Source organism: Doryrhamphus excisus, linkage group LG8 (genome assembly GCF_037039965.1).
Source record: "Doryrhamphus excisus strain RoL-2023G ecotype Guam linkage group LG8, RoL_Dexc_Guam_v1.1, whole genome shotgun sequence".
Classification (NCBI taxonomy): Eukaryota; Metazoa; Chordata; class Actinopteri; order Syngnathiformes; family Syngnathidae; genus Doryrhamphus; species Doryrhamphus excisus.
Window position 1 is genome coordinate 23,636,472 of NC_136364.1, and position 61,029 is coordinate 23,697,500.

General features: G+C 43.5%; 8 protein-coding genes and 1 long non-coding RNA gene across 13 annotated transcripts; 5 read left to right on the forward strand and 4 right to left on the reverse strand.

Annotated features, from left to right (window-relative positions):
* The first annotated feature begins 1,592 nt into the window (after positions 1-1,592).
* Positions 1,593-2,817, forward strand: LOC131134996 (claudin-9). The gene has a single exon (XM_058080772.2). The coding sequence runs from the start codon at positions 2,011-2,013 to the stop codon at positions 2,665-2,667; it is 657 nt and encodes a 218-aa protein (XP_057936755.2). The 5' UTR covers positions 1,593-2,010; the 3' UTR covers positions 2,668-2,817.
* Positions 2,818-5,249: 2,432 nt separating this feature from the next.
* LOC144899692 (claudin-4-like) lies at positions 5,250-6,702 on the forward strand. The gene is made up of 2 exons (XM_078793076.1): positions 5,250-6,189; positions 6,376-6,702. The coding sequence occupies exon 1, from the start codon at positions 5,483-5,485 to the stop codon at positions 6,137-6,139; it is 657 nt and encodes a 218-aa protein (XP_078649202.1). The 5' UTR covers positions 5,250-5,482; the 3' UTR covers positions 6,140-6,189; positions 6,376-6,702.
* Positions 6,703-7,024: 322 nt separating this feature from the next.
* LOC131134497 (claudin-3-like) lies at positions 7,025-8,684 on the forward strand. Its single transcript, XM_058079863.2, has one exon. The coding sequence runs from the start codon at positions 7,638-7,640 to the stop codon at positions 8,283-8,285; it is 648 nt and encodes a 215-aa protein (XP_057935846.2). The 5' UTR covers positions 7,025-7,637; the 3' UTR covers positions 8,286-8,684.
* A 4,812-nt stretch (positions 8,685-13,496) lies between these two features.
* On the reverse strand, positions 13,497-16,988 carry LOC131134661 (THAP domain-containing protein 5-like). 3 transcript variants are annotated; one of them, XM_058080164.2, is made up of 5 exons: positions 16,868-16,988; positions 15,621-15,804; positions 14,857-15,503; positions 14,212-14,398; positions 13,497-14,133 (listed from the first exon to the last, which is right to left on the reverse strand). In XM_058080164.2, the coding sequence occupies exons 1-5, from the start codon at positions 16,939-16,941 to the stop codon at positions 14,044-14,046; spliced, it is 1,182 nt and encodes a 393-aa protein (XP_057936147.2). In that variant the 5' UTR covers positions 16,942-16,988; the 3' UTR covers positions 13,497-14,043. The 3 variants fall into 3 exon arrangements, with proteins under 3 accessions (XP_057936147.2, XP_078648713.1, XP_078648714.1); XM_078792587.1 differs by lacking the exon at positions 16,868-16,988 and adding an exon at positions 16,597-16,632 and having other exon boundaries at positions 13,498-14,133; positions 15,621-15,791; XM_078792588.1 differs by having other exon boundaries at positions 13,499-14,133; positions 15,621-15,791; positions 16,868-16,926.
* A 903-nt stretch (positions 16,989-17,891) lies between these two features.
* On the reverse strand, positions 17,892-22,144 carry ppp5c (protein phosphatase 5, catalytic subunit). The gene is made up of 13 exons (XM_078793077.1): positions 22,014-22,144; positions 21,169-21,410; positions 20,725-20,872; positions 20,523-20,644; positions 20,372-20,437; positions 20,120-20,218; positions 19,931-20,036; positions 19,713-19,855; positions 19,501-19,588; positions 19,381-19,421; positions 19,115-19,293; positions 18,955-19,036; positions 17,892-18,883 (listed from the first exon to the last, which is right to left on the reverse strand). Exons 1-13 carry the CDS (start codon positions 22,072-22,074, stop codon positions 18,821-18,823), a joined length of 1,440 nt encoding a protein of 479 aa, XP_078649203.1. The 5' UTR covers positions 22,075-22,144; the 3' UTR covers positions 17,892-18,820.
* On the forward strand, positions 21,949-23,201 carry LOC144899693 (uncharacterized). 2 transcript variants are annotated; one of them, XR_013628032.1, is made up of 3 exons: positions 21,949-22,137; positions 22,755-22,862; positions 23,011-23,201. It is a non-coding gene; the product is annotated as an uncharacterized LOC144899693 (long non-coding RNA). The 2 variants fall into 2 exon arrangements; XR_013628033.1 differs by lacking the exon at positions 21,949-22,137 and adding an exon at positions 22,500-22,600.
* A 14,598-nt stretch (positions 23,202-37,799) lies between these two features.
* On the reverse strand, positions 37,800-45,493 carry tgfb1a (transforming growth factor, beta 1a). Its single transcript, XM_058080631.2, has 6 exons — positions 44,211-45,493; positions 39,520-39,804; positions 39,208-39,442; positions 38,912-39,062; positions 38,677-38,787; positions 37,800-38,604 (listed from the first exon to the last, which is right to left on the reverse strand). Exons 1-6 carry the CDS (start codon positions 44,539-44,541, stop codon positions 38,557-38,559), a joined length of 1,161 nt encoding a protein of 386 aa, XP_057936614.2. The 5' UTR covers positions 44,542-45,493; the 3' UTR covers positions 37,800-38,556.
* Positions 45,494-47,733: 2,240 nt separating this feature from the next.
* LOC131134926 (cyclin-dependent kinase-like 1) lies at positions 47,734-53,963 on the forward strand. Its single transcript, XM_058080632.2, has 10 exons — positions 47,734-47,961; positions 49,331-49,519; positions 49,763-49,884; positions 50,795-50,867; positions 52,079-52,169; positions 52,427-52,627; positions 52,698-52,780; positions 52,863-52,919; positions 53,166-53,318; positions 53,441-53,963. The coding sequence occupies exons 2-10, from the start codon at positions 49,352-49,354 to the stop codon at positions 53,534-53,536; spliced, it is 1,044 nt and encodes a 347-aa protein (XP_057936615.1). The 5' UTR covers positions 47,734-47,961; positions 49,331-49,351; the 3' UTR covers positions 53,537-53,963.
* A 424-nt stretch (positions 53,964-54,387) lies between these two features.
* On the reverse strand, positions 54,388-58,837 carry cyp2y3 (cytochrome P450, family 2, subfamily Y, polypeptide 3). Of its 2 annotated transcripts, XM_058080628.2 has the most exons (9): positions 58,644-58,837; positions 58,409-58,571; positions 58,201-58,344; positions 57,315-57,475; positions 56,139-56,315; positions 55,874-56,015; positions 55,617-55,804; positions 55,056-55,197; positions 54,388-54,835 (listed from the first exon to the last, which is right to left on the reverse strand). In XM_058080628.2, the coding sequence occupies exons 1-9, from the start codon at positions 58,818-58,820 to the stop codon at positions 54,654-54,656; spliced, it is 1,476 nt and encodes a 491-aa protein (XP_057936611.2). In that variant the 5' UTR covers positions 58,821-58,837; the 3' UTR covers positions 54,388-54,653. The 2 variants fall into 2 exon arrangements, with proteins under 2 accessions (XP_057936611.2, XP_057936612.2); XM_058080629.2 differs by lacking the exon at positions 58,201-58,344.
* Between the last annotated feature and the right edge of the window lie 2,192 nt (positions 58,838-61,029).

The window sequence follows — 61,029 nt, forward strand, 5'->3', positions numbered from 1 at the left end:
TGCAGTTGTTATTGCGAACGGAGATGAATATTTTATTATTAAGGCGACGCTGAGGATGTTAAATCACTTTTTACTTTTTGCATCTCAGGTCAGAGATGGCGGTGCTGGGTCTGTTCAGCATCCCTTCCTGACATTTTGATGGTGAAAAGACGTAATATGTTCAATCCTAAGTGAAGATCCCGAGTGGCCCCCTGCGCTGCCCCCACCCAACATAAAACATATTGCGTGCCGTGAGGCGGGAGGAGAAGAGCAGGGAATACATTGGTGATTTGCAGAAAAAGTGAGAATAACAAACACGCGGAAACGTCCAAATGCTGCAAACACAGAAATGATCCAAAACCATAAGACGCATACTATAAGTTCGAACAAAGAACAAACGAAAGAAAATGCCGCGAATGCCAGAAACACACGAATGAGAGAAATGCTACAAACTTTTTTTTTTTTTTTTACCAGTGGCAATACTTTTCCTTTGCATTTCCATGCAGTGTTTATTTTATTGATTTCTAAGTAATTGGTGTATTTATTCTGCGGCATTTTCCTGTTGAATTTGTTTTATGGTTTGGGATCATTTCTGCATGTCTGTGTTTGGCCACCATAGGAGAGGCAGAGAGGGCGCCATTGTGTAGAAAAGTGTCGCCAGAGAGAGGACTCTACTGTACAACCTTATTTTCCAAAATCACGTCTTTCATTTATTGAATACAATACATACTGAACAAATATTTAGTAGTTACATACATGTATTTTTCAATAGTCAAATGACTACTGAGTACTCATAAAGAGTTATTTGCTTTGTTGCGCAAATTACATTCAAAAAACATTACACTCAATTTAACATGTCTGGAAAAGAGTAGGCAGAAGCAGAGCTTATTTAATTCTGGCCCCTTCTCCATGTCTATTATTATTTTCTTGTTGCTCCCTTTTCCCTGACGTTATTCTCCATTGGCTCTACGTTTTAATATGGAAAAACAGGAAGTGAACAATCAGTAATTGCAGATAAAGGGAAAAGCGGTAGCATTCAATAACCTCTGCTTCTTCCGACTCCTTTTCAGACATGTTGAAGTGAATGTAATTAATTGAACCACTCTGGAAGCCAATTGGGATCTAAAGAGGATTTTGAAATACTGCAGGACAAAAAGACGCCAATGATGAAGAATCATGAGGCAGTAGTTGAAAGCTCAGTAAGAAGATGCGCATTCACTATTCTTTTCATGTGAATCCGCTGAAGTGTGACGTGGGGGGGGCCTGGGGGGGTGATCATGGTGACCAGTGACCCCAGGTGACCTTTGTAAATGAGAGGAAAGCTCATAATGAAGCAGAGCTCACATGGCCTTGAACAAAGAAGGCATTTACTCCCTCAAAGAATCTCAGCAAGTATTTCGGACCTGAGTATTAAATGCAACAAATCAAATCATATCTGCTACTTCCTTTGACTAGATTGTAATATTCCAGCATTGGAGGACGTCTGCACGGAAGGGGACTCATGCATGGAAGGTCATTGTTGCTTTTTGCCACGCACACAGATGTCATTCCAAGGGTGATTGGGCATATTTCTTCTTTGGAATTGCCCTTTATGTGGCAATTCAAAGGTGCTTCTGACTCTTCATTAGGTGCGTTCTGCCTGTATAAAAATGATTCTAAATGAATTGTGTTTTTTGCAAATGTTCTGTTTTGGATCTCTTAAGATTGTGCAGGCGCACCTATATGACGAATGGGAAGAAAGTATATGAGTTTTAAATGTGAGCAACTTTTCGATGCCTTTCGGGCTGCTTATATGGGCCATGTTATGGTTGAGATGAAATGACAATAATATTTGATGCATCCTTCAAAGGCAAGCATGTTGAGGCCACGGTGCGCTGACTCCACCTTCAAGCCGTATAAAGAAGGTAGAATTAGTTTCTCCCTCAAGTTGGACTCAGGACTTTGAGCCAAGGAGATCCGATATCACCTTCTTCTGGGGAAGGCGGTGCACACAGAAGGCCTTCTGTCCCACGCCCGTCCTCCGCTCTCACTATGGCATCGTCCGGCTTGGAGATCCTGGGAATGACGCTGGCTGTGGCGGGCTCGCTGGGGGTGATGGTGGCGTGCGGCCTGCCCATGTGGCGTGTGGCCGCGTACGTGGGTCAGAACATCGTGGTCTCGCAGGTGATCTGGGAGGGCTTGTGGATGAACTGCTCGGTGCAGAGCACGGGGCAAATGCATTGCAAGGTGCACGACTCCATGCTGGGGCTTCCTGTGGACCTGCAGGCGGCACGCGCTCTCGTGGTGGTCTCCATGGTGCTGTGCGTCATGGGTATCGGATTGTCTGTGGCGGGGGCGCAGTGCACCGACTGCAGCCGGGACGTGAGCACTAAATGGCGTTTCATGGTGGCTGGCGGTCTTGTCTTGACGGTGGCAGGACTGCTGCTGCTGCTGGCGGTGTCCTGGACGGCCCACGCCATTGTGATGGGCTTCTACGACCCGCTGCTGGAAGAGACGGGCAAACGGGACTTTGGCAACGCGCTCTACTTCGGCTGGGCCGCCTCCTGCCTGCTCACCCTGGGGGGGGCCTTGCTGTGTTGCTCCTGCCAACCCAGGAAGTCCACGGTGCGCAGGGTGCCCGCCCAGGTGGGCTACACGGCTGTTAAGAGCTTATCAACACGTGGCTATGACCGACGAGACTACGTGTGAACATGTGACCAGCAGGGGAGACAATTAAACATGTCGGACATGTTTTCATATGTATGGCATGCTTCTGTGGCGCTGGGGGTCTTTTTTCCTCATTAGTGTTAGTCATGCATACGTGTTTGACTACAGATGATCGAGTCATGTAACTAATCTTGTAATAAAGGTGTCCATTCAGTGATCAATCATTCATGTGCATTATTTTAGATTAAAGTCAGCTCCACCTGATAACCATCAGTGGCTGTCACTTGTTGTGCACATACCAGCTGCACCCCCGAAATGAGATACTGAGTTTCTGGGCAAATTTAGGTAGGACACAATGGGGCGCTTGTTGCCTCTTCCTCTTTCTTTGTAACCTGTCCTGCATTTGGGAGAGTGAAACCCAGTCTGGTATAATCACCCAAATGTGCAGGAGAATGCCCAGCAGAGACCCTCAGAACCACAAAGACTTCATTGATCACCTGATGCACCGCCCCTCACAGAACTGAGTGAAGTAAAAGTAAACGTAAACATTATTTAGTCTGAATGTACTATTGATCGGCCTACTTATTGTACCCTAAATACACAAAACAAACTACAGTGACCTACTTGCTTGTTTTTGAGCTGCAAAGCGCAAAGTCGTGGTGATGAAAACCTTGTTTTGCATTTTAAACATGTTTTAGCTTCAGTGCGAGGTTAAGTATTTGTAAGATTTGCTTCTATATGTGGGATACATCCCTTGACCACACAATTTGTATGCTGAGGCCTTTGTGCATCAAACACACAACCTGCCTACTTCTGCCTGTGTTTGTTACTTTATATCAATCCCTCCTACAGTTTGGAGTGGATTTTTTGTGAATATATATTTGCTATGAAGGTGTAAAGCAGTAGAAGTATTAAAATCAGTAACCGGGTTTGTATACAAGGTGCATACATTAACCTGAGGTCAAATGAACCATTTAAAACACAATGACCTTCAAAGTAAGGACACAGATAAGACCCCCGCCCCCGTCTCCTCCACCACCTGGCACCATTATGCACACAGATACTTTCGGCTTTTTCGGCCTGGAATATTAAATCCCCTCTTTAGCTACATGTGAAGGTCACATTATTAGAAATACCTCTGAGTTTGATACAATAAAAAACATATTGTTACATGACTATCTCAAAACTTGAACACCTCAAAACTGTAGTTTTTTAATCTTCATTTTTTGGATCTAATGTTGTCTGTTGATGTTATCAGTGACACATCATCAGTACAAAGCCCCCCTTCATAAAATTGATGATTTTCTGTTCTGGTCGAACAGAGCTCCTGAACATTTCATTCATCATGAAGAATGCATGCTGTCTTAATCTTGGTAAGAGCGTGCAAGTGTGTGTGTGTGTGTGTGTGTGTCCGTCTTGGTTGTGTTTGAGTTGCAGGCTAAGTGTGCCAGTGAGATGTTTCACTTTTGAGCAGGAGTGGAGGTCTCACACCAGGGGTGTCCAAGGCGTCACCTCGGGGCCATTTGTTGGCCCATGGCATATCTATAAAAATACAATTTAAAACAACAACAGCAATATAAGAAAGGCAGTACAAGAACACAAGAAAATTGAGACAATACAATTTTTTTTAATGTAATCTCAGTTTTCAAAAGGTCAAACAAAAACCAAAACATCCAAAAACGATAAGCTCGCTATCAAAAAGAAGCATATCGTTCATATCAATATAGACTACATTTGATTCAAAGGTCTCGTATTTAAAGATGGCGCCGCCCAAGTGCAAGCTAGTTCCGGCAGGTCTGTATCTTCTGCTGCATTTTTAGTGATGGCAGTTATTAGTGCTTATTTATTACTTTATTATTGTTTTTGGTGCCATAGCAACCCCTTTAGCAAGTGTGTGGCTATGGATGCTCCATTGTTTACACTGGGGAGCAACCCCTTCGCTACGTAGAGCAATCGAAGATCCCAGCAGTGATATGGAGGAGGAGAGGGTGCATAGCGGGAGTCAACAGCAAAAAAGACGATATAAAGGTTGCTGTATAAAGACGGTATCAACCATCTGTCGTCATGGGGAACGTGAGATGGAATCATGGCTACCGTGAGGGCATTATATTGAACATTTTCTATACTTTCTGTATGTACAGATAATATATTATTTGATTTCAGCGGCCATTGTTTTTTAAGATAGTATATATTTGAGTGAAACTTTGCATGCATATTTGGCTTTGACTTTTCTCTTAACTCTCTCTGTGGAAAAAATATTGGTATATACAGTATATCGTATATAAATATGTATATCAGGATGGCTGATCACCCTGACCTTGTCCTGTTTTGTATAATTCCACGGAATCAATCGCCCCCCATATGATCATATTTTGGGAAGGAGGAACAGTTTTATTGGATTTATTATTTGCTAAACTAATTAATAACAAAAACCAAGGTACTACTGTAATTGTTTCAAAATCCAAACACATCGAAGGTTGGCCAGCGTTCAAAATTGTTGAGGTTCCAATGTTGTCTGTGGCCAGACCCAGACACCGTGGATGCTGATATTCGCTATCTGTCATTCGCTGGCTGCTTCTTGACCACCTCTGTTACACTTTAACCAACGCAGACCAGCGATAGCAGCTTGTGTGTACTCTCCCCTCACCCAAACCAGTGGGAACGCTACTGAGGAGTTGAATGATTAAGCTGAGGTCGTTTGCTGTGCCAAGGCTGCATTTTTGGACGCTCTGCCACGGAGGGACAGTTTGAATTTTTCCCTGGCCAATAATCAGCAGACCCCACCTTCCACTGAGCTTCCACCTATATGAGCGAGTGGCACGCTGACAACACGGACAGAAGCCCTCAGCACTGAGACATGCCTTCAGTGGGACTGGAAATACTTGGAGTGACGCTGGCCGTCCTGGGATGGTTTCTGGCCATGGCATCCTGCGCTCTGCCCTTGTGGAGAGTGTCCGCCTTCATCGGGGTCAACATCGTGACGGCCCAGACCACCTGGGAGGGCATCTGGATGAACTGTGTGGTCCAGAGCACAGGTCAGATGCAGTGTAAAATCCATGACTCCATGTTGGCCCTCAGCGGTGACCTCCAGGCCGCCCGCGCTCTCACCGTCATTTCCATTGTGGTGGGCCTGATGGGTATCCTGGTAGCCATGATGGGGGCCAAGTGCACCAACTGCGTCGAGGAAGAGCGTGCAAAAGCTCGGGTGATGATCGTGGCCGGGGCGGCGTTCCTCTTGGCGTCTCTGACACAGCTCATCCCGGTGTCGTGGTCGGCACACACCATCATCATGGAGTTCTACAATCCGGTCATCCCTGAAGCTCAGAAGAGGGAGATTGGAGCGGCTCTGTACTTGGGGTGGGCTGCGGCCGCCTTTCTGCTCATCGGCGGGGCCATCCTGTGCTCCAGCTGCCCCCCTCAGCCCGAGAAAAGGTACAGACCTCCGTCAAAGATCATGTACCCGCTAACCAGATCCATGGCCCCCAGCGGCTACGAGCAGAAAAACTACGTCTGAAGTGGCGCCCCCGGAATGTACTAGTGATGGACAAATTGTTTTCAACTTTGGTGTGTAAACTTTGTTTTCTTTATTTGACACTGTTTCCCAAATTTAGCCGAATCCCTGTTTTTAATTAATTAATTTTAATTAATAATATAAACTCACTGTTTTGATAAAAAAAAAACAAAACACTTGAATCAGTTCAGTATCAGATCAAATTATTTTCATTCATTTTTTGTACCGCTTATCCTCAGGAGGGAGCCTGTCCCAGCTGTCTTTGGGCGAGAGGCGGGGTCCACCCTGGACTGGTGGCCAGCCAATCCCAGGGCACATATAAACAAACAACCATTCACACTCACATTCATACCTATGGACAATTTGGAGTGGCCAATTAACCTAGCATGTTTTTGGAATGTGGGAGGAAACCGGAGTAATCAAATGATATTTTTCTTCTTTATTAAACATTTTTGGGGGTCTTTTGGATGCGTGAATCTTAATTCTTCCTTTTGTCAATACATTTTGGACAGTCTTTGTGTCGCCAGTGCACTGGGGTCCATAAAGGCAAACTTGGATGGGTTTGGTGTGGAAGAACCTGACATCAGCCCTTCTTGATTGAAATTTGGTCCTTTAACTTCACGTGACTAGGGCCCAAGTGGGACCTTCAGGTGCATGTTAAGTGCAAAAAGAATGGAGGCTTCTCTACATGTGCATGAACCGCCGTCAGCATCACAGCAGCCGTCTAGCTGACTGTTTGCTCCAAGATAACAAGAACGGCTGTCGGCTTTGTCAGCTTTGTCAGCTTTGTCAGCTTTGTCAGCTTTCTAACAAAGGACCTGTTTCATGGTTGAGGGCATGGAGGAGGGGCACCAAAGGAACCAAACCACAGTACTTAGATACTGGTGAAGGGAGGGAATGCGGGACGGGGGGTATATCTGGGGAGATGGTCATTCCTCCAAAGAATTCCAAGGATATCCCGCAGACAGAAAGTGATTAAAGGCCATCAAACAATGATGGCAGGTGAAAGCTCCAAAGTTCTCCTGTAAAGCTCAAGGAAGCATTCAACCTTCATGTGTGACTTGATAATAAACAACAGTTTTTAACCCCAGACTGCAAGACGTCAATTGTTGCATAAATCCATACAGAGTACAGATAACGGGATGAAAATTGGGATTTACAGCTCACAAACTGTCCGATATGTTGACCTTAAATGGCTCTTCCTCGCTTGCCTTTCCCATCCCTAATAAAAGGCCTCATTGTGGCCAGTCAGGCCCGCTGTGAAGCTGGCCATGAAAGCTGAGAGTCTCTCCACGTCCTTCCCCCCCCTTTTTTGGTGATGTCAGCTCCTTCAAGGACTCCTCCCATCCACCTGATCCTGCTTTATAAAGCATAGTGCTCACGTCCAGGGTACACACGGCACCGTCACACATGCACAGGCTGAAAACTTCCATAGTGCCCATCTTGTCTGAGCCGTGACACTCGTGGAATATCGGCAAAAGGAGAAAGAAGATCCTGCAGGATGTCTGCCGGCCTGGAGTTGATTGGTATCTCCCTGTGCATCTTGGGATGGATTATTGCCATCGTGGCGTGTGCCCTCCCCATGTGGAGGGTGACGGCCTTCATCGGCAGCAACATCGTGACGGCGCAGATCATCTGGGAGGGCCTGTGGATGACCTGCGTTGTCCAGAGCACTGGCCAGATGCAGTGCAAGGTGTACGACTCCATGCTGGCCCTCTCCCACGACCTGCAAGCGGCCCGAGCCCTCACCGTCATCTCCATTCTTTTGGCCATCCTGGCAGTGCTCGTCGCCATCACCGGCGCCAAGTGCACCAACTGCATCGAAGATGAGGCCTCCAAGGCTAAAGTCATGATCATCTCCGGCATCTTCTTCATCGTGTCGGGGTTCATGCAGCTCATTCCCGTGTCCTGGTCGGCCAACACCATCATCAGGGAATTCTACAACCCCTTAATGACGGACGCCCAGAAGCGGGAACTTGGTGCTGCGCTCTATATCGGCTGGGCTGCTGCCGCCCTTCTGATCCTCGGCGGCGGACTCCTCTGCTGCTCCTGTCCGCCCCGTGAGGCCAGGTACAGCAATTCCAGAATGGCGTATTCTGCCTCACGATCCGCCGGCGGACCAGGGATGGAGAGGAAAGACTATGTGTGAATGTGAACAAGAAAAAAGACTGACAGTTTCTCTCCATGAAGAGACAAACACCAGACTCCACCATGAAGGATGCGTTTAATTTTGTCTTTCACGAAAGGAAATAGAATGTGGACATTTCCTTTAATCACTTCTAGAAACAACAGCGAGGAGTAAATATTGTCATTGTGCTCCCACCCCCAAAACATCTTCATGTTGTCCAGTTTTGATACAAACAGCATAACGCCATCTCAAGATAAGGTGCAAAAAAATCCAAGCTAATCCAGTTTTAATAATATAAATAAATGAAACACTAATAATAACACTGCATGGTACATGGATATCAGTGCACAGTCTCATCCACATTTTGTATCCTATACAACTTGCCTGTATCTTTTTCAATAAATATCATCTGTTAAGATCGTATCTCATCTTGTTTTGTTTAAACTTTGCAAAGACAGTGGCTTTTATGGTTTATAACCACATTTGAGAGTCAATACTGACCATGACCGGTGACAACATGGCTTATTGTGAAAAAGTTACTCATTCCTTATGAAAGAGATATATTATTTGCAATGACAAATATTTGCTTTGTCACTAATAACACAAAAGCTAAGATGTCAACATTATCTTAACAAGTATTGACCTACACTGAATTGCTTTAGCATCTTTAATGTGTGCAAAGGCCCCCTTTTTTTCCTTGTTGGAAAGAGTGTGGCCTCCCTGACCCAACTAGTGACCCCGTACTTGTTTGATGTAGTTAAATCATTACATTATCTTTGTCTCAGACACCTACTGTGTTCAAACTCATTTAAACTGTACTTAACTTCATCATAAAAAACCTCATTTGATGGCTCCGGTATAACTAATGAAGCGACCGGTGAGTTTATGTATACCAGCATCTTCAGCCAGAGTGTCACACCCAGCAGTTGGGAAGCTAAAATATTGATGGACGTCTGATATAGTCACCACGGTGTTGTATCGCCTTACTTTAGTGTATCGATGTCGCCCCTAACAAAGACACAGTTTGACACACACACTATGACAGTCATAGTAATTAAAGCTGACAAAAGACACCTCCCCCAAGCTATGTAAATAATAATAGCAATTCAAACAACCTAAACTGAGCTCTGATCTCTCCCACAACTGTCTGTTGACACTTGACTGACAAACTAAGAATATCCAATAAAACTTAAATTAATATTTTTATATATTACACCAATATTTTGCATGTTAATATTAGTTACACATAAAAAGATGAGTTTTTTTTTTTAAAAACAAGCCTTTACAAAGATAATAATTCTGTTTTTGTTTACACTGTTAGCGGTATGCATTTAATGCTAGATCTCTTAGTAAAACCACAATAGTATAGATATTCATGTAATATATGAATATAATTTTAATATATTTCTTTAGCCAAAAATCAGTCCTAAAGAGAAAAAAATACTATTACTACTACTACAAACCCCCGTAAGTCATTTCTAACAACATGACATAATAAATTAAATTCTCCTGTATAAGCGTCAACAATGCTAACATGCGTGATTGGATTGTTTTTCACATCAAATGCATTAAATTAACATATGATCACCATGACGACCTGTGACAGCAATGACACAGCTTGAGACGTGCACGTGACCCTAATGTTTTGACAGAAAGGGAATCTTCTGTTTTAGGGATTCACGATATGCAGAGTCAAATATTTCAGAAATATATTTCTTCATCATTTGGAGGATTTCTCTCAATTGAACGTATTTGTTTCATTCCCAACATTCTTTGTGTGTTTCATGAATCAACATGTGGTCTTCTACGGTGGCACATACCGACAGAGCAGACCGAAGTCAAACAACAAACACGACATCCCCTCATTTGCCTTGTATATGTGTGTTACTGTGTGTGTGTGTGTGCGCTCCATTGACTTGTGTCAGGCCTCCTGGCATGTTTGACCAACGTTAAGCTAATTATTGACTCTCACGGCACCCGTCCAAAAACACATCACTTTCAAAAGCTTTAGCGCTCTTATCATCTTAAAACACAAGCAATATATTTTATATATTATATATTATATGTAGATTTATATGTGCGCAACACCACAAAGCTAAAAATTCTGAGTGAGGGCGAGCCCCTGAATGGAAAAAAGGGGGGAGGGGCATGGAGGTCAATTTTGTGTCTCTGGTCACGTTTGGATAGCTATGGCCAAGTCCGGCAGGTCACATGACCGAAACCGGGGAATGTGAAGGGCCGAGACGTTGCCTGGCACCTGAAGCTGGAATGAAAAAGAAGCCCCCACCCATCCAGGGAAAACACACAAGCTCACTGAGTCTTCTCATGAAACACAATCACACAATGTTATCACCTGCAGAAGCAAGACCAAAGTAAAGGAAAGCTATTAAGATATAGGTGGAACCATGCATGCATGATGCCATGCAGCATGGCTGATTAATGTTGATATTGGCAAAACTGAAACGGAAATTGCACATTTACTTGTGACCTGGGCCAGACACATAAAAAAAAGGCAATAATAAGTGCTTTTTTAACCATTTGTGCCTATTTTTATTTTCTGTTTTCCTGTTGTGACGGAGCTGTTATCCTCGGGTTGGGTTATAGGAGTCAGTGATGTTTGCTACTAGATAGAGCCAACCCAAGAGAAGAGAGAGCTGGCCGCATTCAAGTGTGGAGTGTGTCTTGCTGTAAGGTATACACAACAGTGAAAGGCTGATTTGTGCCGACATTTTAATATTTCATATGCTCATCTTAAAGAGCTGCTGTAAATTCCAGGTTAATACTGTCATACTGTTGTTTTGAAACTTATTTTACATTGAACAGGAATTCACAAAGTGTATGTATTAATGCTGTGAGTAGTCATCTTGTCAATAACAAGGAAGTTCACAATGCTACAACACATGTCGACGTAAACTGAACATAAAATAACAGAATTCATAAAATGGCCCCCTCAGATTTCATCTCAAGAAATGTGGGCGACCATGCACAGCTTGGGATGGTACACCAACTGTCATGGAGGCACGTGAATAAATATGAAAAATAACGCCTAAATATCACAATTACGAGTGCACCCGAACGCCACACAGCGCGAAGACAGAGCGTCGAGTTCTTCATTGCTCTGTGTGCATCCTATCAACTAATAAGTAAGTCTGAATAATTATTTTGTGCTTTAAGAGATTGAAGATTTATTTTATACTGGTGTTCCAGTTGACCCCCGCATAGAGCAGTGGTGAAAACCTTGCACTGTGAATGGAGATTCACCCGAAAACAGCCTTTATTGTTAGTTGGTTGTAATTTTGTATATTTGGGATACGATTACGAAGAGGCTAGTGGTTCTGTTAGAGCTGGGATACAATGGAAAGATTTCGGTCAGATAATGGACATTTGACATTCAACAAGCAGGATCAAAACTAGCAAACTGCGATCGGAAAATCCCAGGAAACAGTCAAACAGTCAAACATTCCCATGCACGTGATAAGGAGTCGTTCCGCTGCAATGGCGGTAAAGCCTTTACACAGCCTGCTGAATGTCAACTACTTCACCATTGCAAGAGAATTCAAGGCACGCATAGCATCGTCAACATGATGACACCACTATCTGCGAGTACATTATCAGCATTGATTAGCTGTTTGCTACATTTTCACTGGCGACTGTAATGTGCTAAGATGAGCACCGTTTGAAATAGCGGCTAATCTCAGATAAAGTTCCTGACATCGGCGGTGACCAGGATTTCCTGGAGCATCGATCGGTGAATGAATGCACTTAACGATGATATGGTATGAAACACAGTGTGTTGGTCTGTGAACTGTCTTGGGTCAGACTGGGTGTGTTCTGGAGGAACCTTCAGCCCATTAGCTCACTGCTGAGGCAGATGTGAGTTAATGCCTGCTGATAAACACTTTGAGTCAGATGAAAAGACCTTAAAAAATACCCTCCCTTAAATTCCAGCAGTGTGAGAGACTGAATGCAGATAGCAGCCCTGTGTTACACAGGTCAGGACGGAAGCTGGACAGCCAGGAGACAAGGTTCTTCATACAAGGGCATGGCTTAAAAAACAACCGATTGCTCGTTACAAAGTCATCATTTGACAACAAAGCTTTTTCAGTGAGTGACATGGTCAAAACGCTCTATAAAATATAACTTTTTGTTCAAATGTTGTATAAAAATTGATCATATTTGTACTAGTTTAAAAAAAGTGGGGCTGCACGGCATACGAGTGGTTAGCACGCAGGCCTTACAACTCAGAGACCCGAATTCAATTCGGCCATCAGATCAGACCTTCCAGGCCTTCAGATCGGCCATCTCTGTATGGAGTGTGCATGATCTCCCCATACATGCGTGGGTTTTTCTCCGGGTACTCCGGTTTCCTCCCCCATTCCAAAAACATGCTAGGTTAATTGGCCACTCCAAATTGTCCATATATGCACATACCTATAGGTATGAATGTGAGTGTGAATGGTTGTTTGCCTATATGTGCCCTGTGATTGGCTGGCGACCAGTCCAGGGTGTACCCTGTCCCGCCCGAAGTCAGCTGGGATAGGCTCCAACACCCCCGCCACCCTGGTGAGGATAAGCGGTAGAAAATGAATGAATGAAAGTTAAAAAATTGCTCCAAATGCTGACGCCCTCTACAGCTTTGAAGTCATACACAACGCATAGTAAAGAACTCTATTGCCCCCTAGTGGTCGTACACATATTGGCAGTTAAGTGGAAGTGTCATTTACATTGAATTTGTTAAAAAGGATAAAACCATTCCAGTCTGCTAAGAAGTTACGTATATGTAAAAAAGATTTTTTTACATTACACCTTTTTTGGCTTTTGTTTTTTTTTAATAATTGTATTTTTAGAACATAGCTTGAGGCCAGACTGGACACCAGTGATTTAAGTAGACAAGAACAGAATATGCATTAATTCTACTGCTTTTCCTCATGAGGATCGCGGGCGTGCTGGAGCCTATCCCGGCTGACTTAGGGCGAGAGGCGGGGTATACCCTGGACTGGTCGCCAGCCAATCACAGGGCACATATAGACAAACAACCATTCACACTCACATTCATAATTAATAATTCACAATTTGGAGTGGCCAATTAACCTAGCATGTTTTTGGAATGGGGGGAGGAAAGCGGAGTCCCGGAGAAAACCCACGCATGCACGGGGAGAACATGCAAACTCCACACAGAGATGGCAGAGGGTGGGAATTGAACCCTGGTCTCCTAGCTGTGAGGTCTGCGCGCTAACCACTAGACCGCCGTGCCGCCCCGCAGCCAGAGCAGAATATAAATATTACAGAATACAAAATGTATTTAAACTGTTGGCTGCAGTGTGTTAGAAATGTATTAAGCTTTGTGTGATGATTGCCTTTTTCTGTCATCTACTGAATTAGTTGGAAATGATTAAAATCAAAGTGTTGAAGTATTTACCCTGCACTCTGAGTTGCCTGCTTGTACTATTCACAGTTTGATGAAATCAATCTCTGATCTTTAGATTCTTAACAGCCTAGGAAGAACAACGCAAGGCGCTGAATGAGTTGTTTTTAATTAAGAGTTTAAACAAAAAGTTATTGCAATGAAAGGGAAGCGAAAACCTTAAAAAAACATTTGACATTGTCCCCAGTTATTATACACAATTGTGCAAATCTCACAGCTTTAACCGATACCCACGTTTCAATCAATTATCAAAAAAAACAACCTCCCAGTAGTGTGCATGTTCTTTCTTTGGCCATCTCATTAAAATGTTATCTAGGTGTGCAGACATGTGACCTTCACGGCTTCTCCTCACTATCAATCAGACGAGTGTAAAAAGTAGGCAGCGTCGTCTTCCTCGTAAATGATGGCCACGGTCTCGCCAGTGTCGCACATGGCGGCACTCGTCTGGAAGCGCCACACATAGCATCAGTTTATATAGCACATTTCTAGAAGTTGCATGGATAGTGAAACGAATGTGCTCACCCTCTCCAGAAGCTGCAGTCGCTCCTCAGTCAGGAGGTTGCTTTGCCTCAGGTGGCTCACTGTCCTCTCCAGGCCTAGTAGTTTCTCCAGGTGGCACCGGTGCCGCTGCTGCAGAACTTTCACCTTCTTCTGCAGCTCGGCCACAATAGCCTCCAGTTGCTCCTTGCTCAGACGGTGCTTGTGGTAACTGGGGAAGGCGGGGAAAACAAGGTTAGACGGGCTATTTAACAAAAGTTGTAACACATGTGCATCTACTTACTGCTATGAAATAGTTCTGAATTAATTCAAATATATATGGCTATTTGAGTCTCATCAGCATGTTGCTAGCATCGGTTCTATCACATATGTTATTAGCACGAAGACTGACATTAAACATGGCAGTGTTTCTCATCTATTTATTTCTTTATTATTTCTGGGGGCCCACCAAAAATACATTTGCCACTCTCATTCCAAAACACATACTGTCTGTGTAGCATGTTGTTACCACTTGCTCCAATGGATGGCATGTTAACTGCTTCTTAACACATCTCATACACACATACCGCAACTGACTTTGGCTGCAAATTATATTGCATCATTAATATAGTGAGATATTAGGTGATTTGGTCCCCATAAAAATATTGGACCCACACAAAGACATCTCACCAGTGCTCCTCCAACTGGTGGTCTTGTCTACCCACGGCGGCATCCTCCTGCTGGTTACCCCCGTCTGCCTCCAAGTTGATGGAAAGCGGCGGCGGTGGAGCGTGTTTGGACACGATAGGAAGAGTAGACGCGATGGGCTCTGCACTCAGCGCGGAAGACAGCACCATGTCCGAGGAGATGAGCGGGTGGGTGCACACGTCGCTGGGGAGGACGTTTGGTATGGTCTCAAAGTAAGCGATGACTTGTGTTTCGTGGCCTTGTTGGACATCGCATGATTCTGCTGTGGGAATTTCTTCAGGTGGCGGGTCTTTGAAAACAAATCTATAGGCTGGGTTGGGAATAGCTGCGGTGATATCGCCCACCAGATCCTCTTGGCCGTCACCAGACAGCAGCACCACCTCGCTGTTATTGTGATCATCGACTGGCTGCATTAGGGTCAACGGGAGGTTTGCAGCTGCATTTGAATCCCCCACCACATCCAATGTGTTTGGCTCTGCACCTTCGCCAGACTCCCCCAAACTGGCCTCTTGCTGCTTTGACAAATCAACCTGCGCTACTGCCCTGTCATCTAACAGCGCAAGGCTTTGATTAGCGTTAGCGCAAAGCACCTTGACTTTCTTCTCACTTCCATCCATCGCTTTGCGTTTCTACAAAGATAGAAAAACAAATGTTTTTGCAGAGGTTTTATATACAATACTAGATTTTTCATATAAGTGGAAGCCGTAGATTAGAAATGTGACTGGACAATTTTTGTTTTGTTTCACCTCGGCCTTTTGGAAGATGGTGGGCACGGCGTCACTCTCGAGGTAACGAATCCCCCAGCGCACTTTAAAGCACGATGGCGCAAAGTGCTCGTGGCAGATGTACTGGTGTCGCGAGGGAGTCCAATTCTCCCGTTCCATGTTGCTCAGCCACAGCTGCAGCCGCTCCGGGTCCTGCAGAGGGAACCTGGGATGAAGTAAACAAACATGGGGGGTCTCCATCAAGTAATGCTGTGGAGTAATGAATCACATCTTGGCTTGTTTCAGAAAAAATGTTCAAATTAATGTCATCCTACAATTGTAATATACTGTATACTACTCACTTCATTAAGAATACCTCTCTTAATGTCAATCAAGACATACAGTGCCTGGCTTGCATTGATGACTTGTATTGATTGGACTACTGCACAAAACCTTCTTCAGCACATGCCAATCCATGAAAATCTTAGCTCATGCTCGCTGAACCACTCTTTCGCAATTTGAGCCCAATGAATCCTGACATTGTCAACTTGGCATATATCTGTGCCACCAGTAAAAAAAAAAAATCAAATTCATGGAATAAGCCGGTCATTCTGTATTTTCAGGTAGTCAGCTGACTGTATTCTTTGGAGACACAACTTTGCTACTGCCGTGACAATCAACAATAGTTAAATGTAAAATGTTTATGGAATTAATGCACTTGCTGCATTTCTCGGACCTTGGCTTGCCTGTTGACAATCAGGGAATAAAAGAGCAGAGTTCCTTATTTCTTCTCTTCACCCCCACTAAGCAAAATGATCATGTATTGTATTGTCCTAGTAACAGAAAAACATGATTTCACAACCTGCCCGTATCTTGTAGCATTACCATGTCGGTAAAATGTTCATAGACAAAATAAATTATAAATATTTTTAATATACCCATATATAAGATTCATGTAGATAAATTATTTAGTCACGCAGTATATGGCTAAAATAGTTAGCTGCCTGTAATTATATACCTGGCCAGTAGGTGGTTTCATGTGCACGTGAAGCTTCGAGAAATCAACCCTTCCCCGAACCGATGGGCTCAAGTCGTACGATACATCACGAGGCTTCATCTCACAAACTCCTCCAGAAATTGAATAAATAATAACTTCCATGTTTTGATTTCGATAATAAATGGGGAAAAAAAACATTTTAACAGGCATGCTGATAGTAGTTTGGAGAATACAAACACCACCACGACGACCTGCGCCTTCGCACGTCAAAGCAAGCTATTTGTTAACTTACTTGTAGAAGCTTTTCCGGTCACTGTTGCTCGCTGAGTCATTTTTACAGTTGGTTACCGAGCAATACTTCGGCATGACGTCCTTAACGTAGTTGTTGCGTTTATTAATCCGATCGTCCAGGCGGGTTCACAACAAGGTGAAATTCGTACTGTATTGACAAGCACGGCGCATGGTTGACGCAACTAGATCAGCTGCTCAATGACAGGTGACGTCACATAAAGGCGACCGTCTCCGGACAACTTGTTGGCGCCAAAGTCACTTCAGGAGAACAGAAAGCGCACTTCCCCCGGAGCGATATTGGTTAGACGTTAGTTTGGCTGTATGTGCAAAACGCGTTAATTGGAGCAACATTCACAGCAGTTTCGTGTCTGACTGCATTTTAAATGTGACCCGCTTGAAAGGAGACCCATGCTGAGTGACATTTAAAAGCCAGGAGGCACGTCACGATGAATCTATGAAGTTTGTTAAAGTTGTTGCAGTGTTCAATCTTGTTGACGAGAAAAAACTATTGCAAAATGTATTATATGTATGTTCTTTTTCTAAGGTCAAATGCGATTTAAATAATTTATTTGGGCTGGCAATATAGAGTTTGTCGTAGTATTGAGTGCATCTATTATTAGCTTGCTATTATTAGTTGGCTCACTGTTTACAATGAGCCAGTAAGCATCTGTGATGTTGGGGGTACGAGGGTCATGACCGCCGCAAAAATCAGATCAAGGCAATGTAAACCCCCCAAACATGAATTATTTAAATGTAAATGATTTGATGAATAAACTGGCAGGGACCACCCCTTGCATAAACTGCATCCTTATTGAAAGACAGACTGGAGGGCGTAGTAGTTCATCCTTTACACAGTAACCTATATTGGAGAGACATGTTTGTTGTAATCACACAAAGTAGACAAATTTTTGAACGCTTCAATATTTATAATAATTTCTCAAAGTGCCTCATACGGGACAGTCCATACTAGAAATGCTTGTATTGACTATAAAATGTCACTATCCCCACAAATAAGGATGCACACATTTCTAAAATAACTGGATTGATTTTTTTTATTATTCCTTTTTTTCCCAAACATTACATGGAATCTCAAATGATACAGTATATACATACACATCAGTGTATTTCTTTACCTAAAAAGTGGAGGGGTATTAGACAATGCAGCTGTGCGTTTCAACAATGACAGAATTTACATTTGGACGTTTTGTGTATTGGAGGACTCCACAAGTCAGTGTGACACGTCACAGGTCATCAAACACGTTTCGGAGACTTGAGCGGTGTCTGTTGGGCCAGCACCAGAACTGGTTGGGACAGTGAAGAGTGTGTGAGCTGCCGGGGTGGAAAGACGGGGAGCAGCAGTATCATCCTCAGTGGGAAACAGTGCAAATTAAGCGTCTACCACGTCTGTTCTAGCTAATACGTCACAAATGGCAAACAGCACCTCGGTGTGAACCCAGAGTCAGTCTCTCTTTGTGAGCTGGGATCATGTGTGTATTTAGTTTTCATATCCCTGTAAAGTAATACAACATTAAGAAAAATGCCATACTGTTGATGTAGCCACTGATGCACATGCCGCTCTTTCACTGTTTGAGATGTGCGCACACAGTAACAGTATGACACTCGGAGTAACTCTTTGTGAAAACATGTCATTTGACTACAGATCTTTGGTACGGACCAGATATTTGATTTTGATAACCAAGCAGCTCCAGGGAGACACGTCAGGGATACTGGATTTGTGTATGAGGTGAGCAGAATGTGGAAAAGGGGATTTTCCAGTTTGATCTGATAACCTTCTGGACTGGGCAGGTCTAAGCGATCTCGTCCCTTCTGAACTACGCCACGCTAAAGAGGGAGCGGGATCCCTTAGGCCAAAAATGGAATCAAGGGCACTGAGGGATTGAAGTGAGATGCGCCAGGCCTGACAGGAGGTCATCTTGACAGACCGCTGCTGCATTTACATCATCCCCAACTGCATCAGCGTGTTGGCATACGCCATGGGTTTGACATTCGGATGAGGCTGGAAAGCAGAGTGATGATTTTAGTTTCAGGTTAAAGGCTTACCTAATGTGAAACCAAAAAAAAACTGACCACAGCAGTGAATTGGTGGAACTCTGGCTTGAGATCAGATCCCCTGAGGTGGATAAAAGCTCCTTTGTTTCCCATCTGGTCACTGGGGAAAGCAGAAGACGACACATGTTACAAGCCGCTGAGTCTCATGCCTTAAAAAAAGCAGCAAATGGGTACACACCAGTAGTTGGGTGCTGAGAAGACGGTAATGCACTTCCCTGAGTGAGTGACCTCGTAACCCTCAGCCTTGACCTCGTGACTTCGGATGATGTAGTCCAGCTTGTTCTGATCCAGGAAGCGCTCTGTCACGTCTGGCCCAAACTGGCAGCTCACCCCTCGCTTGCTGATCGATCGTCCGTTCTACATTAAGCACACGTTCGTCAATTAATTACTTCTGAATTAAATGAAACACAAAAGGAGGCAGATGAGGTATAGGCCAACACAGACCTGAGGCTGGGGGTCCGACCAGAGAAGGTCACACATGGGACCTGTGTGGGAGACACGAGGAAGATGCTGAGATGTTCATTATCATCATCATCATCATAACCCACTGCTGTGGGATCATACCCGAGTCTGGTGGTTGTCTGTTCCTGTCAATCTTCCGAAGGTCTTCCAACGTGACACCATCTTCACTGAACAATCCCCCGTGCATCACCTGAGGCAAAACAAACCCATCAAACACGAAAAGCTCTGACTTATGATTACGTCCGGGCGTATCTTAGTTTTCACAGTATATTGATGTTAAAGCATATTAAATGTCACGTTCCACACATGCCTACCAGTATTTTGTTGTTGATGCACTGCGCGAGCGGCAGCCACTGGAAGACCTCACTGAACAGTTGGAACATCTGGGCGGTGTATTTGGCCTTGACCTCGCCCTCAAAGCCATACATTTGGTTCATGTTGTCTGTCTCGTGGTTACCTGCAAGCCAGCCACATTCGCTAACAACTCCAATCGAAATGGACCAAAGAAATAAGCAAACATGTGACTCCTCACCTCGAAGCAGGTGGAAGTTGTCGGGGAAGAGCAGCTTGAAGCCAAAGAGGGTGAGGATGACCTCCACAGAGAAAGAGCCGCGATCCACAAAGTCACCGTTGAACAACTGAGTTCACTTGAGTTAAGACCTTCAGTCGGAAGCCCAAACTGGATGAGCAGCAGGAGAGATGTTCTGACACAAAAGGATACATAGGGATTGCTCTCTGTCGGGAGACCGTTCAACTCGAAGATGTTGAGGAGATCGTAGTATTGTCCGTGTGTGTCGCCACAAATGGTTATTTTTTCTGCCTGTTGGATCAAGACAAAAGACATTGAACGATTTTATGAAGAAATAAAGAACAAATAGAACATGTGTTAGCTCCTCTGTGATGCCAACATGCCAGCATGCATAAACTCACCGCCATTAGGTATATCTGTGGAAGTTTAAAAAGATGTTCTCACCTCTTTTAGTGTAACTTCAACAAGACTTGGTAGTTTGGATAAAACATCTTTGACTTGCACCAAAATCTGTAAAATTGAACAGAGATCTTATTGCACATCCAAATGTAACCTCCATCAATTTATGAAATGCAATTTATGTAAGCGACTTTACCTGATATGCACATTTTCTGTGCAGTTTCTTCTGCTCTTTGAACCACTCCATCATTTCTTTCATGAACTTAATTGTGACCTTTCCATCTTCCAGTTTGGGGCCTGTGTAGTCATCCTCGATCGCTGCCAGAAGACAGCATTGTCATTTCAAGGCAAAGACATGTAGAGATGCCTTTTTTTGTATTTTTTAATTAAACACTTACTCATGCTTTCAATGTCCAGAGAGTCAACAACTGACTTTTTGATCTCATCACTCGCAATGGCTCTCTCAAAGGCCTTCTGTTTGACAATCTTGTTACATTCCTGATACTTCATTCTTGCGTCTTTGTCATTCGGTCGAACCCGCACTACCTGTCATTACATCACACATTTAAAAGTGGTTTCTTTATTACATTGCAATTGCTTTATTTTAGTGCTATCATCAAGTCCTCAAATTAGTATACAATATTCCAATCGAATAAACAACACCAGATAGGGAGTGGTGCTGGTTCCAACATTTGCATGCTCGACCACTTTGGCATCATGACTGGATTAAGGGCTAATCCCTGTTTCAAACTGTGGAGATTAACATCCACACACATGGTTAACCTGGAGAGGCCAGTACGGTTCTTCCTCCTCCAGTTCAGGCTTTGCAGTCATAAACTTACCGTCTCATAGTCCTTTAATGCAGCTTTGAACTTCCCCAGTGCCATGTTAGAGGTGGCTCGGCGGTAATACCCCTTGATGTAACTTTTGTCGATATCCAGGGCCTTGGTTGCATCCGCCAAGGCATAGCCGTAGCACTCGGTGCGCAGGTATGCCAGACTGCGATTGCTGTAGTAGATGGCGTTGGATGGATTGAGCTCCAAGGCCTCTGTGTAGTACTTGATTGCATTTTCATAATCTTTATCTGGAACACACAAGATAGTACACTTTCACTGGACACAATACTATTACACTACACTTGAGACAGCCTGCAATCAGGATGATGAAGGCAAAATGTTAAATTGTTAGTGTAAGATTCCCACTCGGAAACACTGTAAACAATATAAGTGTGGCCACCTGGATATAGCTGAACATCCCTATGTCGGGATGCCGTTGAATGCGGCTGCTGCTCACATGCTTTGGTTGACCAGTAGAAAATTCTAGCAACTGCTTCGACCGACGTTTTTGATACATTTATATTACTATTGTGTTCCAAATCACAACAAGCTGACCGAAGTACCAATATATGGCAAAGTGACTCTTAACTAAAATTGCGTGGAACAATGTTCACGCTGTGGATCTCATAGCTGGAGCTAGCCGACCCGGCTAACCGGTCTCAGTAGCCCAATGAATGGGTTTCACGCTTTAGCATGCTCTCTGCGCACAGTTAGCCTAGCTTCACATTGACGTGTGGCTGACTGTAGCGTTTACACACAATAGTTCACTCCCGATTGCGAATACCGGCTATGCCTTCGTTTGCTTTTAATCACCGACTAAAGCCACCGACTTGACAATGCTGCCATCTTACCTTTAAAGTATTTATTGGCCTTCTCCTTGAGTCGCTCAGCATCGTTTACTCCCTCCGCCATCTTCTTTCCTACTGCCGTATTCCGATTCGTGCGCCATTGACGGATTGTCGCAAATGACGCAAAGTGATGTTTTTCTTGTGAATATTTTGCGCACGTTTTGTTTAAAGAAATCGTTTGAGCGTTTATGAAATGCGTTAAGACAAAATGCAGCACATTATCATTACTCTGCCAATATTATTGATTAAGTAGATTGTTTGTATGTGACGCGTGGTACTTGAATTCTATCTACAGCACTAAAATGATGACATTGGTGAAATTTTGGTGAAAATTATGAAATGTTTTTACAATTTGTATATTTTATTCAATACAATACATGATAATAACTGCAACTAAAACATTGGATGTATTCGATAACAATTATGTATTTTGCGTTCTAAACCAGCAGGGGGCGTTAAAGTTACAATAAATACTTAAATGACGAAGGAAAAGGCGAACGTTTTAGAAAATGGATGGATGGATGCATGGACTATCTACTGGATAGGTTTTTTGAATTATGCTTTAGTTCAATTGCCAGTTCAACCACCCGGTAAGTTAGAACCACATCACATTAGGGGCATTAATGATATTGTTATTTACATTGATATTTTTTTCCAATTGATATCCTGTGCAATGGAAAATGAAGCCTCAGAACAAAACAAAAAGCACAGCTTCAGTCACGTTTTCTTTTGGTCTTCTTCCAGGTGCCTCCAGTGGTGAGGATGTTGCTCAGGAAGTTTCCTGCCATCTGAACGCAGCAGGTGGCCTCCGGCCTCCACAGATGTCAGAATGAAGGGACAAACAAAGCGCAGGTGCTCATCCACACAACTTTACTCACACACACACACACACACACGCGCGCACACGCACGCGCACACAGCATCTGACGCGCTGTCGCTTTAATTAAGTGCTTTGCAAATACATCACCAACCTGAGGCAGTCTCACTTTTCCATTGCCAGAAATCTACTAATGAGAGTGGCGCCCGAGCAAGGAAAATGCAACATTTGATTTAAAAGTTTGTGGGTGTCTTAGTTAATGCGGCCTTTAATAAATTACTATGACATAGCAGAGGATACAGCCAAGTCCGGTCTCCTGCTCTGACTCACAAAGCACACCCCACAGTAAAGAGTAAGAGGCCGACCAGCCAGGTGAGTCACCGTGACCCCCAGTGAACGCTTACTAACCCCACAGTGAGTTCACTTTCCCTTAGCCAGATTACCGATGACTCGAATGACTCGTGTCTCCCTGTGAGCCATATAACATGTCTCATTCTCCCAACAGTTTTACTAGTAGTGCTGGGTGGAAAAGAGAGAAGGTGGGATGACATTGACTGAGATTGAGGTGACGTGACCGCCCCACGCGAGAGTAAACTCAGACAGTGAGTGGGTGAGACGGTGTGGGAGGGAATCTGGCAAGCTGGGAGCAAGGAGGAGGGAAATCGCTGTCCTCTTGGGTGCATGATCCTCGAGCAGGGAGGCATGGTGGTGGGGGGATCTTGAGAAAGTTCAAACAAACGCTGTATATAATAAATGCTGTAGTGTGGAGTTGCCGGGCCAAGCATAGAGAGAGACAGCTGAAGGTCACTGGGAATGTAAGTGACATTCCAGGTCAGTACTCCAATGAAGGATGAGGCCTTTAGAGTGAGGGTGGTATATGTTACAAATACCTGATCTGTACCTTTCCCCTATTTATTATGCTGTAGCATGTAAAACCACCACTGAATAGTGTTTTTTTCCTTACATCTCCAGGGGCTGTTTTCCTAAAACTTCCTCTCCTCAGCTGAAAGATAAGATAAGACGTGTACGGATTTTTTTCAAGTTTACATACTTTAGGAATCCTTTATCTTATCTTGGCTTGGCAATCTTAAATACTTAATACATCAAGTGTTATCAACATTTCCTTTTGTTTGTTGCCCTGCAAACCTTTTCCTGCAACACTGGAATTATCTCACTAAGTTAGTTTCAAACAAACTGCAGTAAAAATACCCTATAACAAACTCTATATAGAAAAAAACTGTGTCCTAATTTAGATTTTCATCATTTCGAATGCAAGTGGAAGAGTGAGGTTACAGGGGGAAGAGATACAGAAGGTGGAGAATTTTAAATACTTGGGGTCAACAGTCCAGAACAATGGAGATTGTGAAAAGGAGGTGAAGAAGGGTGTGCAGGCAGGATGGAACGGGTGGAGAAAAGTCAGGCGTGATGTGATAGAAGAGTTTCAGCTAAAATGAAAGGAAAGGTATACAAAACTGTGGTGAGACCAGCAAAGATGTTTGGTCTGGAGACAGTGTCATTGAGGAAGCAGAACTGGAGGTAGCAGAGATGAGGATGCTGAGATTGTCATTGGGAGTGACCAGGATGGATAGGATCAGGAAGGAGTACATCAGAGGGACATTACATGTTAGAGGCCTTGGAGATAAAGTCTTTTAGGCCAGACTGAGATGGTTGGGACATGTCCAGAGGAGAGATAGGCAATATATTGGTAGAAGGATGCTGCCAAGTTGGAGGCGTACAGGAAGACCAAAGAGGAGGTTTATGAATGGATGGAGATTGATTTGCTGCGGCGACCCCTGAAGGGAAAAGCCGAAAGAGAAAGAAGTCGAAGAGAATGCTAATTCACATTTGCAATGTAGTCCCCAGACAGACACTTTTGGAGTGAGAAACATACAAATCATACATAGTATTCTTTTCCCAAATCACATCTGACCATGCTACCACATAGTAAAGCTTTACTATACCAACCTTACAATTGAGTTCTGTCAAAGATAGCTGTTGTGTCCCTTTTCCTCATAACAGTTCTGCTCCCATAAGACACCACTGAGAGCTAGCTTTCAGCCATATATGCGGGGGTCTTACTTATTTGAACCATCTGTTTTTTCCCCCAGTGTACAGGCCTTTAAAAGCTAAATTTAACATAAATAAGGAAGAACATTTTTCCTCTCTCTTGCCTCCTTCCACATTTCCTACTTCCCATCTGTCTTGTTGGGTTCAGATGTTTGGTTCCTGGCAGAGACGGCATTTTTAGATCCCTTTTGAGTCATAAATGAATTGTGACCCCCCGACCCCCCAGCATGGCCACTGTGCAGCCAACCTCCTGTTGATCAGTAAATCAACATCCTGAGGTGACACGTTGCACGCTGAGCCATGGGGGGAGTGAGAACTCTGAAATTTCCTGTAAGTGGAAACAGAACTGTGGCACGCTACCTGCCGAAGGAGCCTATTGCTTTTTTTTAAATGATACCTTTCCACATTAAAAGCTGTTTTTTATGCGTGTTAAGAAAGGCTCAGCTCATTTAGCTTCCAGTCTTAAGAAAAGTCATTAAAGATAGAGCAGGTTATAAAAATAGGCCAGCAGACTATTATACATGGTCGAGGATAGTGAAACACATTATGAGTCACACCCAGCAACTCCCTCCACATGGACTGGGCTTGTGAACTGAAAGGTAGAAAATGACAGATAATTAAAACAAATAAAAACGAATTGCTCAGGGAAGTGAAAGCAGCCCAGATTCCTCATAAATTAAATTAAGATGGAAAACGATGCCGCTCAATGAGCTCAGCCAAAAAGGCATGAGTCTGACCTTATTAGGCCACTCTGTGGTTATTAGCATAATCAACCACTTTATATTTCCAAGCGTTTTTATTTTACGTTTGGTTTTTAGTGCATCAACGTCATCTCTTAGGATTTTTTCCTTCCACGCCGCTGTTTCTTCCTGGTCACATTCTCACGGACCTCGTGCCAGTCCTCCGCGCTCTCTTGCTCTCATTGCGACTGTTTCATGTGTGCATGAGGACGCATCATCTGATACACACCCCTAACAGGAAATGAGAAGATGAAGCAAACAGACTCAAGTCTACTCGTCGGGCCAGAGTGCAGCTGGGCGGAGGGCAAAAGCCAAGGATGTGAGAAGAAGCTGGAGGTGAAAAGGTGGTTTCATTCCGAATGGGAGTGAGGAGGAGGAAAGGAGGCATACAAATGTTCCAGCCAATAGTTGACTTCACAGTTGAGGCACACTTTGTAGAAAGTGTGACATCACATCCAGTATGTAGCTGACATGAGAAAAGGTATGGATGTTAGCAAGGGTTTATGTGCATCGTAAGCTTTGTTACTCAACTTCCCCAAGATGAATTGCATCTTTTCTGACTGCGCAATGAGGGAATTTGTGTCATTGGCTAGGGAATAAAGTAGTTGCGTACCATGCTATCTTACCACCAGACACACTCAAAATCTTGTGGAAAGTCCTCCCACAAGAGTGAAAACTGTTCTAAATGCAAAGGAGAGAACAACATTTTCTCAGCTTTTTGTGGGGGGAGTGAACACGTGTCCCAATACTTTTGCCAATATTGTGTAATTAATCCAGGGCACCACAGGAAGGACAGCCAACAGAGATGCTATGCTACAACTGTGTAATTATTTGAAACATCAATCATGATGCTTTAATAGGGACCCATAAACAATGTTACCAAAAAGTTTAAAAGCCTCTCTGATGGTAGCTGTCATCATAAAGTTATGCTTTTGTGAATGGATGTTCAAACAACTCACTTGGAGTCAGACATGCAAGTGTGTATTTGCTTGCAGCCACACCACATAGTCCTACTGATGTGTCAGACAGCAGAGCTCATAAAACAAGTCACAATCCTGGGATTATTGATCAAAGCCGCAGTGGCGCGCCGACAGGGCCGCCGCCAAGCTTTCATCCGCCCGTGCGGTCGCCATATTTGCACTGGAGGCGACAACGTGTTGTTGTAGTTAGTTTATTTTGCTCCCACTGGGCATGAGCACTACACATGGTAAAGCTTTCCCACAGTGAAGACCCCCCTTCTTCTCACCCCAAAATCCCGAGTGAGTCAGGATGTGTGGGTGCACACCGCCTCATGTCGGTTGCACATCAATGGGGCCTTGAAAAACAAGGTGTTGAATCGAGAGAAAGAAGCAGGTTGGTGAGGAAACCACCTGAAACATGAGCCCAGATGGCGAGACAGAAACATCAAACAAGTAAAAGAACTCTGCTGTAAAGGGACCGTTTCCCGCGGAAATGAAAAAATAAATCAAAACGGTGTTGTTTTGAACATTTTAAAAGAATCCACATTAAAATGCATTTTAAGCCTGACAAGTGCTATTTTAGACGATCACAAGCTTTGAAAGCAGCAGCAAACAGTTGTGCTGTCAATACAGGGATGCTGCTCCCTACGTGCAGGACACGCACTGTGTGCAAGTCCCCACCTTGCATGGGGAGCAGCATTTGGCACAAGGAAGCACATTGTTGCCACAAAATCAGGTATTGGGCAGGAGGGGGGGAAAGCGATGATAAATCCAACACAATGCTTGTTGTGGCAATGGTTGACAGTACCCAACAAAATAAGAGAATAAAATGACAGAAGTCCTGTCAGTCAATGGTGGTGTAATGGTACAGCTGCTGCCTTTTACAGTAGAGATTTTAGAACAAAATTCTGTGAATGTATCATTTTGCACTTTTTTGTTTGTTTTCGTGCTCTGTGATTGGCTGCCGACCGGTCCGGGGTGGAACCCGCCTCTCACCAAAAGTCAGCTGGGATAGGCTCCATCATACCCTAGTGAAGATAAGCAGCAGGGGCGGCTCTGAGTCAATATGATAAAGGCTATGGCAACATGGACATATTTAAAACGTATGTTTTTTTAATGCGTTTTGGTCTTTCGTCTACACACTAGCCTTAATTGTTGAGCTTTTGGAAGACTCTGGCCCCATTAAGGTTTTCAAAAACTTAAAAAAACTAACATTTGTGTATGGATAGGTAAAACCGAGGATTTGGGTTTGTGTCATAACAAATGTACCACTTAATCTCATGTATTTAAATCCCATTTAATAACAGAATATGACTAATGCTGTTATTGACTTACATTCTGATTTCATTTTGTCAATGAGCGCTTGAAACTATAAAATGCATGGGTGAGTAAAATGCAAGGCAACATAAGAATAACCACTTCAAATTCAATAATACATAATAAGTTAATAAGGCCAGTCCTGTGTGTGTTTTTATTGCTGTGGGGGAGGAATGATCTGCTTAGTCTATCAGTGGAGCAGGACAGTGATAGTAATCTGCCACCGAAACTGCTCTTCTCTCAGGATATGATGCTGGTTGTCTATGATGGAAAAGAGCCTCCTCGACACAGATCCCAGGCTGTCCAGCTCGGTGCCAGTGACTGCCTGCCTTCCTCACCAGTTTGTCCTGGCATGTGGAGTCCTTCTTATTATGGCTGTCCCCCCAGCACACGATTGCATACAGGAGGGTGCTAGTTACTCCAGTCTGGTAGAAGATCTGTACCAGATTCCTGCATTGTACATCTAATATGTCATTATACTGATGGGGGAAATGTGCAGTTCTGGTGTTTAGTATATATCACAAACATTCTGTTTGTGTAAAATCATTTAAAGACATTGATGAGAAATTGCAGAATGTATATGCAATTGCTGAAACATTGATGAGAGATTGCAGAATGTAGATGCCATTGCTGAAACAGAGGAAGTGTGCACCTTGACACACATGCTCCAGAAAGTCAGTCATAAGAAAAACACGTTTTTTTAAATAGCTGTAACAAAGATGGTCTGGAGAGACGACTTGCCACCTCTATACCAGCTGTGAGGCACAAAAACGTTGAAACTATCAGCCTCACTGACACGCCATCCAGGATGTTGGGGGAGGGGTGTTGTGGGGTGTGTTTCCTCTTCCTGTTGCTGTTGGACTTTCCTGTCAGTTAGTATTAACTACTAATAGAACTTTGGGTGCCTTCCAGACTACCCCAAGATACTTTTTTTTTTTTTATCTCTGGGGAGTTTGATTCCTCCCAGTGAAGTATGAGATCACATCCTGTGCTCTACTAGGGTGGCCAAAATAGAGATGAGAAAGCATCCAGGCTCAGGTACATGAGGAGGACACGTGTTGATCAGATGGTGAACAAGCTCGGATGTTCCACGCTGTCAGAGTCACGCACCCTGAACGTCCTCTTTGTCATCAGACACTTGATCATCATCAAGTTCTTCCCATCATGTTTGTTGATGCTAGTGGGGAAGATGAGCTGTTTGTGTGTGTGGCCCACTTCATTGAGAGGAACCTTGGTAGTGATCAAAGTGATGCTCAGTTTGAAGTTTCTTATTTCCTGTTCACTCTTGTTACTTTCGCTTCTGTGTGTCATTCTAGTAGATCGGATCTAATTAAGGCGACATTGGCCTCCACTTCCCCAACCTCTCTTGCTCCCTTCATCGTCTGCTCAAGTCACTGTGATGTTCAGGGCTTCTGCCGTCATGGCAACAGGAACAAGCAGCAGCAGGGTGTGTTGTTAAATCTAACCACAACACATTTAAAAAGCCTCAACGGTGGCAGCTTAAACTCTCGGAGGCATTTAAAGTCTTGTCAGAAAATTATTGCAGTATTTCAGTGAAGTGCATGCAAGGAGGGAAGCTGAAACGATGTGGACTATTCTCATCAGATATCACTGCTGACTGTGTAAACTGAACTGTGGCCACTTCCCGTTTATTTAGACAGCAGCGCCAAATAACTGCCTGGCGGCGTTACCAAGATGGTTGCCAAATGGCGGTACTTACGGACTTAACATCAGCTTCAATAGACTTGGCCAAGCCATTAGAGAGATTAGCAAAGGTGGGAGAGTCAGTGTTTTGCAAGTCTGAAGTAAATTTCTAGTCTGTAATCCCAAGTCTTGAGTCAAGTCTGAAGTAAAGACGCGCAAGCCCAAGACAAGACAGGTCGGGTCAAGTCCCAAAGTCATAGACTTGAAATAAAAAGTCAAGTCCTTACAAGTAATAAGCACTGTTTACTATTTACCAAATACAATGTCATTTTAACAATGTAACAATTTTACAATGAATAATTGTATTTAACATTTCGTCAGTGCAAACCAGTACAACAACAAACTAACTTCCGAAGACATTCAAGATGTATTCATTTCATGGAATTATTACATGTGCGGGTAAAGAGAAATGTAGGCAGATTTTACTCAGATTTTACTCACCACATTCACTGAAAATCTTAGGCCACTGAAAAAAGTATTTTAAAGTCATCAGACTAAAGTCCGAGTCAAGTCTTGAGTCATTGACATCCAAGTTGAGTTGCAAGTGTTTGATGATATTGTCAAGTTAACTCTAAAGTCATCAAAACTGTCACTTGAGCCTGCACCTCTAGGGATTAGTGTTTGCTACAATCTACTATATAAACATTTATAGTATCAATACATTTAGTTACTAAACTATTAATTATGTAGAATCTAATGTTGTGTAGGATCTATCCAAGACTTCACGATGAGCAATACTCATACTAACCTGCAAAAGTTAAGGAAAAACACAGGTGAAGGGGAAAAAATAAAAACTGGGGAATGGGAGACAAAGGGACTGTTTGACTGACAAAAGCACTCTCTCCGTTCATGCCCTTATTCTATGTAACAAATGGGCCATGGTGCTGAAACTAATGCACAGAGTGAATCCTCTTCCTGCATTGTTTGGAGGCAGGAGATGAGGAAAACAGACTAAATTAGTTATTTTCTTTTGGTGTGATTAGTTATTGTTATCGTCCAAGGCCAAGTGGCCATGAGAGAAGACTGAACGAGAAATCACATGTCACATACCGTCACATTTTAATCTTGTGAGATCTTGTTGCACCCCTACAGTTCAACACATAAAGTACTTTGGTTTTGTTAATATTTTTGGGCTTGTGTAGGAACTTGATATGCCACTGTAGCATACCTAATGTTCTATACCCAAAAATGTTATTATACAGTACATTCAGTACATGTACTATTGCACCCATACGAATAATGGATATCTAGATCCAATAAACATCGTTATCATCATCCACATACCATCATCCACAGTCCTTTCAGTCCTTCAACATACAGTACATGTCTTCCTCTTTTCTGTGTGTTCTACACATATAAAAACAGATAAAGAGGTTGCTCATTAATGCATGTAATGGGACACACCTATTCCGCCTTCAGTCTGCTACTAAAACACCTCCAACAACGTTTTATGGTTCTACAGTATATACCCAACAACATGCTTTAACCATGTAGCAACAGGCACATTCATAATAACATGTAATACTTATGGTGTTTTACTGCACTTTGGTAGTTTTAAGCATTCCTGGAACTTCCCTCCTGGGTGCTTTGATTTCACATAGTAACATAGAAATGAACGCCTACACCTTGGAGGAACTTTTCTAAACTCACAAACAAAAAACACACCAGAGAGTTTGTTTTCAGAAGGGTTTTTAGGCGGGACAGTTGCATCCCATTGCGTGCATGTTCTTAGCTGTCTTTTTTTAAAGATGCTTTCATACCTGTATAAAGCACAGAAAAAAGAGACTTGTGTTCAAGCCTCACATAAGGATTGTGGATGAAAGTGCACTTTTCCTTTAAATGACAGTGTCAGTCAAAATGTAGGCACAGTTTTTGTGTTTAACCACATTAGATTGTTTACCCAAAAGGTCAAGGGAGTCTCTTATTAGTGTTGCGATAGAGACTGTATAGAATAACACTTACTTTCCTCTACGGCCATCACAGGAAGTGGGTGTAAGGGGATGACTCAGCTGACTTTGACCTCCAACGCCCCCCTAACAACTCCCAAACACCTCCGCCCTCTCTAATTAGACAAGCAACTTGTTTGTTTTTTGCCCCGTCTGAGCCTCTTTGTGCACCCTTTTGAGAGAGGAGCATCCCGGGATTATGGCGGCGATGACTCATTGCGCTCTCCTCCACCCTTCATTCTCGTGCACTTTAGCTCACAAAGTGTAGTCGACTAGAAAACAGCTGTTTGTACAAAAACACAGCATCGTGTGCTAAGGTGTGTCCCAACTGCAATTACATTTACAATTACTTTTTCTTGTATTACATAGACATCCATATACACGCACGTACGCACACACACACACACACACACACATGTTGCTTCAGAAGATAGCGTGTGTCATAAACAGTGGGACTGGGAAGGAGGAATGTGTTCATTGGGAAATCCAGTAGGGACAGGAAGGAGAGGTGGAGGGGGCTATATCGGTTAGATTGCCAGAGCTTACCCAAGCAAAACTGTCTCAGTTTGCGCACTTCCACACAAAGTCTTTGAGTGCACAAGTGTGTTCACACTGAGAAGTATGGCAAAATGCAGAGAACTGTTAGTACTCGGATGATGCACTCAAAACAGCCAAAATGGTGAGTGCATAGTGATGGACCGCCCTCAACATACGTCATATGGCTCTATAGCAGATGGGAAGAGATATTCTAACCTTTCCAAAGTTTAAATAAACTTGAAAAACCCCATTTGAAGCAGTGGCTACACAAGCGAGAAATAATAAGAACCCATTCACTTTTAGGGCTAGTCCAAATAAGAAGTGGGGTTGTGTTTTAAATTGGAAACTGCCGTCAGCACACTTCGATATGTATACTTTGTACACCATATACCAAGTTGCTGAGTGTGCAACTTTTGACAGTGTCGTTCTGTCACAGATTGATAATGATGGCAAAAAGAAGTCGACGAAGCGGGTCCACAATAGTACAGTAGTCGATTTGAGACAGCACTAAACTTGAGAAGAATTTGCGCACTCATGAACCATTTATAGTGTACACAGTATATGTACCAACAAAAGTACTACATTTGAGACTGCCTACTGTCAGAACTGTTGTTCAAGTATGATCATTCATTATATCCTAATTGTCTTGACTCTGTGATTGCTCCAATGGGAGCAGTCAGGTTATCCTATGTGACTTTAGGGCCTCACAGAGATCCTGCAAAACACTAGTCGATCAACAGCAGATCTTTATCCGCCTTTGGGTTCTGAATACTTTCTGGTTTGACATATAAAATACTTGTATTGTATGACTGCAACAATTGCTCTCAACACAACAGTACAGGGGACGTGACTGGTGAATGTAAACTTCACATCACTGTCCCTTCATTATGGTGCCGAATCACAATTATAGCTCTGACCATCTGAGAAGGTTGAATACTGCTGGGACGACGTCGTTCCCATTTTTGGGTGTGTTTGTGTGTATGTCTGAGAGCAAAGTGATGAATAATGGCATGTTAGCATGGCAAAATTACTTAATTGCAATGCCCTCAACAGTTGAGTTTGACTGGTAAAATGCGCTTTGGGCTGTCTTGGAACAACATCAGCAAGGGTGATTGTCTTTTAGCATGCACACATGATGGTACAGAGGTTGATAAATAAAGGCGAATGATACTATATAGGGGGCTGCACGGTTGACGAGTGGTTAGTGCGCAGGCCACACAGCTAAGGATTTTGTTGTTGGAGTTTGATGCCACTATCTGTGTGGAGTTTGCATGTTCTCCCCGTGCATGCGTGGGTTTTCTCCGGGACTCCGCTTTCCTCCCCCATTCCAAAAACATGCTAGGTTAATTGGCCACTCCAAATTGTCCATAGGTATGAATGTGAGTGTGAATGGTTGTTTGTCTATATGTGCCCTGGGATTGGCTGGCCACCAGTCCAAAAAGTTTGAAGCTTCTCCTCCATGTTTGTTGTTTTGTCCATTGCCATCGTTACTTGTAGGACACTACCAAGGTCAAGTCTTAGTGTGAGACTTGTGTTCATACATCATCTTCTAATGTGAGCCTTATTCCAGTCCAGTTGCTGTTTACCACGGCCAGATCCCACCTTCATTAATCTGAAAGCAGGACAAAGACCGCAGAGTCAAACGATGGAACTGGGGGCGGGACTGAGAGGAGCCAGTCCCCAGATGTAATTGGCGTCTTCCCTTTTTTAGCAAACATTTCTTTGTCGGAGAGTGAGTCAGAACAGTTTGTTTTCTAAGCACTCAGGCATACTTTCCCTTTGTACTTTTTTACTTTGAAGAGACTTTTGTTTCATCCCATGTGGCTCCATGAGGACACCCTGATCATGATGATGACATGAAGGTGCACACAGCTAACATTAACAAGATGTTTGGACAAGAACGCGAAACCTGTGTGTCTAAAAAGCACATCTGTGTGGTCTCTAACTGTCATCTCGCCTTCATTTGTGTTTTCTACCTCCATTGCCCGTCATGTTTTGTTCTGGTGATGACTCACAATGGTCCGTGTGTGTCTTCAAAGAGCTGCCAGTCTTTGGCTAAGAGATTTAAGAGAATAAGTGAAGAATGGAAATACGACGGGGCCGTCAAAAAGTGCGACAACCATCTCGCAGTAAACGGCAGGTGTGGTGTAGGGAAGGGGGGAGGTGATGAAAGGTGGACTAGGGACATGCCTACTGACACAAGAAAACTATTGATTTTAGTTGGTATTGTCTTGAAGATGCCATGTGAGCTGGTCAAAGGTCATTTTAGAACAAGCGTATGGCTGCCATGTGTGCTCCTGGGTTTTTTTCACAACATGTAGAAATAACTTGAAAATCGCTCTATTAAGTGCCATAGTTCCCCCCATATTGTGATTCACACCAAAATAATAATCCTACAATTTTTGAATCAGTCGACCCTCGTGAGGATAAGCGATAGAAAATGAATGAATGTTGGAAACTTGTCCTGTATTTTTTTCCAAGTGCTTTGACCATTTTTTGTGGAGTTATATGCACAAATGTGAAAAAAGTTGCAATGTTAATGAATGCTTTGAAAAATTCCCAATCCAGACAGTCATCCGGATCACCCCTAAATTTGTTCAGCTATTCCATATTCCATTTCTGACAATTTCAGAAAATTTCCATTCATAACTTTTCAAGTTATTTTGAAGACAAACAGATAAACAAACGGATAAAACATAAACTTCGCACTGCGCTTGGTGGAGCCAATGACGCCTGGCCAGCTGGCAGCTGCAGCAAGGCATCAAAGTGTGCTACTCAGGAATTACACCTCGCCGATAGCCTGTTGCTGTCCAACCTGGTGATGAGTCACAAAGCCAAAAATAACTTTTCTGAGACCTGGGATGTATCAAATCAGCTCACATGTTTGTGTGATTAGCTTTCATAGTCAGCAGGTAAAAATGTGCTGGGCTGAGTTACATTTCAGTTACAACAGTTGACAAAGGAGGAAGCGCAGAACACAGATGTTTTAAAGGATCCAATATAGTACAACCAAGTGTCCCGGAACAGATTGTGTTCTATTTTAGAGTTCAACTGTGTTTTGAAGTGCAGATAAATTGAATTGTAAACTGATATTAGTGTTGACAGAACACCTGCTTCACTGCCATTAAGTGAAAACACAGTTTCAAGTGTCACCCCTTTTGTCCACACACTCCGGATCGTGTCAGCAGCTTTTCGTGGCCTCCATCAATAGACAGAGGACCCGTCAGGAAGCAGCTGCTGAGAAAGGAGCGTTGCCTTAAAGGATGAGCCCACTTGAGTTTAACTCCCCTCTGGGAGCGTTGCATTTACACAGTGACAGATTTATGAGCCTCATGACATTGGCTTGCTTAGTCATTGCATGAAGAGCTTGCTGCCCTCTTCAAGGCCAGTTTCATTGCTTCATGCCCCCCCCCCCCCAAAAAAAACCTTGTGTTTAGCTTGTTGTGGTGTGCTAATTATCCCTTTTTCTCCTTGTAACATTCCAATTACATCTGCCCTGCCAAGGCACCACAAGAACATCATGTACCTCAACACTGGTAAAATGTAAAACCTGGCAACAGATCTCGTCTTGTTTAGTTTGACGTTGTTTGTTGCCCTCAAAGAGTCTGCTCGCTGGAGGCACACTCCTTAGGAATTCTAGGTAACATGACCAGCTTTGGAACAAGACAGCACAGATCACTGTCACCTTGTTAGCAGCAGGGTTAGTTTTGATTGCCGTTTGTGATGTAGTTTTCGACATTCTTTAGTCTTCTAAATTATGTTTAGACAAAATGTCTTTATTATTTTAAAATTAAAAGATGAGTTACTTTTTTCTTGAAACCAGCTACATGATTTTTTTTCACACCATAAAACAATTGTATGATGTAATTAACCAACTCTGCATAATGCACTAGGCATCTATAATACAATTTTTGGCGGGTCCTGATACAACTTCACCTGATCCTAACCCTTGAATATTGTCCAATGTCGATATTGTCAATATCATCATGAATCATGCATACATTTTTAAAAATGTATTGTGTAGTGTGGAATATTAGAAAAGCACGACTCATACATACTTTTATGACTTACTTTGTAGTATGTAATGTCAGAACCTTTTCGATTGAGTGATATTACTCAGACAACAAAATGTATGAGGAAAAAACTCACTTGTTGACTTCTTTGTGCACGTGGGGTATATTTTCATCTGCAATGTAGTGGCAGCTTGGCATGAGCTACCGGTTTGAGGTGCTCAAAGAAATGTTTAAACCCAACATTGCTCACCCAGAACAGGGCTTGCGATGAGATGAGGTTGGTCATATTAATACTTCGCAGTTCTTTGCCAGCATGGGAAATTTGTGCATGACAAGTTTGTATGTCTTTTGTCTTTTTACTGTCACACAGCCGATATCATTCCTGGTCCTTGCTATTTTGTTAGCACTTTAGTAAACGTTTTGATCATATCGGCTATATCTGCTCACGACTGGATAGACGTGGTGGGATGCAGTCTGTAATCTACTGCTCGTTTCGGAGTGCCAATATCGGATATTTGTGATGCAGGCGATATCCAATATCAATATTGGATCGGGATTTATGGATACAGATTATTGTGAAACTTGTCACTTCTCTTCACTTGTTCAGATGACGGCAGATGTGTCTTCTTAGCAATGATAATCACTCCACATGGATGACACGATGTCTTGTTCTCAATACTGTCAACGTGAACTGTGCCCGTTGGTCTGCTCTTCCTTCTCCTCATTGTCGGCATGTTGCAACATGTAACTTGTAATAATATTGTAGCATACCATATTGTTGTGGATTGTGACCCAAAGGGCAAAGCACAACAATTTGGTCAGGTGTTCAGGGTATGTCCGACCAGCAGAAAAACCCCAGAACACATTGGAAGGCTGTTTTTCAACTGGCCTCCTCTGTGGAGCAGGATCTATGGTCTTCACTGCTTTTCCTACTGCCCCCTGACCTAACCCCGGATAATCGGATGAAGATGGATGGATGGATGGATGGATGGATGGATGGATGGATGGATAGCATGGCTGCAGAGGTGGAAACTCTTACAGCCCTCACAAAAATTCTGCTAAAGTAGCTGTGATGGGATGTACAATATTCCCGTCATAGTTCTTGTCAACATGCATTTGTTCTGATTAGCTATAGTCTCGTTTTTCAGCCAAGGTTATTGATGAAAACTATGACGAAAACTGTTTGTCAATGAAAGTAACCCAGCAACATGAACATCCAAAGGCATGCAGCTTACGTAAGTAAGGTGCTTGGGGGCCACGTGTCAGCGGGTTCACTGTTTTCATCATCATGTATGCTGTATGTGTGTTGAATTTTCCATGTAGTCACGGCCCCAAAGTCTGAGCCTTACCGACGGGTCTGGACCTGCGCACCTCATTCCCACTCCAGCCTCACGGGCTGCCAGTAATCTCGAGAGCTCTGAGACATAGAGGTGGGGCCCCTGGGTGGGAGTGGAGAGGAGGATGAAAATGGTGCATGCAAGTAGTAAAAATGTTGCCATGGCACGCACCCAAAATCTTTTGAGTTGGCCACGCCAGGAATGGTGCTGTGCATCCAGGAATGTTAGCCTGAGATGGCTGCCATGTAGAGTAAAAGGGCATGAAAAGGCATTGTGTGGCTGCATTCCAAGGGTACACTGAATTTTTCCCCAGGCACACTTCACTCCTGACAGAAGTACATCAACACACCTCTGATGTGATCATGTAACATCAGTGTTTATTTTCTTATTTATATTTACAACAACATTCAAACATGAAGTGCATTGTAAAACACGTTAAACAATGTCGCTTTATTCCTAAAGCACATGACTCTGCAACGAGTGAAATGTGCAAAAAAGTCTCATGTGTTAGATAAAACTACAAACCTGAAACATAAGGCAATAAAACTGGCTATGGCGGTCTAAATGAGGTGGGGGGGGGGGGGGCACAACGTGGAAAGCTTCATTTGTACAATCTGACATTCAATCATGATAACAAACAATATAAAAAGTCTTTACATGGTTTGACAAAAGTAAAAGCTGTCAGAGGGAGTTTCCACTATGTGACAGTCCCCGCACTCACCTGCTGTCCTTTATAGTGCAGGTCTGCAAACACGCCTGCAGTGATGTCCTCTGGGAAAACCCCCCACAACAGTTGTTTTCCATGCCAAAAAATGACATCCAGGAAAAGCACAACACTGTCCAACATCATAATTTCGTCTTTCCATGGATATCACTTTAGTCCTGGTGTGACACCTGTACACGTCTGTCCGTCCAACAAATAAATTAATCACAACTGTAATGTTAAAAAAATCTGTAGACAATATAATCACTGAGTTCATGATGTCAGTCCAACACGGCGAGGTGACTCCCAGGAGGAATAGTAAGTTCTTCATATCAACTCTTACATTTTCACCTTCAGTGTTCCCAAAGCAGGAGTCTTCCATGTCTTGTCAGTGTAGCGCTTAGCTTTAGCTGCATTTACAGGACTTGACGATCATGTTGGATAGCTGCTCCACCTGAAAGTCAACAATATTAAATTCAGTACACAAGTGCTGCCATGTTCAAAGTGAAAACAAGTGTGCATTTACCTTGTGTTGCCTGCCAACGTAGTAAAGAATCGGAAGTGGTTCCAGTGCCTGAGGGACGCAGCATGGCTGGGCTGAGGCTCCAGGGTTGTGGTGTTTGTACAAGGCCAGAATCTGAAGAACATCACAGAATGTTTTGAACAACTGATGCTTATTCCGGTAATGTAGTGCAGGTACAATAATCCACTGAAATCCACTGGACGTGGACTCCTACCCACGGCACTATGTTATTCCTTACCTGGGAGTATTTGTTTTCAGCATTCCAGATGTAGGTGCAGGAGCCCATGCAGTAGTTGGCATGGTAGCCGGTCGGCCTGTGGATCCACTTCCAGCCCAAATCTTTCCTGAAGTCGATGTACAGGCTCCTCACACAGCAGGTCTCAGTCTGGCTGCATGGAAAACATGTCTATTAAAAGTTGCCATACTGTGGTCGCTAGGATGTCTCATTGCTGCTTTTAAATTGGACCGTGGCAAACCCAACCGTATTGTGCTGAAAATGGGGCTATCCCTATGCAGGTTGGAACACCGACTTACGCCGTGCAGGTGTCCCTGGTGTCCGTGGCACGTCTCTTGCGTGATGTGAGGTGGCTGCTGGCGTTTTGTGGGATGGACATGGTCAGGATGTAAGGTGGCTGCTGTGTCATCTGCTTTAACATTCCAATGTCGCTCCGATCATTGTCGATCCCCGAGATGGAAAAGCTAAAAGTGGCATCAGTGGTCCTCTGACTGCACTCGCAGAAGAGCCGAAGTTCAAATCCCTGCTCATCTTCTGCCAAACCAAATGAGAAACATGATTTCAAATGTTAGTGGCGTAAAGGTTGCCAAGGTTTAATAACTCCAACTCACCATTGCCTTTCATCCAGTCCTGTAAGGTCTCTGTGACATCAAAGGACAACCACTTGTCTTTCCATTGGTTGGTGACGAAACGGGAAGCCAGGTATCGCGCAGATGCCCCCACACCATGGTACAGCTCAACCCGCTGCTCGTCTGGTATCGCCGGCTGCTTGATGAGCATCCGCAGCTCAGCGGAGGTGAGCAGGCGGTAATCGCCCACACTTGCCCGAATCTCAGAGATGTTGAAGAACAGGGAGACTCTTTTCGACTTCTTGGTGGTGTCCAAGTCATTTTTTTCTGGGGAAAAAAAGAGAAAAAAAATCATTTCAGTAATGACATGAAGAAATATTGTTGTATACTTTATATACATTATGTTGTTGTTTCTAAAAGCAGACCTTTTCCAGCACAAAACGGAAATCTTTATATGCACTCGCAGTGGGTGAAATCGCAGTTTATTATCAGCTCTTATACTGTTTATTATCTCTAGTGAAATTAGCGGCACAAACCGGAAGTGTTTCTATGCACTCGGCAGTGTGACCAACCACAGTAGAGTGGGCATGGCTGGAGGCGGGCTGTGGGTGGAATCCATTAAAACCAGGAAACCCAAAGAAATATGGCTCAATAGGTGCAGGTGTAGATCTAGAAAGCTTTTTATGCTGGTTATCGTGTGTAGCTGCTCTAAGAGTCCACAAAGGGCCAAAAAATGAGCATAAAAGGTCCCCTTGTTGTTGCTATGCACCACCATAGTAACAATGTATTTGTAATTCCAATTTATTGCATTAGCAGATAACGTTGGAGCATTCCTCACTGTGGACCACTGCCACCTCAAATGCATGCATGTGCATGACATAACTGTTTTCATAATCCCAAATGTCTTTCCCAGCTGCGCACACACATTAGCAAAATTGAATAAGTGCACACAGAGTGTGGCTGTGGCCAAATATGAATCGATTCCACCTGTAGCAAAGTAGACCATAAAGAAAGAGGGTCTTGTTTTCTTCCTACTTTTTTTGATAGCAGGAACATCCCCCCCACAGAGTGTGACAGAAGGCAGGAGCCAGCACCGTGCCATAAATCTACAACTTTGAAAAGATAAAACTGAGTGAAGGTTGAACTTGTAGGCACAAAGAGGTTGAAGAAGAAGCAAAGTAAAGAATGTATGGAGGAGTCTAACAGAGTAGTAAAGGCGTGTGGGAAAGGGGGGCTGGTGGTGGAATGTTTATCAATGCTGCCTGAGTCTGGCTCCGGCCCAAATCTTCTATTTTGCTTGGGAATGCCAAAGCTATGATTCTCCGCTCTCCAGTCCAGGGGCGACTTTTTGACGGCAAGCCTCACATACTTCTCGGACTTGGATCCGGGATCCGGGATCCCGGGTCTACTTGTGTAACAGTTACCAGAATAAGTGCTGGCGCCCTGACATGAAAAACTGAGCAGAAACCTGAAAGAGCTGTTGTGGGTTTTGAGGGGAAAGCAGATGACATCTGCGGGGTCCCACCCATGCCAGAGCATGGCTAGTGAATGGAAGTGAATGCGACCAATGACTGAGCACATCAGGCCGACTTGAGTAAAGTGAGACAATTGTGTGAAGGGTTAGAGAAGTGAAGTGAAACAGGAAATGAGGTCACTTCCCCTCTGAGGCATATTATCTGCCAGTCGTCACTTCTACTTTTTAATTAACCTTTGATTGCACTTGTCTAGTGATCACAGCTTGCATGCCTTTTACCTCCACGCTCATGCACGCTCCGGCAGCTAACACATATGCACACACACAGGTGCTTAGGTGTGGGATGATTTGAGCGCTGAGCCGCAGGTAAGATGGCGGACAGCTGTTGTGACAGGTAGGGAGGCAGCTCCGTAATTACTAGTGGGAGGAAGCAGATTCCAGCAGATACCCCCACCCCCCATCAGTGACATCATCTCACACATGAATTAAACATGCCATCATGTCCACCCGTAGCATGACTGACATCACAATAAATGCCCTTATTGACATTTGTTGTTGTTTAAACAGATGGCTGGGTTGCAACCATGTGACCTAGGGGCAGACTTTTGGAGGGTACATAATCAATATTATTTTTGCGAATAACGGTCATGCTGTTTAAATCATTTGCTCCAATCGTGTGTGTGAGCATGGTGTGTTGCAATAGGCATGAAATAAGATGATCAAACACCTGTGTAAGCGTGTCCTCTGCGTCAGCCAAAGTGACTTTTGCAGGTGAAAATAACGCCTCTTATATGTCTATCTGCATTTTAGACCACATCAGTCTTGTTGTTTCACTGTACTGTTTTCCCATCTGGGTTTAACATATGAACATGAATAAGAAATAATTTGTTGTAAACAATCCAAGTAGCTTGCAGTTGACATGAGCAGCCCATATTTCCTGCTAGATTGTATTGCTCTGACAGAACAGTTTTTTTCTAGAAATAGTTCTTTTAAACAGGTAGTCTAGCATTAATGAGAGGAGCATTGTGGGTGATCACAGCAACAACGTGTACTAACGTGTTAAGCATGGAGTAGGAGTGATGTTGAATGTGTGCATTTTTTGTTAAAGTTGGAAGAACACATTGCAGCTGAGTGCAACACTTGTCACGCAGCAGTTTCCTGTAGTGGCACTGAACCAGGGAGTTTTAATACAAACAAACTCATCGTGTATTTGAAAGCAGCGTTACATGACAAACCCCCACAGGATGAGACGTCTAGCTATAACAGAAAGATGACCAGCCCCAGTCTGTGTTGAATAATGTTGGGTTTAAATGCTTTACTAAGCACCTTAACATATTCTGTATGTTCTGTATAAATATATATTCTGTATAAATCTTCGACAAAATAGTGCAGGGGGTGAGGAGCAGGCCTACAGGTTTTACCCGGGCATGCCTATTGAGCCGGTGTCTTCTGACAAGGCTCACTGTGATGTCATAATGAGCCGGTGTTAGAAAAAAACTCTCGGAAACCGAGTATTCAGACTCATCCCAAACTTCTCTCAGGGCTTACTTCCAAATGCACAAATCGTGTTAAACTTTGGCATAGGTTTTAAAATGATAATACAACATTTTAACATTTATAGGTCAGAAATGTGGAAAAAGCACAATTTAACATCAGTTAACAACCCTCTTTCACTTTCGCCTTTGTAAACCACATTCCTAGTAAAGATGATAGCTCTAGGGCGATAGAATATAAAAGGTCCAAACTTGGAACTGTGTACTTGCTTAAGCATCTAAATTTAATTCAAGTAGGATGTTTTCAAATGTATTCCAAGTCCACATAGTCATCGATGAACGGTATGATACTTCAGTGCCTTGCTCTTTCCAACAAGCTCAGTTACCCTTGGATTATGTTACAATTGTGATTTTGGACACGGATATGGTAGTAACTGCCAATTGGTCCAATTTTGCACAGCCACAATGCAGAACAAAACTATTAAGTCCTCACAAAAGCTTCCCTGACGGCTGATGTGACCTTTGTGGAAAGCGTTAGTCATCCAGTAAAAAAACGCACAGCAAATTGAAAAACAGGAGCGTTAATGAAAAGAACAGAGAAAGTTTTGCTCGTGTCCCACGCCCTCCTCTGTGTTTTTTTAACAATTGCAAAATATTCCTCCACACGTACACTCGTGTGCTGGGCTGGGGCCCAAAGTGGGTGCGTGTAAGGAGGGTTTGTTCGAAAGGAAGCCATGCTCTGGCATTCCACAGAGGTAGGAAACATGCGCTCCCCACGGGCACCGCCGCTTACACCGGACCTGAGTCACTGGAGATCACTGTGGCCATCGGCCTGCCTTCCTTCCTGCCCATCACATTCACCAACATGCAAACACGCTGATAGCAACCTCAGGAAACACAGCGAGGAGCTGGGCGAGAGGTTGAGGCCTAAACTGTGAAGGCTTAAGTCTAGTGGGGTGAGGGCCGGGTGGGCGTTCTGTGGGAAGTGGCCACAACAGTACCATGATGGAGAACAAGTGATAGGATATTCATGGGAGAACCCAATGCTCAAGTTACAGGAAACCCCCCAATCCCGAAGGAGCGGAGAGAGAAAATGAACGGGAATGAAGCCGGGTGAAAGAGTGCATGCCCTGTCTTCATTTCCCATTTTTGGTTTTCCATTTAAGCCGAGTTAACAGTCTTTCTTCATTTTAAAAGCTTCCTTTGTTCTCTTTTGGATGGAGTCCTCCTTTTTAAAGTATTGGAGAAGCAGGAGAGCATGGACGCCTGACAGCTATGTACAATGAAGCATACAAACAAATTAGGATGTGTTTATGGTTATGGATTGCGAGCGGTTGCGTAAGCTTCAGGCCAGATGCTTGTGTGATCTGTGAAGCCACAATGCAGCCTGGAGATGTTGGGTGGAGATCAGAACATCTATGCACGCCGAGACCATTTGTTGGCCAAATTGTGATTGACTTGCAGCCACGTGGTGCATTGAAATGTGAACATTCAACCAGCTGTTCTATGATCAAATGTGCCGGGTATGTTTTCAGCAACTGATTTGAACTCAAGCAGGCTAACAGCAACACAGCGTAACTCTTAAACTACTTAACCAAGTTCCATGAAACTTTGGCCTGGTTAAGCATGACCACCAAAGAAACGGATTAAAATGGGATGCGGATCCAGCATTGACTGCTGCTGGCACTGGCAGGTAACATATCTCACACTTAAATGTCTCTTGATCTTTTTAGCTATGCAGTAAAATCATGTCATTGTGTACTCACTGGTCATGTTAAACTTGTGCAGCACCTTGGCGAAGTACTCCTCCTCCTCTTGTTCCATAGAGATGTCTGTCTGGACCTGAGCTTGCTGCTCCTTCAGCATCTCCTTGGTGCTGTTGTAGAGCGAGATCAGAGTAGGGGGGATCTCCTCCTCATCTTCGGTCTGATCCCCCTCAGGCTCTTTGGGCAGACGCAGCTTGCTGAGAATCTGACTCCTAATGGCCTCGATGCGCTTCTTCTTCACCATCTCCAAGTCCAAAGTCTTACATGTAGACATGCTGCTCCCTCTGGCTACCATGTAGACCACCACAACAATCAGGAGGGCCACCTTCATGGTGCCACTGGAGATGTGCCTTGGCTGAGTCCTGCCTCACGTCTTCCCTTCTGGCTGCGTCCCACCTTGGATGAAATGAATCACCCACGGAAAGGTGTGACTGACGCAAGGTGTTTACGCTCAGAAGAACAATTAAAGCAGTGTAGAGAGTGGAGAAGGTTCAGTACTGCTGGTGCCGCCTATGAATAGCTCCTAACATTTGGGTGTCTCTCTCTCTGCACAGGAGCAGGTGGAGGGCGGGCAGACGGACGTTGGAGCTTTGAGCGTGTGAGCTGTCAAAGCGCTCGCACATACAAAAAACGTGAGTCAAAGCCAGCGAAACCTCTGCTGGTGGTGTATATTCTACTTGGATGGCCTACTAGCAGACAAACTCCATGTGTCGGCTCAGCGTTGTTCAGCTCACCAGACTGTTTCTCCTCACATGTTTTTACAGACTCAGCCCAGCAAAAAAAAAATACACTTCCTGTGCTCCTTAACACATGTTAACACACCACTTTGGAGTATTTAACACAAAGTCAAGTCCAATCAGGCCAATCAGATGGAAAAGAGGGTTCTTCTTGGTCAATCACTCCAAGTCAGAAGTAAGAGTGATGTTTGTTGCAAAGATGGCCACTATGAAAAATATATTCCTCTCCCTTTTGAGCATGTGACCTTGCAGTCCTCCTCTGTCACCATCAAACTCAACATTCACTAGAAATGTTGCTCAAACATTGACACACCTTCTCTGTCCTGCAGACTCAGCAGTAGAGATGGACGTCCGTCTATCCATCCATTGGCTTTGACCTGATTTTTCTTGCCTGTTGCATCTCCCTGCCTGCGCCTTCTAACTGGGACACAGCCTCCCTCCTCACGCCTCCTTTTAACTGCTTTCTGCCTCTCCGTGGCTGCTTGTCACAGCTTGCTGGTGACAAAGTGATTTGTGAGATCTTGTGAGCTCAGCTAACTTTTCTCTTGCACCCACCCTCCAACCTCATCCCTCCTCCTCGTCAGCCTTTTCTGGTTCCTGTTACTGGTCTAATAGAGAGCGCTCTCCGCCCAGGAAATGAGCCTAATAGCAGCAGTGTTAAACATCTGCTCTTCAGCGCAGCTCTGCTGCTGCCTGCCTTCTCGGGCACGTTGTGCAGGCCATGAGGACGGACATGCTTAGGTTGGCACTGGAGGCGCTCCTCTGTCCTCCACTGCCCTCCAACCCCTTTGGCTTGTCTGTCTGTCTGCCTCAGAGGCGGTGATGACAGACATGTCAACAAGCCGTGCATGGTACTGGCGTCTCGTTGGCTGACCACCGCATTTGCCCGGTGGCTGTGAAAGTCCAGTGTCTGTGTTTGAAAAGGTGGAGACAACAGGGCTGATCCTGGTGGTGGTCCACAACCTACTAAAGACACAGACATTTCTTTCCTTGCGTTTGTGAAAATTTGACAGAGGAAACCATTGTCTTCTTTGACGCAGGCCTGGGAAGACAAAATGGAATATGCATGAAAGACCAGTAGTGGGCGACATCAATACCTTGTCCTCCCATGTCTTTTTGAAACCTGTCTGTTTGAGTTAAAAATGTTGTGTTTTAATCACAACATTGCCAACATTTGTTATGTTTTCAGTTGTAAAAGTGACTCACTGAGTAAAGCCAGTCTGTCAACTTCAGTGACAGTTTAAAGGAAATACAGTAACTAAATTACAATCTGCCACTGTTTGATGTGGCACTTTTTGCCTCTCTGTTTCCCATGGGTATCACTTGTCATCTGTAGGGCTATAAAGAATAAGCCATTCATTACACGGTGACGCTGAATGGGTGCTTTTTAACAGAGGCATACGCAGGGCAAAATCCCCTGGAACATCCACAGTAATACAAACACAAAGACAAAGATGACACATTTCCATTTCCACTGAGTCAACAACTGAGTTATAGTAAAATGGCAGTTGCACTTCCCACTGAAAACATGAGATGAAAGAATTGCCTTTTAATATATCATAGCCACCCCCTGCAGGTACCATGCAAATCTGGCTGTGAGAAGCACAGATTCATTCATTCATTCATTTTCTACCGCTTTTCCTCACAAGGGTCGCGGGGGGTGCTGGAGCCTATCCCAGCTGTCTTCGGGCGAGAGGCGGGGTACACCATGGACTGGTCGCCAGCCAATCACAGGGCACATATAGACAAACAACCATTCACACTCACATTCATACCTATGGACAATTTGGAGTGGCCAATTAACCTAGCATGTTTTTGGAATGTGGGAGGAAACCGGAGTACCCGGAGAAAAGCCACGCATGCACGGGGAGAACGTGCAAACTCCACACAGAGATGGCCGAGGGTGGAATTGAACCCTGGTCTCCTAGCTGTGAGGTCTGCGCGCTAACCACTAGACCGCCAGAAGCACAGATGATAATAATAATAATGGCTTTGATTTTATAGCACTTTTCAAGGCACCCAAGGCGCAAAACCCATTATTCATCCCTCCTCAGTCACACACTGGTAGTGGTTAACTGCATCTGTAGCCACAACTGCCCTGGGGTAGTCTGACAGAAACGTGGGTGCCAATTTGCGCCTCTCCGACCACCACCAAACATTCATTTGCATTCATTCACCAGTGTGGGCAACACTGCACTCAAGCTGGGTGAAGTGTCTCGCCCGGGGACGCGACAGTGACTGGGTGAAGGGGGAGAGGATGGAACTTTCTTTCTGGTTTCTGGATAACCTGCTCTACCTCCTGAGCCACTTCCGCCCAATAAGGAATCTATGCTCTATTATCTTTGGGAAATACCATGATATCATTTCTATTGTGTCCATAATCTCCACCTTTGGTATCGTTCTGGAAATAGCTCAATATTTCAATAACATGTAACTGTCCTGGCTGAAAATTGGTAGTTGAGATGATGTTGAGTTGGATGATATTTTTTGTAGAATAATATTGATGTGCATGCTTGATTGACGTTCTCTCGTTTCCATATTGAAGGTAATTCGTTTTAAGGACCAAGTGAAGGCAAACTGGTGTTTCGTTCAAAATTAACTGGGTTAGTACTGCTCCCTGGTGGACAAATGTCAGACTAGTGCGCATGTGTAGGTTTAGAAAAAGTATATTATATTAAATACAGAGGGTGTATTTAAACGTATTTGAATTACGAAATAATCTGGATGTTGTTTTTATTTCTGTCTCGTATTAAACGACGTCTTGTGACCGAGCTGACAACAAAGTGCGTAAACAACGTTGTGAATTGCAGTCTTACACCGTCGACGTTCCATTTGCGTTGTAACCAGGATGCAATATAAACGTCCTCAGCCCGTGGGGCCATTTGTTTGTCACTTTTTCACTGTGAAGCCCATTAGAGAAGAGGAGTGTTTCCTGGCAATTTGTTGCCATTCTGACCTACAAGCAGAGACAGACCCCCGAGGACGGTTCGCCTGATCCAGGGGGAGTTTCGAAGGTATTTGACTGCTCATTTGTCAATGAAGTACCTGTCAGATTGCGGGCAGGTGAGTACACCTGTAATTCTGCTTCTTTGTCATTTATGTAGTCCGTTAAAGAGCGCGACCAAACATTACATTGCTTAGGCTCAGAAATGATGATTAATTAGTAAATTTGGTCAAGTAGATTTTTCTTCATTTTCCATTTCTAGGCTGAGTTTGAATGCCCCGTACAGGGTTAGCTAAAGTGTGCTAAATTCTTCCCCTGAGGCCACATACTGAAAAATGAAAGGATAATGCAATATGCAATATGATAAGGATGATATTTTGTAAACTAACACGTTTTTATATCCAACCTAATTTATTTTTGTTTTTCGTTTCTCATAATATTATGATCAGTAAACAAATAAAGCATTTGTCTTTCATATTTCAAAATTGTGCAAATAAAACGAAAATTGTTCTACTTTTTGTCTCAGAATATTACAAAGTGATTTGTAAGTAAGTAAATTGGCTTTTTTCCTCATTAGAATATGAGGAATATTAAAAAATCGAATTATTTGAACTTTCTTTAAACTTTCAGCTTATGGTTCTGACTTTATTCCCATAAAATTTTGACTTTATTCTCACAACATAACTTTTTTTGCAACCTAATTTTCCTAAAATAGTTTTGTCAGTTTCTCATGATATAACTTAAAAAAAACATTATTTCAACCTCATGCTACTAGAATTACTTTTTTATTATTATTATTTTATTATTCTCATAAAAAAATATGACTTTCTCTTTAGATACAATTTTTTTTTCTTAATATAGTATTTTGCTGTGATTGACTGGCGACCATTCCAGGGTGTACCTCGCCTCTCGCCCAAAGTCAGCTGGGATAGGCTCCAGCATACCCTTGCAACCCTATAAGCGGCATAGAAAACGGCCGGTTATTGTTAAGTGTTAAGGGTCAAGACAAAAAAAACAGCTCCGGCCTGCAAATGGCCTCCAAGCTGCACTTTGGGCCCCCCTGGTTTAGTGGATGTCGGATAGTGTGTATTTGTCTTATGAGGGAGGGTGGTGCACAGGCACAAACACTCTCCCAAGATGCACATAATTATGAGACAATTTCTTTTCATCAGCCAAAATGGGACAAAAAACAGACTGTGAAAAGTCAAACACTGTTTCAAGTCTTTCAAAGGGATGCAGCGTACTTAAGCGATCACAGAGCTGTGCAATGTTTTCTTCCAAATAGTCGAAAGTGTGGCAAGAAGTTGCATAATCATTGTACACATGAAGATATTCTCCTAAAGTAAAAAGCTCACAAACATGACTAATCATTGTGGTCACATGCATATAATTTATTGATATTCATATTTTATATTCAATTATTCTTTACTGCTTCAAAGGTGTCAGCAAGTCACTGACTGATGGAGAAATACGAGAAACTGGCCAAAATTGGAGAAGGTTCTTATGGCGTGGTATTCAAATGCAGAAACAGAGACACAGACCAGATTGTTGCCATCAAGAAGTTTGTGGAATCTGAAGACGATCCAGTCATTAAGAAGATTGCGCTGAGGGAAATACGCATGCTGAAGGTGAACACAGGACAAGTTCTTCACAAGCTTGACTAACTAAACAAATTACTAAAATGAAAAAATTTCTTTGGTTCACAATTTAATTCCTCTAAAAGAGGAACATACATTATATTCTCTAAGGGGGAAAAAAATAATGGTGTTCAATTTATGAACTTTGAGTATCCATTGTGTCCAAATAGTGATATATTATTTATGGTAACACCACTAATACTGTGACCCTCTTGCCCTCTGCCCTTCCTGCAGCAACTGAAACACGTCAATCTGGTCAACCTACTGGAGGTTTTCCGCAGGAAACGCCGCCTCCACCTGGTGTTTGAGTTCTGCGAGCAGACAGTCCTCAACGAACTGGAAAAACATCCACGAGGGTGAGTGCGATGTTCCACCCGGGCTGGTCCCACCACTGCCCGACCAATTGGGAAGGTTCTTTTGTGGGTAAAAGGCCAGTGTGATTTAAGTACAGTGAGTACAACTGAAGACCGTGTACCTTTGGGAAATCCATATGTAGCTTTGTGGTATTGTTGCGGTATTTATAATTGTTGTAATGAATGGTCAAATGGTCAAGATTGCCAAAAAAAAGTCATATCGTCAGTCATTGTCATTCCAGGGGGCCATTTCTATATTTTAAATATTTTAATAGGGCTAGAACCGATCCATGTAGAGATGCAAAGAAATTATACATATTTAACGAAATTAAGTACAGCCTTTAATTTTATGTTAAATGAATGAATGTAGTAATAATTAAAAAAAAACAAGCTGCGGGCCGCAAATAACTCCTGAGACAAACACGACAAATTACAATTGATCATGATTGTTCACCGTGTGTTTTGTTTACATTTGACCTGAACAGTTGACCTTGTAAGTAAGCACCAAGTGACATATTTCCAGCTTTCAAGACAGTACCCAAGTAATCAAGTACTCCTGACTACAGGTCTGTAGTGGCCCCTGTCATGCAGTGTGGCGTAGTAAGTTGATCATGTTTGCAGTGTGCGCTAGCATGTCGCACCTGCTCCTTTCTTGGAGCCCTGTTTGTGTAAACTAACGTCACAAAAGAGTCAGATCAGCTGTTTGAGGCCATGCGACCTTTTCTCCCACAAGGCCATGCAGCAGAAACTGTAGCCGCCCCTGGAAACAAAGGCGCTGTTACCGTAGCGACAGGGCTGAGGGTTACTGAGGTGACATGGGGTCCAAGTGGTGCAGCGCTTCCTATTTTTTTTCAAAAGCTATGTTCCTCGCAACATCATCAATGATGTTCCTGGTGTTCCTTGTTCTCCACAGGGTTCCTGAGGATCAGCTTAAGAGCATTGTATGGCAGACACTACAGGCCGTCAACTTCTGCCACAAACACAACGTTAGTGGAACTTTGTCTGCTAATACACTGTATTCCTTCATCTTTATTTGCCACTGTGTCATTTTTTTTATTACACATACGTCTGAGTCTATCAATTGTATCTATAAGCTTGTTTCATTAACTTTTTATACTATACTTGGCTGCCATCTAATAAGAGCTAATACAAGAATTGTCTGTAATTCTTGCTTCATAAAGTATATACAGGTTTATATGATGTGTTTTTAAAATACAAGTGTATATGATAAAACTAGATTTAGCTACACTGAAACAATATGATTATTTCTGTGGTTGTAGTTTGCACTGCATCATACCAAGAGACGCGTGTAATAATTTCATATTTAACGGTTAGAAACAGCTCTGACAATAGGGTTTTCATTTCATAGAATATACAATTATCACTCGTTTATCACGGTGAATTGGTTACAGATTTTATCGCAGATTTTGCGATACGTGAACTTCAGTAGGATTCCGTCTTAATTAATTTAATATTTTCATTAAGTATAGAAAACCTTTTTAGGATTTTCAAAATATGAAAAAACACCCCATATTGTAACCTTTACAGTCACCTCATTGCTGAACACTAAGGCACAGGCCACGGGATCACTGCGAGGACACAGGCGACGACTACAGCTTTCAGCTGTAGCATGCTACCAAGCTAACTAGTTAGCTTCCAATTTATTTAGTCTAAATTTAAGAAAGGGTTTCAAACAGAGTGGGGAAGGAGGACAAAATAAGAAGCCAAAACCTTACTACTTCCACACAGAATGGGAGGATAACTTCTTTTCACTCGATCATGTTGGACACGCCATGGCTGACTCCATGCAGTGGTACGATGATGTCCCATCAATGTAACATTACTGACACCTTGTGACCAAAATACTTCAGACTTGTCTGTCAATGTTTTTTTTTAAATAAATAATATATTTGTATTTATATATTATAATTTATATTTGTATCTACAATTGTATGTATCTTCATCGGCATTAAATACAGAGGCTGTCTGGTGGGATACACTGTGGTCATCTGCCAACATGTAAGGCTCGGATCAATGTTGGATACAGGGCTCTTGTATTAGATCACATGAGAATGTGCCTAAAGTTGCGACCAGAGAGAGTGTATAAATATCGATCAACGGATTGTGTTAGTTTTGTTGTGTTGAGTGTCAGTATTAAAACACGAGAAGTGTTTGTGTGTGTGTGTGTGTGTTGCAGTGCATCCACCGAGACGTCAAGCCTGAAAACATCCTCCTTACCAAAAGCGGTGTCATCAAGTTGTGCGACTTTGGCTTCGCTCGCATACTGAGTAGGTCCTTTTTGTGTGTGTGTGTGGCTTTTATGTGCATTAACCGCCACTAATGACTTATTCAACACAGCCTCCTCACTTTCAATGCTTCACATCAAGCCAATTAGTGCGTCCCTCTGTGCACTGTTGACCCGGCCTGCGTTGGGTTTCGGTGTTGTGTTGCCATGCATGTCGTCTCTCAGCAGGCCTTGTAATCCCTCCACAATGGTGTTATTTAGTAAGCAAAGTACATGTGTCTGTTTGTCGCATGTGCTCAGCTGGACCAGAAGATGACTACACAGACTACGTGGCAACCCGCTGGTACCGGGCCCCGGAGCTCCTGGTTGGGGACACTCAGTATGGGCCACCAGTGGACGTGTGGGCGCTGGGATGCGTCTTTGCTGAGCTGCTTAACGGAAGTCCTCTCTGGCCTGGGAAGTCTGACGTGGACCAGCTCTATCTCATACGCAAAACTCTTGGTACCCCACTCAGTCCCAAAATAGCTCCACATATTCACCTGCTGCTTCATGCGATTCTTCCTCCTTCCAGGGGACCTCATTCCTCATCACCAGCAGGTGTTCCGGTCTAACGTGTTCTTTAGTGGCGTCAATATTCCTGAACCTGACACCACGGTAAGATCCCATCCTCACTGAGGCTTTGTGCCTCCAAAAGATATCATTGTTGATGTTATCTCTCTCTTGTCTTCACTTCCAGGAAACATTGGAAAAGCGATTCTCTGGTGTGTCACCACAGGCTCTCCATGTTATGAAGGTCTGCTGAAATTAGGAGCATGGTCATGTAACCCTTTAATCATTGATTTGGCTCTGAAATGGATTCATTCAGAATCGGCAGCATGAAACCCCGATCGGAGCGTCCCTAATATATAGAATAGTTCCCCTCCCTCCGTCACCTTCACCGAACCTAATGACATTTGAGAAGCAGTGCTTTAGATGATGCAAGTATACCTAATGTTGTGATAAGCATTAAGTATACAAATATCCCTCTATGTCTGCACAGTCATGCCTGGTGATGGACCCCTCCCTCAGATTGTCCTGCGAGGAGCTGCTGGAGCTGCCCTACATCCATGATGACAGCTGTTCTGGCTGGGTCCGCGAGGGGGAACGTCCTGTAAGACGCCACGATAAAGGACCCCGCCGCAGACAGACAGGGGTGAGTGTGAAGAATTTACACTCAAGACTCATGATCATTCCTATCCGCATTGTTTCCTATGGGAAAACATATCATCTTTCATCATCCACCATAACCAGAAGAACTACCCCTGTGTCCTGCAGGCCCAGTACCTGCCACAGTTAACAAACAGCAACATGTCACCAGCACCAGACATCAAGAAGCCAGCGAAGCACAAATATCACCTTCCCAACATTTAGCCAACGATGAGCCAGCTGGCCTGCATTGAACTTGTGGCTCCACCAGACTGGATGGAACACGATGAGGACGCTTGTACTTCTTCTGTCTGGTATCACTAACACACGCCACCCAACACTGTGGTTGTGATGCTAGCAGCAGGTGAGCACCCACACATGTACTAAAGCACACGTGCATTGAAGCACGTGAACCACACCAGTCCACATACATATATTTTGTGGTGCATTCAAGGGCTGCACTTGAACCTAGCCTCGGGACTTTGAGTGTCCACAATTACAACAATGAAGTGTAGAATATGCACAATATTCATTCAATCATTAAGCTTGGCATCAGTGTATAATATTTTAATACAAAGCAGGAAGGTGAAAAATGAATGTACTGTATATTACAAATAACTCAATCTTGTATAGTTTTAATAAAACCTGCCATGATGACAGTCACGTATTGATGCATTTGACATGAATGGTTAGCGCAGACCTGCCAACATGTACAGTGTATATTATGTGGACTCTGCACTCTTTGCTTAGCGAACAGGGACACCTAGTGACCAGTGTAGAATACTACATATCATCACGTTTTTGAATGTGTATTCTGAAATTTTTGTTTTGTTTCGCTTAATTTAGACCCAAAATGCATGCACACATTTTGCATATGCATATTTTATTTACCAATTGGTTGTATTCAACCACAAAATCTCTATTTAATAATTAATCTATTTTTGAACACCGTCACAGTCATATTTTTTATTGTTAGTAGGTTTCCATGGCGATGTGTACATTCAATAAAAGATATCACTTCATGAGGCCGTGGAACAGACACAGTCTCTATGTGATTATCATTACCTATTTTTCTAAATTGGGTATCAGGATCAGGGGTGCTGTCAGAAGAGCGGTGCATGACTTGGTAGAGAAGCGTCTGGGTCCCTTGCCAGCTTTGGGGATTGGACCCTTGAGTGGAACATTGTGTTGCACACAGCATACATTTCTCAAGTTATGTAATAAGTTTTTCCATGGTGCAGGTGTCGTTTGTTTTCATATGACTTAGTGTCGACTGCTCTGAGTGGTTTACACACAAAGGCGAGCAAACGGGAGGGAATTTAAAATTCGCAACAGTGGGAGGTCAGCGAGGCGTGGCGATGAGCTGGTGTTGCCGTGGCATGTTGGCGAAGCTGCTGTACTCTGGCGTGAGGTCAATGCTGTCTGGACCTCCGACACAGGAAAAGGTGAAATGTTGCAGCAGGGACACAAGGAAGATGAACAGTTCCACGCGGGCCAGAGATTCCCCGACACAAGCTCTTTTTCCTGCGGACAGGAGAGACAAGACAACTTGAGGCCTTTGTTGTCCCTGAATCTTAATTCTTCATCTTTGGAAGACATTGTGGACAATTGTGTGGCAAATTAATTTCCTGTTCCTAGCGTGCAAACCTGGGTCCCTAAAGGTCTCACAACTGGACCGAATGATTGATTGACTATCATCCTAGAAGAGTGGAATGTCACATCCATAAACAAGTCCAACACACACCTGCTGCAAAAGGCATGAAAGCCGGGTTCTTCTTAAAGTTGCCATTGTGGTCCAAAAAGTGCTGAGGATTAAAGGACTGAGGCTCCGCCCACTGCTTCTCATCTTTCAGCACAGAGTGCAACATGGGGATGATGATGGTGTCCTGTTAGGACAACATGATGTCACATGATGCTGATAACAACGGAAAATATTAGAGGAAGATTCTCAACTGGTTGGTCACAACCCAAATGAGGCTTGCAGGGGTCAAAAGATATATAATATAATGTAATGTCCCAATGAGGGGTGTGCCATGTTTAGGGGAAGAACACTGAGTGGGGACCTAACATGCTGTCTGTCCAACACACAACTGCAGATATCTGCTGAAGAAGAGCATGCCGTAAGGAGAGAGACTCACTGCAGCAGCTCATGTTGTGTTGCAAACACGTTTGAGTAGAAAAATGTCCATAATTTGCGTCACCGCTTGTCCTGCAGCCTAACCAGTTGAGAACCACTGTAAACAAAAAAATAAATTCCACCAACAACAGGAGATAAAAGAGAGACAGGAATGTCCATCAGGAATACCTTGGGAATGTTGTAGCCTCTAAAAGAGACGTCATGGAGCGTGTAGTGCGGCAGGCTGAAGGGGACGATGTCCAGAAAGCGCTGCACCTCATGTATGACTGCATCCGTAAAGGGCATGGACTTCCTGTCCTCCATTTTGGGACAACGCTCTCGTCCAATCAGAGCGTCGATCTCCTGCTGCATTTTCTCTGTACAAATAAATAAAATAATGCATATTTGTTCCAAAGTCTCACATGTAAACTGTGTGTGGGACCGACCTTGTATGTCGGGGTATTTGATGAACACGCTAAGGGCGTATCGGATAGTGGAGCTGCTGGTTTCTGTCCCCGCCAGGAAGAGATTCATGACTGTAGCCACAAGGTTGTCGTAGAAGAACTCACTGGAGACATTATGCTTCTCCTAAGGGGACAAAAAGTCAGTTGAGATCTTGTCCTGTAGTGGACTTACCTTTCTGAGCTCTTCACCAGTCAAAGCATTAAGTTGTACAGTATGTCTGGTCAGACGGGTCTTGGTCTTTCCAACCTGCTGCATGCGATTGAGGAAGCAGTCAATGTAGTCTCTGGGAGAGCTGGAATCCAGAGTGTCTTCATGCTGCTGGATCTTCAACTTGATGAAAGATCTCACCGTTTCTATGTGGGCAAAAACTTTACGCTGGTGGCCTGGCAGGCGCTCAGTCAGCCAAGGAAAGATGTTGTACATCTGTGGAAGACATGCCGAGTCTTGTCCTTAAATGTACACTTTGTGAATAATGATGAGTAAAGTTGGATTGTTGAAAATTAATGTTATTATTGGTTATATATGGATTAGAATTTTGGTCACGGTGAGAGCTGGGGTTTTGGTTGAGGCTAGGCTTATGGCTGTGGGGTTGGTAAGGACTGGGGTTAGGGTTTGGTCAAGGCCAAATTTCACTGCACAGTACTGAGTCTTTGGTAATCGTTCTGGGCCATTTGCAGCCTGGAGCTGTTTGTTTTATTTGCCCTCGGCATTAGAGAAGTAGAAGTGTGACTGGGGTCAGGGGTTTTGGTAAGGGCCGTGGTAAGGTTAGGAATTTGGTAAGGGTTAGTAGCAGTGGGTTTGGGTTAGGGTTTTGTTAAGAGTTAGAGTTAGAATGTTAGGGTTAGAATGTTGGAATGTTTAGCAATGCGTTCAAATTAGGGCTGGGACAATGCATCAATGTCATCGATGACGTTGATGGAAAAATACGTTGACGTAAGAACTTCATGTCAATACGTCGTCATTCAGTATAAAAAGAAAAATGGTAGTCGGGGGAGAAGAAAAGATCTCGCAATAGGATGTCAGAAGTATGGGAGCTGCTGTTTATTTATTTATTTAATGTTTATATTTTGATTCAGATTGTGTTTTTTTGCACAATAGTTTTATATATTGAAAGAAAGTTTAGTTTATTGCTTTTTTGTTACTATAGGATTCCATTGTGCATTTTATTGTTGTATTGTTCAATACAATTCATTTTTGAACTTGTTAATAAAAAATATTAGTTTTATTCATGGAGATAAATTAGCTTTAATTGCTAAATATGTCAAATTATGTGGAGATAATCGATAGTCGTATCGAAATCGAATCAAATCGTTTTTAAAAATTAATTGTTAGATTAATAGATACATCGAAAAACAATTTTCTAGGTTAATCGATTCCAAAAATAATCGTTTAACCCAGCCCTAGTTCATATGTGTCACTTGCCTGCCCCAGAGGGCTGGATGCAAACTTGATCATTTCCCTGATGATGGCCAGCAGCTGCAGGAAGTCGTCATCGTCATGGTTGAAGCGTTGTCCAAAGACCAGGCAGCACACCACATTGGAGACGGAGCAGCTCAGCAGGAAGGTGGGGTCAAAAGGTGTGTCTGGATTGGGGGTATAAGCAACATGGAGTGATGTCAATGACATCATCAGGTATATTTTCGAGCTGGACGTGAACTACAAACGTAATTCTCCATGGCCAGGCGAGCCGGGATGTTTCGCCTTTTACTACTTTTGGAACATGGAAAGGAACTCAATTGAGCTGAAAAGGTTTCTGAAAGCTTTAGAGTTGAGCAACAGCATCATAGTCCATTGTTGTTGTGTTGGAGACGTGACGCATGACCATTTTTAGCAATACAGAAACACAATTTTTTAAATGTAAATTTTATACCTATTTTTAGACGTTTGTATTTTCATGATGCATGACAACACAAATATGATCCATTTTTGACGCTAACTTGGTCACCGAAATGCCCATTAATGTTTGCATTTAGAAAACAGCAGCAAACAAAGAGTGATGATAGATGATTTCTAGAGTTTGCTGGCCTTTCTCAGTAAAAATCATCACAACACTATCATTTTAACCTACACAGATAAATACAGTGAGAGAAGTGTCTATTGTGCCAGGGGGAATGATTCATCAGTGGCCTGTTGGTGGACTTGTAAACACCACCCGGATGAGATAAGACTAAACAGATAAAGTGTGTACACTGCCGCATGCTCTATTTAGCACAAACTAGACCAGCACGATGAGACCCCATTAAAAGTGAACATTATTATTAACTTTATAAAGGTACAATTGTTGGTAAATGTCTTGTATTATCTTCACTTTTCACCATGCGGGCCCTCATGTGTATGCTCTCCTCCTGGATCCACTCCTCCATCCCCTTACGTCCCATCCCAAAATCTCGGAGGGTGGTCAGGGTGAAACGGCGCAGCTGGCGCCAGCGCTCGCCGTTGCTAATGCCCAATCCTGAAAAGAAAAAGAAAGGATGGAGTTTTTACCAGACAGAAGAGGAGGTCAGAGGTTGTCTCACCATAGCCCCTGGTGGCTTTGTGGAGGAACGGTAGCTGCATTCTTCCCGTGAAGTCGTCAGCCTGGTCCACCAGAGCCTCTTTGACGGCCTCATAGCCCACCAGGACCACCGCGCGCTGCCAGCCAAGGTGCACGGTCATCACCGGACCGTATGTTTCACTCAGCTTCAAATACAACACATCCTCATCATTATCATTGTCATTGTCAATCTTCACATACACCTTCCCGGCGCTCACCTTGAGGAGGCTTTTAAAGGGCGCATGTTTGTCCATTTGAGGCAGGTTTCCCAGCAGAGGAAACGCCAGTGGTCCTGGAGGGAGACGACGCGTCCTCTTGTTGTTCTTTTTGTCGTAAAGCAACCACAGCAGTGCCCAGAGGAGCCCCAGCAACAAGACGGCCGCAGTGCACTCCATACCGCTTCTGTTTGGCTCACGGTTGATGTTCAGGCAGGAGCCCTGAATTGGGGTCAAAGGTCAAGCACGTGACTCATCTCGGTGCACCTTCACCTGCTTGTCATTGGCTGACAGCCTGCAGCAGAACAAACACAACAAATGTTTAACTAAAGTCACACCAACAATAACACGCCCTACACAGTGGAATGCAAACATCATTTTGGGAAAAATAGAACTGTTGAGTCTTGCCTTTGGACTCACATTCAAAGTCAGACTTCATGCCTCCTAGCACGCTTTGTAGTTAATAAAGTTATGTGTTTTGAATTATAAAATGTGTTTTATTATACACCATGGTAGTAATAGTTGCTATATGTGTGTTTGCTCACCTGTTACATATTGTTCCGTGATTTATTTGCCAGGCGGTGACTCCCAGGTGGTGCCGTGTTAAAAGAACCGACGATGTATATATTCAAGCTAAAATGCTAGGCCATAGTCGTACCTCCGTTGGACATTCATCGACTACTGTTTGTAAAACTAATAGACGTGATTGTTGAAACTCTTTATTGAAAATGCTTGAGAATATATTACGTGTGTATTGCTTAATTTTTTGAAGTTTTCAACGCTGTTGCAGGCATGTGTTTGGCCAGCTATGTGGGGCGGGTTGAGCGTGAACCAGGAAGTGCGGGGATCTCGTGTGCGCGCGCGCTCTGTTCTCTGGTTGCTGGGTAGTCGAAACAGAAAGTTGACCGGAAGCAGCAGACAACCGTCTTTCTTTCTCTGACGAAGTCAGGCCGCCCCTTACCACGGTTTGGGGTTGAAAATACTGATAGTTAACACCGCCACGACCGTGAAGAAGTGCCGAAGTAAACGGTTTGTCTTGCAACAGCATCGTTTTCATTGGCGCCAATTTAATTCGGTATCGAGTCGGCGTTCCAACACCCTGACGGAGAACACTGGAGTTGCCATGTAACTCAGACGCCGCACAAGCAATGCTACAAGGTCAGTATCAAAGTTTTAAGTCAAATTGAAGCACGAATAGTGACGTTTCGCTCCGACAATATACAGTATATAAACTATGTCGAAGTTGACGAGCTGAAGCCGAGGTCGCCATTTTGTGGACATAATTGGCGCGCAGAATGCTTGAAATAACGGAAGCAATTGTTTCAACCGGTTCATTTTCAATCCATAACATAATGTGAACGACTTTGGGCCAAATTGACAACGATTTTTTTAAAAGTATGTTTCGCTACCCTCGTCGTAGTCAATGACAACTGAAGCTACAAGTGGTTTATTTGGAAATGTTTCGTTTGACGTGAAAATCCCTCGATGTCCTGGTTACGTTGCGTGTTAAGTTCGTGTTGGAACCTATTGCCGTCAGAGGCGAGGCATCTGTTAGGTGAGTGTAAGCCGCTGATTTTATCTTTGAGCATCATTGTGACAATGGAAGAGAAAGCACACTCATAACCCTTCTCCCTTATTCGGTCTATTTTAATGGCGACTAAAAAACTTACTTCTGAACACCGCATCATTGCAATAAGTATTCAATGCAGGAATGAATTTTATAAAACTGAGTATTTCATTACAGCAAAGGAATAGCAGCTAATCTTACAAATTCTGTTACAGATGAAAAGCCGCTTGTCGCTTAACAGCCTGTGCAGCCTAACCCTAACCCTAACCCTCTGCATCCATCTCAACATGAGCTCCAAATGGGAGCGTCATCTGATGCCATAGGTTCTCCAGTGGACAGTTTCACCATCAGCAGTCTGTCGGCCCCCGGGGAAGGACTCATGTAATCGTGTTGACAGACCATCAACAATATGGCGTCGGCATTCTTCACAGGTAGGAAGACTTGTTCAAGTAAATGACATGATGGCCTTCATACATGTAGCACAATAACACAGGATAAATGAATAGACACGAGTGCCATGACTAATGCTTTGGCTGTAAAGGTTGCTCTGGCTGTTACAGTACAATGTTAGCCGGCCACATTGAGGTCATTATAATTGGCCTACTCTCTTCTTAATCACCACTTGTACTTGCTAAACCAACTATAACACTTGTCTATACGAGTGGAGCATCTGTTGACAACAATGGAACTATTATTTTGCAAGAATTTAGTCCTGTAAGTACTGACAAATAATGACACACTTTGTATAAGGAATGTTTTTCAGTATTTCCGGGTTACAATCACTCCACTTGTGTACTTTTTGGAACTTGAAACCAATTTGTG

Bases quoted from the DNA above. Each gene is read 5' to 3' on its own strand.
- LOC131134497 (XM_058079863.2), top strand. From the start codon at position 7,638: ATGTCTGCCGGCCTGGAGTTGATTGGTATCTCCCTGTGCATCTTGGGA.
- cyp2y3 (XM_058080628.2), bottom strand. From the start codon at position 58,820: ATGGAGTGCACTGCGGCCGTCTTGTTGCTGGGGCTCCTCTGGGCACTG. The intron at 58,572-58,643 runs GTGAGCGCCGGG...TTGTATTTGAAG, and splicing joins CCTTTAAAAGCCTCCTCAAG to CTGAGTGAAACATACGGTCC. The intron at 54,836-55,055 runs GTGTGTGTTGGA...TCCTGTCCGCAG, and splicing joins TTTCATGCCTTTTGCAGCAG to GAAAAAGAGCTTGTGTCGGG.
- tgfb1a (XM_058080631.2), bottom strand. From the start codon at position 44,541: ATGAAGGTGGCCCTCCTGATTGTTGTGGTGGTCTACATGGTAGCCAGA. The intron at 39,063-39,207 runs GTAAGTCGGTGT...TTTTCCATGCAG, and splicing joins ACCAGGGACACCTGCACGGC to CCAGACTGAGACCTGCTGTG. The intron at 38,788-38,911 runs GTAAGGAATAAC...GATGTTCTTCAG, and splicing joins CTGAAAACAAATACTCCCAG to ATTCTGGCCTTGTACAAACA.
- ppp5c (XM_078793077.1), bottom strand. From the start codon at position 22,074: ATGGCGGAGGGAGTAAACGATGCTGAGCGACTCAAGGAGAAGGCCAAT. The intron at 19,294-19,380 runs GTCTGTGTTGGC...TGCTTAATGTAG, and splicing joins GGTCGGACCCCCAGCCTCAG to AACGGACGATCGATCAGCAA. The intron at 18,884-18,954 runs GTCAGTTTTTTT...TCTGCTTTCCAG, and splicing joins TCCACCAATTCACTGCTGTG to CCTCATCCGAATGTCAAACC.
- LOC131134661 (XM_058080164.2), bottom strand. From the start codon at position 16,941: ATGCCGAAGTATTGCTCGGTAACCAACTGTAAAAATGACTCAGCGAGC. The intron at 15,805-16,867 runs GTAAGTTAACAA...ACTTCATCCCAG, and splicing joins GACCGGAAAAGCTTCTACAA to GTTCCCTCTGCAGGACCCGG. The intron at 14,399-14,856 runs GTGAGATGTCTT...CGCCTTCCCCAG, and splicing joins CACCAGTTGGAGGAGCACTG to TTACCACAAGCACCGTCTGA.
- LOC144899692 (XM_078793076.1), top strand. From the start codon at position 5,483: ATGCCTTCAGTGGGACTGGAAATACTTGGAGTGACGCTGGCCGTCCTG.
- LOC131134996 (XM_058080772.2), top strand. From the start codon at position 2,011: ATGGCATCGTCCGGCTTGGAGATCCTGGGAATGACGCTGGCTGTGGCG.
- LOC131134926 (XM_058080632.2), top strand. From the start codon at position 49,352: ATGGAGAAATACGAGAAACTGGCCAAAATTGGAGAAGGTTCTTATGGC. The intron at 49,520-49,762 runs GTGAACACAGGA...CCCTTCCTGCAG, and splicing joins GGGAAATACGCATGCTGAAG to CAACTGAAACACGTCAATCT. The intron at 52,170-52,426 runs GTAGGTCCTTTT...GCATGTGCTCAG, and splicing joins TGGCTTCGCTCGCATACTGA to CTGGACCAGAAGATGACTAC.